Source organism: Rattus norvegicus, chromosome 1 (genome assembly GCF_021556685.1).
Source record: "Rattus norvegicus strain SHRSP/BbbUtx chromosome 1, alternate assembly SHRSP_T2T, whole genome shotgun sequence".
NCBI lineage: Eukaryota > Metazoa > Chordata > Mammalia > Rodentia > Muridae > Rattus > Rattus norvegicus.
In genome coordinates this window covers 166,921,102-166,982,049 of record NC_141534.1, presented here as the reverse complement: position 1 = coordinate 166,982,049, position 60,948 = coordinate 166,921,102, and the positions used below count along the sequence as shown (strand labels likewise).

At 50.1% G+C, this 60,948-nt stretch overlaps 1 protein-coding gene and 1 pseudogene across 4 annotated transcripts; both read right to left on the bottom strand.

Moving 5' to 3' along the window:
• Positions 1-3,117: 3,117 nt before the first annotated feature.
• Positions 3,118-3,538, bottom strand: Rpl23-ps3 (ribosomal protein L23,pseudogene 3; annotated as a pseudogene).
• Positions 3,539-26,996: 23,458 nt separating this feature from the next.
• Chrdl2 (chordin-like 2) lies at positions 26,997-54,179 on the bottom strand. Of its 4 annotated transcripts, none has more exon segments than NM_001107537.1 (11): positions 26,997-27,155; positions 27,966-28,058; positions 32,033-32,206; positions 32,514-32,708; positions 33,623-33,788; positions 35,497-35,552; positions 37,142-37,235; positions 38,344-38,486; positions 39,490-39,583; positions 43,330-43,442; positions 53,938-54,179. In NM_001107537.1, coding segments are annotated over 11 exon segments (1,290 nt in total). In that variant the 5' UTR covers positions 54,020-54,179; the 3' UTR covers positions 26,997-27,075.
• Positions 54,180-60,948: the final 6,769 nt, after the last annotated feature.

The following is a 60,948-nucleotide window of genomic DNA, read 5'->3' as shown; positions in this document are numbered from 1 at the left end:
TCAGTTCACGTGACACTATGCTGCTGGAGCTTGTCAGCATTTGATATGACAAAGTCATGAGGGCAATTAGGCTGTGTTGGGAGAAGTGAACTGCATTTTCAAAGAAAACTATCATGTACACAGACAAATTTGCTAACCTACACCTGTCTATATGCTACCAGTGATCAGCAGGAAAGGAAAAAATTGACATTTACAACAGCTTAAAAGTATAAAGTATTTAGAGGCAACTTTGATAAAATATTTAGGACATTTACACTAAAAATTAAAAAAAATATTGATGAAAAACAGCTTAAGTACACACATTAGTGGAGACTTCCACCATGTCCAGGGATCAAGAGAATAAAGTTATTAACAGGGCACTTCTCGTTACATGAATGGATAGATTTTAGAAACACCAATCAATTTCCAACAGGCATTTCTTTTTGTAGAAACTGACAGCTGGAGACTGACAAGGTGGCTCAATGGTTCAAGCACTTGCTGTAGAAGCCTGAGGACACAATTGTAAATCCCCAGAACCCATGCACATGCCAAGTGGTCCTCCTGTGACTCCAGCCTCAGAAGGCAGAGACAAGGACCTCCCAGAGTAGCTCGCTAGCTCGCTAGCTGGACTGGCTCTATCGGTAAGCTCTGGGGTTGATTGAGAGACCCTGCCTCACTAGATAGGGCAGAAGAGTGATAGTACCTGGTTCCAGACATTAATCTCGAACTTTCACAGCCACATACACATGTGCACACTCACCCTGCACACACATGCAAACATGCAGTCACATGCACACTATACACATACGAGAGAGAGAGAGAGAGAGAGAGAGAGAGAGAGAGAGAGCAAGCAGGCTATTGGCTCTGAAAGTTACATGGGGATATCATTTGATCTAGAGTAAAACTTGTGAACTGGAACACTGAAGAGCTATCGTTACTTACTCTCTAAACTTGCAACAGTGACACAGAAATCAAGAGCATATGCCACTGGCATTTTCTGGGAAAGTTAGAGGGACAGGACTGAATTGTTAGTCTAGAAATACAAAGTAGCCAGTCAATTTTCATCCAAAAGTCAGAACAGTTCAATGTAGACAGAGATGCACACTCTGGAAGAAGCTATGTGAGCATTTTCTTGAAGGAAGCAATGCCTTTCTTACCAATGGTCCTCAACCTGTGGGTCATGACCCCTTTGCACAGTTAAATGAAAACACAAATATTTAACATCTTGATTCATAACAGTAGTAAAATTACAGCTATGAAGTAGCAACAAAAATAATTTTGTGGTTGAGGGTCATCCCAGCAGGAGAAACTGTGTTAAAGCGTTAAGAAGGTTGAGAACTGCTACCTGAGACAACAGACATGATCTTGGGAACATGGAGGTTTCTCAGGCACGGCCTAGACAATGAGAAAAGCCAAAATGGAATTCATCAAAATATAGAGCTCTGCCCAGCAGAGACACCACTAAGAAAGTGAGTAGGAGGGAATCGGGGACGCTATGAACACACCTCTGTGTCTCTGTTGACGTGGAGTTTGCGTGTGTGGGCTGGCATGTGAACCTAAGATCTTGTACATGCCACGCAACAGCTCTCCCACCAAGCTACAGCCCGGGCCTTTCTAATCTTCTGTAAATGTCGAGACAGGGTCTTTCTGAGCTGTCTTCCCAGCCTGGAACCTGCTGTCACCCAGGCAGTACCTGAAGTCCAAGGGTCCTTGTGCCTCAGCCTCCCAAGCCCTGCCAGACCTAGTTGGAGAAAGAGCCTACAGCGTCTATGACTCTGCATTAGGAAAACTCAAACTAAAATCTATTCTAAAAACTGGACAAAAGCTATGAACCGGCACTGTATAAACACATGGGAACACTCAACAGTTACAGAGACTCACGTGATTTTTCAGCAAACGTAATGGACAAGGAGAAAGGGTATCACACACACAGTGGGGAGGTTGGTGTGAACAGATCAATTAACTGTTGGTGTTTGACAAGAGGAGCCAGAGAATGCACGGGAGAAACAACAGTCGTTTCAGCAACTGATTTCAGACAGTTAGAGATCCATGTATAAAGGAAGGAAACCGAGCCCTTTCTTACATTATGTGAGAACTGAGCAGGGCAGGGCTAGAAGTTTTTAATGAACCTAGCATTTCAGTTTTGCAGGATGGAAAGTTCTAGAGAGTAAATGTAACCTGAAAGTTTTCAACATTACTAATCTGTCCCTTTAAAATAGCTAAGATAGGGATGGAGAGATGACTCAGTGGTTAAGAGCACTGATTGTTCTTGCAGAGGACCTGGGTTCAGTTCCCAGCACCCACAACCATCTGTAACTCCAGCTACAGGGGATCTGGTGCCCTCCTCTGGCCTCCTTAAGTACTACCCCCCCACACACAAGTAAACAATAAAACAAATCTTTAAAAATTTTAATAAAATGTATTTAAAAGTTAAGCTTTTTAAAATAATGGGTCCTAATACCCAAACACAAGAGCTAAAACTTATAAAGTCTTAGAAGAAAATGGGTCAATCTTTATGACCTTGACATAGGCAAAGCCTTCTTGGACACATCAAAAGTAAATGAGCTCTGGGTTCGGTCCCCAGCTCTGAAAAAAACAACCAAAAAAAAAAAAAAAAGTAAATGAGCTAAAGGCTTGGTAACCCATGCCTTTAGTCCCAGCACTCGGGAGGCAGAGACAGGTGGATCTCTGTGAGTTCAGAGCCAGCCTGGTGTGCATAGTGAGTTCTAGGACACCCACAGGGCTGTTACTCAGGGAAACCCTGTCTCACCCTCCCCCTGAAAAAGGTGAATTGAAGTTTCAAGAGGCATCTTCACAAAAGCAGAAAAGATAACGTGGGAAGTAACTGTAAGTCACTCAGACAAGGGGACTGTATCTAGAACATATAAATAATTCCATAATACAAAGGCAAACAATACAAGGCAGGGAATACGCACAAGTTGTTCTCCCAAAGAACAGGCAAATTTCCAGTGGACATCTGAAAAAAAGTGCCCAGTGTCATTGGTCAGCAGGGAAACGTAAACTAAGATCGCACGTGCTGCTCTATCCACTACAATGGCGATTAAAAGGAGACACACCAATTTTTTTTTTCAGAGCAAAGACTTTTTAGTGAATATAATTTACAGAAACACTGGAGAATCACACAGCGCTTCCTGCACTGGGTGCAATCCTGGGCCACAAGTCTGCACGCTCCTTTGCAACAGGACCTGTGGTGGCAGAACCTTTCATCTCGACTTTATTGTTTACTATGAACCCTGCATTATCTTCAAAATGAACACCCCACCCTTTCTTCCATATGACTCTCGTTGTTGAATTACCACTGTGGGATGTACTTTTTTCCTTAGTTCTGGTTTGCCTTTCTTAACTGTGGCCATCACCATGTCACCCACACCAGCAGCAGGAAGTCAGTTCGGTCGTCCCTTGATCCCCTTCACAGAGATGACGTACAAGGTTTTGGCTCCTGTGTTGTCAGCACAGTTGATCACAGCTCCTACCGGAAGACCCAGGGAAATCCGGAATTTCGCTCCGGAGGGCCCACCACGTCCTAGCTTCGACATCTTGAGTGACCAAAAAGAGTCAAAAAGGAAGTTAGTACAAGGGACACTGGGTATCAAGACACCAATTTTAATGAGGATGTACACCGCTGGAACCCTAGAAAATTGGCAGTTCCTTTCAGTTTTGAACACATTTAGTCTTGAAATTCCATACCCAAGTATATAATTCCCACTCCCCAAAAACACACATCCACACAAAAACTCATACATGGCCCAAAATGGAAATAACCCAAATGTCCATCAAAACAGTGAGTGAATAAATAAAATGTGGTATATTGATGGAGTAGTATTCATCCCGGAAAAGCAATGAAGGCGGACAGAGCAGACGTGGTTCCCACTGCATCGATGAAGAAAACTGGGGACAGAGGTCATTTACTCTGCAGCAGTGGGATGCGGAAGCAAGGCAGAGCACACAGTTAGCTGAATGGTTAGATAAAGTATCCACAACTGACCAACTGGATTTAAAGGGAGCATAGATTAGTGATTGAAAGACTGCTGGGGATTTCTCAGTTGATGTAGGAGGCAGGGAGGGATATGAATGAGTTCTGAAAATTTAAGGAGAGTAGTGTCTGAAGGCATTGCAGGGGTGGGTGAGAGGAGTCAGGAGCCATTGCAGGAGTGAGTGAGAGGAGTCAGGAGGCATTGCAGGGGTGGGTGAGAGGAGTCAGGAGACATTGCAGGAGTGAGTGAGAGGAGTCAGGAGACATTGCAGGGGTGGGTGACAGGAGTCATAAGGCATTGCAGGGGTGGGTGAGAGGGGTCAGGAGGCATTGCAGGGGTGGGTGAGAGGAGTCGGGCAGCATTGCAGGAGGGAGTAAGAGGTATTTGGTTTTTGGTGGTTTTTCTGATGCTAGACAGTTGGCCCTGTTCACTTAGCACTGTGGCTCAGAAAGTGGAAATGCCCAGCTGTTAGTGTGGAGGAGGGGAAGAGTCCGCAGCCCTCAGGCCTCAGAGGGAAGCGTGGGTCTGCCCCTTAGCTAAGAGACGATAGTTTTAGGTGAAGTAATGGGCAAGCTTGCCAAGGGGAAAACAGAAACGCGGAGCCCAGGGCGGGCAGCTGATACTCCGGCCCTTTCTGGTGTTGTTTTGTTTTGTTTTTGAGACGGTGTCTCTTGCTTTCTGTTGCTATGATAAAACATGGACAAGACCAACTCAGAGGGCTGTGCTTGGCTTACAGTTCCTGACCACAGAGCATCACGGAAAGAAGATAAAAACTTAGACCAAAAGCAATTTGAGGAGAAAAGGGTTCACCTGACTTACAGGTTGGTCCGTCATCAAAGGAAGTCAAGGCAGGAGCTGGAGGAGAGACCCTGTAGGAACTCTGCCTGCAGGCTCACTGCCCTGGCTAACTCAGATTTCCTGGCTCACCCTTGCCCAGGGGTCGCACCATGCACAGAGGGCTGGGCCTTCTCATATCAACCAGCCTGACCTCACACTGCCTATGTGCCTAAAGATAACCTTGAACTCCCCACGCTCCTGCCTCAGTCTCCCCAGTGTGCTAAGATTTCTTTCTCATTATGTGACACCATGCCAGACTCGTTCTGCCCTTCTTGTTTTGGGGGAGACCCTGACCCTGAGCATTCAATTGACCGTAGAGGTGTGGTGCGTAGGGGGCTGACTCAGAGGACCCAGCTTCCTTGTTCTAGCTCCACACTGCTCTTCAGCCTTGGACAGCCAAACTGAACATCTGTGCCTTGGTTTCCTCATCTGCAGTCAGAGACAACACCATCAGCCCTGTACCTCCCTACATTGTTGTGGGACCAAAATGGAGAGTGCACGAAAAAGTGCTGCCAACAGGAAGGTCTCTCCTTGGGAGGGTTACTGTTGGGATGGGAGATAAAGGAGGCCATGAAACGGATGGTTCTGTAAGCACCGGCATTCCTGTTTCTTTAAAATAAGATAAATAATAGATAAATAAAAAGGAGAGAGAGAGAGAGAGAGAGAGAGAGAGAGAGAGAGAGAGAGAGAGAGAGAGAGAACCCAGCATCTGCAGTAAGGACTGCCAGGTGCACAGTGTAGTTTTCCCAACTTTGAGAAGCAAAGACTAGAAAGAGGCCAACTGGCTGGCCCAGGAGTCCTCACCAATCGAATCTGAAGTCATGGCCCAGGGAATGGCTGCAGGCACTGGCCCAGGCCAGCTGGTCTTGTCCTAGCCCAGCAGGACTTGGGAAGGAAAAGGCCAACAGGAGTCATCCATATGGCCAGAGACCTGGTCCCTAGGCCATACCTAGTCCTGGATGGCCCATGAAGGGTGCTGCTTACCCACCAGGACATGTTTAGGAGTGTCACCATAGTCAGGCGGAGAGTTCATGGCTTTATCCCAAAATAGGCAGGCCAGGTCTCTAAATGGCTCCCCAGGTGGTTAGTCTCATTAGTGCTGAGGGTCTCAGTGGCCCTGCCAAACTGTGGGCTGTGGTCCAGTTGCAGGAAACTTAGTTCTTTCCAGGCCTACAGATATATCTCCCTAAATCCCTGGCTGGCTCTGAGCTCCTGAAATCAGTGTGTAACCTGGGCACAGTTCTTGAAATACAACTGTAAGATAGCCACACTCCCAAATCTGCTCAGCTGGGGCCAGAGGGGACCTCAGTGAACATCTGGGCCAGAGGGGACCTTAGTGAACATCTGGGCCAGAGGGGACCTTAGTGAACATCTGGGCCAGTCCCTTCATTTCCAGACAGAGGGACAAGAAGCTCCAAAAGTTGCTAATGGTCAGAGGACAGAAGCAAGGAGCTTAATGGGCCTGGGAGCAGCCAAAGGCCAGTCTCTGCCCTCCCTGCCCCCTCTCTTCTCTACTGGTGATTTCAGACTCTCTCCTTGGACTGCCTTCCTCTCACCTCTCTAGAATTTCTTGGCTAGCCCTGCCCTCCCCACAACTCTACCTGTCTTCCATGGGCAGTTTCAGGGGTGAGGACAGGAGTGGAAGCTGTGGAACCAGCCCAGCTCACTGTGAACAGCACAAGAGATCATAAAATGTCTTCCTGAGGGCTGGGGAGATGGCTCCGTGTGTAAATGCACTTGCCAGGCAAGCTTTCCGATTGCCTGAACCACCTGCAGCGGCACACATCCTACAGCATGACGGGAGATGGAGACCTGAGAGTCTGCTAGAAGCTCAGCAAGCAACCAGGTAGCTGGAGGAGTCCACACAGAGAGCGCTCTCCTCAAAACAAAGTGGAGAGAGAGAGAACCGACTCGCCCTGAGCTGGCCTCTGACTTTCACATGTGCTGTGGTGTGCACACGCCCTGCAAATATTAATCAATAAATTATTCATTCATTTAGGGGCAGCAAGATGGCTCGGCAGGTAAAGGCGGCTTGTTGGCAAGCCTGAAAAACTAAGTCAATTCCACAGGCAAAGGGGGAGCGCTGACTCCCACAGTTTTTCTCTGACCTCGTCCATGCTCTCACTTGTGCATGTGCGTGTGCCCCCAAATCCCAGTAATAAATGCAAAACATTAAAACAGCTGGAAATCAGCTTATCTCTGGAGCCTGTCGTGAGCTGCCCCTGTCCCCTCCACCTGCCCTCAGCTGTGCATTCCTCACCCGGCACAACCTAGTGAGACCTTTTGGGGCCCCAGGACACAGAAACCGATCATTAGCTCTGCTCATCTTCAGTAAAAGAGCCATGGGAGGGGCACTGGGTGCATCTCTAGTGGGCTCAGCATTGTGACACAGGGGAGCATAGGGATGTCAGGGGTCCCACAATCCAGAGACTTTCCTAAGTTCAAATGACTGTTCTTGGCTTTTTTTTAAAAAACAAAATTAATTTTAAAAATAATATATTAAAATAAATAAATAATAAGTTATAATTAATAAATTCATTAAAATAATATATTTAAAAAATCACACACACACACACACACACACACACACACACACACACACACATACACACATATACACACACCCCAAATAAGGAGATATTTCCTGTGGGAGATGGTTGGGAAACACATCCCAGGAAGTACGTGCTGAGCTGAGAGGTTAAAGTGACAGTGACCTGCAGGACCAGTGCTGGCTCTGGTGTGGCTGAAACCACAAACTGTGCAGAGCTGAGGGCACGGAGAGGCTCCCTGTGAAGGGTCTTCGGCTGTGTTACTGTTGGGATTCCACCCTGCTGGAGGGTGGGCAGGGTCATTGAAGTTTTGAGTAGACGGGATCAAGTGATTGTTCTAGACACACCCTTCTGGCTTATAAAGACCAGAAGCCGGGTGTCTAGAGCAAAGGTATCAAGGACAATCTGCCTTTTCCATCGTGTCCCAGACTTTCTAGAGCGGGCCCGAGGCAGGACAGCATTGAGAATAGTGTTTGTAGAGTCCCAGCGTCAGGACTGTGTCTCCTGGCCTGGCCCGAGGCTTCCCACAAAGCAGTAAGGAAATGAGACACAATCCTTACCCAGGGGATGGGTCAAACCAACCATTGAACCCCCTACATGGCACATGCCTGGGTACCACCCTGAGCTTATTAACGTATGAATTTATCCCACAAATACTTCTTAAATGGAAACCACGTGCCAGGCCTGGAGAAGCCAATGGAACCTGTGGAGCTCACACTTCCAGTCAACAGCAGTACCCAGAAGCACTCTCCCGGTGATGCCAAAGCCCCGCGGTGTGGGCTGAATGCCAAAATTCATAAAGTTCTAGCCCACAACACCTCAGAATCTGATTCTATCTTTGGGTAGCCTTGGTGGTCCTGAAACTGGCTCTACAACCCAGGCTGGCCTGGAACTCACAGTGATCTGCCTGCCTCCTAAGTGCTGGGATTAAAGATGTGTGCTATCACTGCCTGAGGAAGATATGGTCTTTACAGAGGATTTAAGGGACTGGAGAGATGACTCAGTGGAGGTGAGCACTTGTCCAAGCATGTGGACCTTCAGTCAGACTCCCAAATTCACATGGGAAACTGGACACCACCATGTCAGTGCCTGAGCCCAGCACTGTGGGGGATAGAGACAGGAGGATTGATGGAGTTTGCTGATGCCAGCCTAGCTCCAGGTGCATGGAGAGGCTCTTTCTCAAAGGAATAAGGCGGAGGGTAATAGGAAGGACATTGGATGTTCTCCTCTGGCACTAACATGCACCAGTGCATACATGCATGCATACACCCCACTCAGACATACTTTTTTTTCTGAGACAGGGTCTCACTATGGCCTGATGGCCTGGAATTTGCTATGTAAACCAGGCTGGTCTCAAGCTCACAGAGATCAACATACTCTGCCCTCTGAGTGCTGGGATTAAAGGTTGTATGACCACATTCCACTCACACACTAAAAACAAGGAGGGGGAGGTAATTAATACTGAGGCCATTATGATGGCCCTGTGGTGGTCAGAAAGAAGGTGTCCTCTTGGGTCAGGTGTTTGAAGACATGGTCTCCTGATGGTTTGTTTGTTTGGAGGGGGGCTATGGGACCTTGTAGGAGGAAATGCTTTGCTGGAGGTGGGCTTTGAGGGCTTATAACCTCACCTCACTTTCTGTTCTCTCTTTCTGCTTCCTGAATGTGGATGAAAATGTTCAGCCAGCAACCTGCTCCTGCCACCACGCCATGCCTTCCCCGTCGTGATGGGAACCATAAGCCATAATAATCCCTTTCTTCCTTGAGGTTTTTTTGGTCACAGTGTTTTATCACAGCAACTGAGAAGTAACTATACAGGCCCTATTAGGACATGGAGAAGACCAAGGAGAAGGTGGCCATTTGTAAGTCAAGGAAAGAAGCCTGAGGAGAAACCACTCCTGCCCTCCCCTAGACACTGGATGCTTGTCCTGACCAATACAGATGCAGATGCTTGCAACCAACTACTGGACTAAGCACGGGGACCCAGTGGAAGAGTTAGGGGAAGGACTGAGTGGTTTGCAACCCCATAGGAAGAACAACAATATCAACCAACCAGATCCCCCAGAGCTCCCAGGGACTAAACCACCAACCAAAGAGTACACATGGAGAGACCCAGCTGCATATGTAGCAGAGGATGGCCTTGTCGGGCATCAATGAGAGGGGAAGCCCTTGGTCCTGTGAAATCTTGATGCCCCACCATAGGGGAATGCCAGGGCGGTGAGGCAGAAGTGGGTGAGTGGGTGGGTGGGGGAGCACCCTCATAGAGGTAGGGGGAGAAGAGGCTGGATAGGAGATTTGCAGAGGGGAAACTGAGAAGGGGGATAACATTTGAAATGTAAATAAGTAAAATAACCAATAAAAAATGAAAAAGAAAAGAATATGTTAAAAGTTTCAAAAAACAAACAAAAACAAAACAAACAAACAAATAAAAAGACTCCACTTCCCCTCTCATTGATGCCCGACGAGGCCATCCTCTGCTACATATGCAGCTGGAGCCATGTGTCACTCTGTGTGTACTCTGCAGTGGTTTGGTCTAGAAGGCCTATAAAGGTTCATACATGTGAGCTGCCATCTATGTAAGAACCAGCTGAGGAGACCACAGGCAGACACAGAGCAGGGCCTGTGTGGGCAGGGGTTGAGATACCCAAGGTTTAGAGGCAGCTGCAGCTTGCCCCTGATGGGAGCCAGTTCAGCTCATGTGGGTCTCAGAGTGTGACCATCCAACAAGATTACAGGGACTTCAAGGCACTCTGCTGCTAATGTTCCACTTTCATCGCGGCCATCCACGGCAGTGGGTCCCTGTCACCCACAGTGAGTCACAGGAGGAGAAATGAACAGAAAGTTCCCTGTCTTCCACAAGGAGGCTCCTACAGGGACAGCACCGAGACCTACGCTGGTAGGACAGACCTACCATGGGCAGCACCTGGACTGAGATCCCACAGTGTGACAGGTGGCATCCAAGCTGCGGTGTAACTCCCTGGTGGTCCCAGCTGCTTCCTTCTCCCTCCTGGCATCTCCTGCCACCCACCCTGCCTCCCCACCCTCTTCCCCCCGATGCCCTGGTTCTAAGTCCAAGAACATGACCCTATAATGATGGAAGCCAGCTCCCAAGGTCACTCTGGCCTCTACTCAGTAGCTGTAATTTGGCATGGCTACATCCCCTCCCTCCCACTACCAGGAGACGGAGGCAGCTGCCAGGCCTTTTACACACGTCTGGGGGAACACAATGAGACACCAGAAGGGCTCATTTCTGTTACAGACTGTCTCCTGGCCCAGCCCTGGTCTGGAGGACACACAGGCTCATACTGAACACTGATGCCCACGTCATGCTTCCCCCGATCATCCCACACCTACCAATCAATGCCATCCAACTGCCTGTGCCTCGGTCCTCACTCATCTCTGGGGAATCACTGGTGCTTTCTCGATTGGCTTGCTCTGCCTTATTCTCAACCCCTTGTTTGCCTCATCCACTCAACTCCTATTCATCCTTCAATACCCATCTCTGATGTCACCTTGCCCAACAAAACTTACTGCATCCCCAGGAAATGGACCCAATATGTCTCTATTTACACCCGTAATTATCTTTATGCTCATCCATACAGGTGAAGTACTGCTTGCGTGGCTTTCCGGTTCCCCATCCAGAATGGGAGCTTCTTAAGAGCAGAGATGGGTTAGGACTAGGGTTGACTCATCTATAGCTTACCTGCCAGTGCACCTATTGAGTTAACAAACATTCACTGAGAGTTAGAAGTCTCCCAAAAGCGCTAGTGCGCACACACACACACACACACACGCACGCACGCACGCACGCACGCACACACGCACGCAGAAACTCACTCGCATATGCACACATGTATGCACTGGATAGGGCTCACACAAAGTCATGTAATCGCTACTTTACTAAAAATCCGAGGTCCAAGAGAAGGTGCCAAGTCCTGGTCAATAACAGGATAGAAACTAGAACCCGTTCTTTTGATGTTTGGCTCTGTTACAAGGACAGTATTACAGATCACCAGGCAGAGGGAGCCTCTGAATGCGGCCATACTGTATTAGCTTCTAATTGCTACTAAAACAAATTGCCACAAACAGAAGTGGCTTGAAAACAACACACCGACGCTGGGGAGATGGCTCAGCTGTATAAAGGGACTCGCTGACAATCCTGACAACCTGAGTTTGATCCCAGAGAACTGACTCCTCTAAGGTGCCTTCTGATCGCATGTGCATGCGCACACACACACAGTGTAGAAAAATCACTATAGCCCCGGCATTGTTGATGTTGAACATCTTATATCTATTTCATGCTTTTCTTCAGTGTCTTACAAGGGTTCATGTGAGTGGAGTACCCAGCCAGAGGGGGCTGCATCCATTTCCAAACAGATGTTTCCCTTCCTCTGTCCACAGAGCGTCCCTGGGCAGTGATGAGGGAGGATGCGTGGCAGAGAAATGAGGGCTAGGGGATTAGGTGGGGATGGATTGAGTGGGCAGGTCTGTCCACCCTGCGAGTCTGAGGAAGGTGAGAATGCAGCCACTCCACCAGCTGTGACTGGTTTCCAATGAAAACTCAAATTATGGTCACACCAGGAAGTTTATTTATTCTAATAAGTTTGATCATGTTTTCCCATACCAGTTCAATGTAGAACATTTGAAAATCCCAAAGATAAAAGGGGAATCATAAAACACATGCAAATTTCTTTACATGGTGTGTGCGTGCGTGTGTGTGTGTGTGTGTGTTTGTGCGTGCACGTGCGCGGAACAAATGCATAAGTGTGTGACCTCAGGTGTCCTTTCTCAGGATCTCAACCTGGGATGACAAGAGCGCACCTTCATCTTGGCTTTTTATGTGTGTGTCTGGACTGAACTGAGGTTGTGTTTGCACGGCAAGTACGCTAGTGACTGAACCGTTTCCAGCCCCTTCACCGGTGCTTTGTAGCATATGCTATTTCAACAGGAGACAACCTATGAGGTACTATGACAAACACTCGTTTATCCCCCAGGTCATGAAACAAGATGTTACGAGTGAACAGATGAGGTTTCCAAGTTTAAGGTGGTGGTGGGGAAGGGATTCATGGTCAGTATAAACCACAGAGCTTTGAGTTCTGGTCTTTCCCCGGCCTCATAGTATGTCATATAATTCTCTCTCTTAATTCTGGCAGCAGCAAGCTACTGTTCCCAAGTCAACCACGCTCTTAGAAGAGAAAACCACGTACACCCTACTGTAGACACCACAGTGTTGCCAGCAGTGTTAGATATTGTGTCCTGTGTTTTCCATCCCATTGTGTGTTCAAAATGCCCGATTATGTCTGTATAGAGGCAGCCAACACTTAGTATAACACGGCTTTGTGTTAGATGAGGCTGTCTGTCCAGGCCACTGCTCGCGCTCTGAGTACGTTGATGGCTGAAGTATATTTTGCACATGCTCCTTTCTGATACTTTGAACTTGGGATGGGTTGCAAGCCAAGGAGCATCTGTGTCATACCCTGGTGTGCCTGTTGCCCAGGAAATGCCCTCTCTGCCTTCCCAGAGGTCCCTTCAGGATTTCCTCTGTGCCTACAGCTTGATAAGTTGCTATCACTTTGACTTTACAAGTTTGTGCCATACAAGTTCAGAGGGGATGTCAAAGGGTCCCCAACCACCACACAGTAGGTGCTTCCAAAATTTTTCCTGAAGAAAAGAACTCATGAGCTGGAGAGATGATTCAGCATTTAAGAGCACTTGGTGCTCTTGAAGAAGACCCAGGTTTGGTTCCCAACACCCACATGGTGACTCCCAGCCATGCATAACTCCAGTTCCAGGGAAATGCTATGCTCTCTCTGACTCCTGCTGGGACCAGGTACACCTCAGGGTGCACACCCATACCCTGAGGCAGAGCACTGAGACACATAAAATAAACTAAACACCTAAAAGGCATTTTTTTAAAAAAGAAAAAAAATTTGTTGTCCACCCATAAGGTTTTCAGTGGCCCAGAGGTGTCCCTCTATCCTCCTGGGTTCCTGCCCTAGGTATGCAGCTGTGACTTCTCTTGGCACAACCCCTTCCTACCCATCCAACCGCTGTGCTCTCTGCCCATTGTTGTTCCTGACTGTTCTCTTTCCTCCCATCCCAGCCTCACTGCCTTTTCTTCCCCCTCAGTCTCTCTGTCCTGTCTCTGCCCCAGCCCCTCATCCACTGCTGCTCAGCCAGGCAATTCTGCTTCCTTCTGAAGGCCTCTTCCCAGGGGCTCCGGTGTTCTCCCTCCCTCTCCCCCATGCATGAAATTCTTCCCTTTCTGCTCTCTGTAAACTCTCCCGTCTTCAAGAATGGAAGTCTGTTTAGACCTGGGTTACCCTTCACCCTTCCCATCTCCCAGTGGAATAAGGTCAGGGCTGAGGAACCCCTCCCACCTACTGTCCCAGAGCTCTGGACATCATTGTCATACGGAGAACACCTGCCAGGGTCAAACCCAAAGTCTGCTGCAGGAGATGTGTGTGTGTGTGTGAGCATATGTGTGTATGTGTGTGCTTATGTGTTTATGTGTGCATGTGAGTGTGTGTGCGTGTGTGTATGTGTGTGCTTATGTGTGCTTGTGTGTATGTGTGCACTTGTGTGCTTATGTGTGCATGTATGTGTGTGCGTGTGTGTGTATGTGTGTGTGCTTATGTGTGCTTGTGTGTATGTGTGTGCTTATGTGTTTATGTGTGCAGGTGTGTGCGTGCGTGCGTGCGTGTGTGTGTGTGTGTGTGTGTGTGTGTGTGTGTGTGTGTGTGCTGGGGTCTGGGGAAGTCCTATAGATCATCTGAAACCTAGAGATACACAGTCAAGGAACTGGCTCTGCCCCCAGACCTGAGGAGGTATTGGGCTGTCCTTCTGTGCTCACAAGTCCCTTTCTCTTGGTTTCAGAGGCACCTGGTTATCTTTCCCAGATACCTCATCCTTTCTATGCTGCCTTCATTAGGACTGGGATGGATGGGAACAAAGGCATCTGGGTGGAAGGGGCTGGTCTGATTCAGTACTGTTGGACTCCTGTCAGGCCAAAGGCTTCAAGTTCTTCTTGCTAAGTCTCTGTCTTCGTTAGGGCTACCATTGCTGAGATGAAACACCAGAAGCAACTTGAGGAGGAAAGAGTTTCTTTGGTGTATATGTCCCCGATCATAGTACATCGGGGACAGCCATGACAGGAACCGGAGCCAAGACCATGAAGGAGTGATGCTTATTAGCTGGCTCCTGGGCTCACCTTAGCTACCTTTTCCTATATTACCCAGGCCCACTTGCCCTGAGATGGTGCCATCCACTGCGGGCGGGGCCCTCCTACATCAATTAACCATCAAGAAAAATGCCCCACAGATATGCTCACAGGTCAATCTGATGGAGGCAGACCTTCAATTGATGGTTCCTCATCCCACATATGTCAAGCTGACAACTAAGATTAGCCACCACTCCTGGGCAGTCACTAAATCTCCTTAGCTCCAGTATCTTCTCTTCCTTTGTAGAACTGGATAACAGTGGCATATGATGTGCAGATGAAGTAGGATAACATGGGAGGAGTACCTAGCTAGCCACAGAGCCTAACACACACATTAGCCACAACAAAGGACAGTCATGTGATTTCTACAGATGTCCTGGGCTCCCTCTGGGCTCTCTGGCTAAGACCCTGAGTGATACCAGATTTCTTAGACCTCATTGAACCTCCACCCATGCTTGAAGGTCAAAGGTTGGGAGAAGTCACAATATGAGTTGTCCAGAGTAGCTCTCATAGTCTGGGAAGGTAGCTGCATGTGTGCAGAGCTGAGCTGCAGTCAGAGGCACCAATGCCAGAAGCACAGGACTGGGCATGGAGGCCACTGTGGCCACACTACAGGTCCTTCTGGGGCTACAGGTCAGTGCTTGGCTCTTCTTGGTACCTAGCATGGGTCATCCCAGGCTAATTTTTGAAAGAGAGAGTCAGCACAGCTATATGCCTTGGTGTCGGAAGCACATCGCCTTCAGCAAGGATCAGGTTTGGTTGGACTCAGACCATGCTGGCTCCTTACCACTGACTGTGTTGCTGGGTCAGCCTCCCTGAGGTTTTCTTGAGACTCATTGTGCTCCCCTGTAGTGTGAGGACTAAGGACAGTCCCCTAGTAGATGGGGCTGTGAAACCAATCATGTATCAGGTTGTTTACTCAAAATTGAAACTCTGTTAAGACCTCTAGTGTACAGAAACTTACAAGACACAGACCCAGCTTGACACTTACAGAGCCACAGGCTTGCCCTGAAGGGCATACAAGCAATGACCAATCATTACTGGGGAAAGGAGACTCTCAGACCATCAGAGCTGTCTGCAGGCTGTCTGCAGCTGCCTTTGAGTCACACTCCCCTATGTAACCCCCATAAACTCACAACCAGCCTTGATTGGAATCATTTCTTTGGTCTGTCTTTGGTGCCCTATCTGGGGTGAGTAGACATTTGTTCATGTCTCCCCAGGAAAAGTCACACAACACAGGCACACCGAACAGGAATGGCACCGTGAAGGTGACCCAGAAAGTGGTGGTGACTATGTGAGCCTGCTCTTCCCAAGACAGACTGTGAGCTCCCGGAGGCTTGTGTTGCGGTCTCACCCTCTTGCCTACCCCGAATGGGTTCAGATACTCAAGAGGGGCTTTTCTATGTCCAACGGCCAAACAACTGGATCCTCTTCTAAGCCTGAGGGAGGGCAGGAGTTGCCATTTGGTTCTTCCACATGGGTGAACTCATCCGTCATGAGTCACTTGTAACTGGATGCCCAGTCTCTGTGCACTGTCCAACTTGTGATCTCATTTACTCTCCCAACCTCCAACCCCTTGCCAATTTCACGTCCTGTGGGAAGACATGGAGAAATGGGGATTGGTCTCCCCAGTTTCTAGGTGTGAGAGTTGAGTTTGAGAGAAAGTACATGACTTATCTAAGATAGCCTAAAATTCACAGTGGTTGGGACTCCTCCTTTTCAGCTCAGTCCAGTGGTTCTGGAGAAAGCCATACAGGTACCATGGAGACATTGGAGCAGTCAGGGGAGGCAGAGGGACTCCACAGATGGATGCCAGGGCCAGGAGTCAGCTAACAGTGGGACAACTGGTTCCCCCAGGGTATTCTGTCAGAGCACTGGTGCCCATAACATGTCACAGAGGGGTAGACTTGAGGCAAAGATTGCTTTACAGAGTTCTGGGGAATTGTAGGCAGCACATGGGAGGTATGTATGTACTGATATGCCCCTTGAGCATGGAGAATGGTCAGCAGCTATGCAAGAGGCCATCTGGAATGAATGCCCTGAGGATAATTTGACTTGATGTGAAAAGAGAGTGAATAGTACCCAAGTCATCACCCTGGTCTTTATCTGAACCGATGGCTAATGACCCAGAGCTGTTGAGAATGAGTCCCCATAGCTGGAGATCCTTGAGGCAGGTCACATGTCTTTATATCTACTAGCCTATTCAAGAACATTTAACAGGCAGAAAAGATTACAGCCGGTTTTCCTGTCCGTGCTAGGGGAGGGCATAAGTGTCTGGTTTGATGGATTGCTGGGGCTAGCTGGACTGCTGCTTACTAATGGAGAGCTATCAGAGAACAGCGGACCTACCTACACACCCAGGGAACAATCCCTACCCAGAGCAAGGATTGTAGCAGGGTCTGACCATTCTGATCACAGGGCTCCAGAGACCTTGTAGCTCTAATCCATGAGGGTTAGAAGAGGAAGCTCCCAGAAGCAAGTGACTACTTTCCACCAACAAAGATGATGGAGACCTACAGTCTGATGGGGAGGCTCCAGTTCCAACTTTGCTGGGTGACCTCGGGCAAGCTATTAGCTTCCCAGATCTCTGTCCTCCACTGTTACCTGGAGATCTTTATTGCCTTTCTTGTCTCTTTGGCATCATACTGACAGAACAGTTAAGGAAGAAGGGGGTTAATTTAGTCCACAGTTTGTGGGTCCATCCATTGTGTAAGGAAGTCATAGGGTGAGCAGTGTGGGGTGGTCACGTCTGTAGCCAGGAAGCAGACACAGACAAATGCCTGGAGTTCAGCTCACTTTTTTCTCTCCTGTCAGTCAAGGACCCCAGTGCATGGGATGACGTCTACCACACTGAGGGTGGGTCTTCCCACCTACACCTTTCTGGAATGCTCTTACAGACATGCTCAGAGATCCATTTCTTTGATGACCCCCAGTCCAAACGAGTTGACAATGAAGCGGGAGTTCCCTGCTGGGAAACCCAGTACTGGGTCTGCTTCTATTAGAGCCCCAGGGCACAAGGAGGCTTGCGCTCATCTGAGTCATTCTTGCCACTAGACTGTAATGGAACTTACTGGAAAGCAGGAGCCTGCCTGTCTAGTTCACCTCACCACGTCTGTCACACAGTAGGTGTTCAGAAAATAGATGATGGAGAAAGGACATCTTGAGACTTGTTGCTAATGATGGTCACTGCATCAGGCCAGCAGACCTGGGCTCTACGGTATCTCTGCCATTGGCTTGAGGGATTTGGCAAGTTACACCAGCAGTTTAGGCCATAACGTTTCTTACTTGTTCAGTTAACATGTTGGACTAGACAAACTTTCTGGTTCCTTTATGGCTCTGAAGCTAGGGGTGGGGCCCGAGGGATCGTGCCCCCATCCATACCTGGATCCTCATGACAATGGAATTGCCTCCCAGCCCTGCCCTTGTCCTGGGTATTTTCTACTAGGATTGGACCACGTTCCTTTGTGAAGCCTGAAGGGACTCTGGCTCTGGCAGCCCTCACCCTTCTCCCCATCCCCTCTGCCTTGCTAAAAACCATCAGATTGCATTCCTAGAGCTACCACCAAGTTCTCTTCCCTTGTTTGGCCACTTCCTCCTCCTGACACTGACCAAGGCCCAGCTATCCAAGAATTGAAATCCAGCAATTGAAAGCCCCCTTTGGCTTCCCGAATCCACATGCGCAATTAAAATTAAACACCTCATCCTTACACAAGGTTTTCCCTTATGCTTTTATTAACCACCATTTTTCTATGTGACACATCTGTCTCCCCTCTTATCCAGAGGCAGTCCTTTGTCCCCCTTCAGGACAAATACCCCTTCCCCCTCTCCCTTGTTCCCTTTCTCTTCTCCTTCCTCCTCTGTCTCCTGTCTTTGTCCCTTATCTCTGACTTCTGTCCCTTAGGGGCAAAAAACTCCTTTGTGCTGAGAACTTGGTCTTGGGGGTCCTTTTCCTGTAAATGCTGTTTTGAGCCTTTCCGGACTCCCCACCCCATCTTCAGCACTCCTTGTAGGCAGCAGATGAGATGGTCACCCCCTCTGTGGGCAAATCCTCCCCCTCCTTCTTAGCAGTTTGGGACAAGTCTCATGTTCCCACCTCCAGAGCTGCAGTGGCCCCTTCACCATGGGTCGGGGAGGGCAGAGTGACATGTTTGCTGACAGACTGGTGGCCAGCGTGCAGAGGGGAGCAGGCCAGCAGCCGCAAAGGTGCAGTCTGTGCCAGGTGGGCCTTGCCAGCCTGAGCTATTTTTAGAAGCTATGTTTGCAAATTTCGTGTTAATAGTGTCTCTGTCCAAGCTCTGGCTCTCAGGGCTGAGGGAGGGAGAAAGCCTTGAGAAGTCCTCCCTCTGGCTGCCTCCTCCTCCTCCTCCTCCTCTTCTTGTCCTCCTCCTCACAGGTGGCTGGGATCAGAGCCCTCTCCAGGCTTCCATCTGCAGGCATTGGGCCAGTGGGGGTGGGATGGGGAGGACGGAGGGGAGGGCAAAGGCTCATGGCTCAAGTGAGGGTGAGAGGTGGCAGGGACCAGGCACGGACATCTCTGTTGTTGCCCAACTGCACTGATGCAGATTGTCATTTTCTTCATCCCTGGTTTCCTCAGTGAACCGGGGTCTCCTAGCAGTCTCCTTTATTCTCTGAAGACTCCCAGTGTATCCCAGAGCCTCTTGCCAGGCCTTGCCAGGCCTGTGGCAGAGCAGGCTAAGCCCTGGCACAAGGCAGAGTGAATCTGCCTGCACCAGCTTTATGAAGGAGGATGTGACCGTGGTGGGAGGGTGGGCTGGAAAGCCTTTATAGCCCCACCCAGGGGCTCCTTATCTGCCACAAAGGACAGACATTGAGCCTGTCAATACCCCAGGATAGCTATTCCAAAGGGAAGGTGGGGGTGGGGGGGACCAGCTGGGAAATCGTAGCCTGCTCGGAGCTGAGGGCTGACCAGTAAATCGAAGCCAAGCCAAAGTGGGAAGTAGAGCTCCACAGGGCAAGATGGAAGGCTGGGGGTAAGAGGAGACCCCAGGCTTTCTCTACGTCAGGGAATGGCCACTGCAGCCTGGGCATCTTTCCAACCACTGAGTTTCCCAGCTTTTCCTGGTTTCCACCCATCCAGGCAAACCTGCACCACGAAGGCGCACCCATATTTCCCCTCACCCAACCTAACAGTTGAGTGCCTCCCCATCAGAGCAGTTGCCACTGGTGTGCAGCCAGGAGCCCCAAAGACTGGGCTGGAAGGAGCCTGAGGGCTCCGGGGAATTCTGTCTAGTCCTCTGCTGGAACACCCACCCTGGGGAGCTCGTTCTAATGGACAGCTTGTTGGGAGGTGAGCCGGAAACGCCTCCTTGCTGAAACCCACCTTCCTGTTGCCAGCTGGCCCTTCCTAGCTCTCCCTCTTTGGAGAGGCAGCTTCCGGCGGCTTTAAGAGTCTGGGTTCCAGCCCTGGCTCTTTCACTTAGAACTCTGTGACCTTGGGTGAGGTGCTCACCCTCTCTGGACTTCATCAGTAGAGTGAGAAGAGCTTTAGCTTGGGCCTGGAACTCAGTAAACTTCAAAGATAGCACTGCCATGTTTTTATCGTTCCCGGTGAATGGAGGGGGAAACTGAGGCCGGGAGCGCACAGATCCTGCTCCGGGCTGGGGCTTGCTGGGAGCAGGCAGGGAGGACAGCCATGGCCTCAGGGGCCCTCGCCAGGCTCCTCTGGGCCGCTGAGCTTTACGAGCAAAAACAAACACGTCCCACAAGCCTGGCCTGTGCGGCCAGGTCAAAGCCGGCTTTGTGCCCGCCCCGCCGCCCCCGCGGCCCAGGCGATTTTAATTAGCGTCTGGGTCCACGCCGGAGTCACGAATCAAAGCCCGCGTTCTTCTGCGCCCGCGCCCCGACCCCCGCCCCCTGTCCCGGGCTCTGTGCACCCTGCTGGCAGCCGCAGGCAGTGGAGGTGTTTCGAGTTCGAGTCTTGCCTCTAGAGCAAGTGGTCCATAGCTGAGCCTCAACTTTTCCCGTTACTCAGTACAACCAGCCAGTCCTGAAGTGTGACTTGTGTAGAAAGATAAGAGAAAGGGCTGACAGGTGAACTAGTGTAAGTGCTGAAGACCCTTAGGGCAGAGGCTGCATCTTGGGAGGATAAGGAGGTGCTGTTGGACACTGCCAGAGCAGCTAGGCAGTGGGAAAAGGGAAATAGTCAGTGCTTGGCCACCAGGTGGGGAAGGTGCATGGGCAGCCATGGCCCCAGAGCAAGAAAGTCCATGGCCCCAAAGCTTTGGGGAGTCCTTCTGCTATGCCTGGTTATGGTAGTTGGGAGGGTTGCCAGTGAGTTTTGAAGCACTCTGAGAAGGCAGCCACCATAGGAAGAAAACACTGTGTGCAGGCTAAAGGACAGAATACCCGGCATGTGGTAACCGCCTTTTGCTGGGATCCCCGGACTCAGAGGTTGAGCTGAAGCCTCGGGTGAAGGTAAAGTCTTAGAAGATGTTTCCAAGATGAAGTAGTAACGTGTAAAGGGGAGGAGAGGTAAGAAGGGGAGGTGAGGACGAGGATCGTTCAAGCCAAGTCCCACAAAGAGGAGCTGGGCTCAGTCTTGCAGAGAAGCTCTGGAGAAGGTGCTGGTGACTCCTCAGCTGCTGACACCAGTGCGAAGGAGCTGGAATGTTGGTGCCACACACCCTCATCCACTGGCTAAGGGTGGTCAGTGCCAGACGTGTGTGTGTGTGTGTGTGTGTGTGTGTGTGTGTGTGTGTGTGTGTGTGTGCATTCTCTGGTTTCCTAACTTGGGAGATCACCTGGGAGTAGAAACCAGTGCCTATGACAATGACAAGGGATGGGAGGTGTCTCAGTTGTACCCCATAGTATCAGGAGCTCCTGGAAAGGAGTAGCACCCTCCCCCCATCAAAGATCACACTTGGAAACCAGGAAGCCTGGATCCTTTTGTCAGAGAATGGAATCTGGTTGCAGACAGTGTGGTTCGCATTTATTCTCAGAGGGACCATTTGCTACAGTGGGGGACATCAGCATTTCGGTGGAATGTAGACAGGTCTCATTCACCTTCGCTGCATAACAGATTACCCACCCAACCACTGCTTTTTAATGCTTCCAAATTTTGTTTGCTAGGAGCTGGGGCCAACAAATGTGTCGTCTGTGCCCACCGTGCCTGGGCCTGACAGTCAAATACTTGGGCTATCGCTTCTGGTGGTTAAACTGATTGATGTTCAGCTGGGCTTGGCAACCGGAATGTCTAGAGACGCCTCTCCAAGTGGCTTGGCTTCCTCACAGTATGACAGCCTGCCACGGAGTCATTGGAACTAAGTGGCTCAGAGCTCCAAAAGCATGCATCTTGGTAACAAGGCAGTGTCTCTGTGGCCTTTTCTGGCCAGAAGTCACCTGCCTAATTTCTGCTTCATTCTGTTGATACAGGTGACGTCTCCCAGGTTTGAAGGGACCTGATGTGGCTGCAAGCGTCTATAAATGTCCTAAGCTTCCCAGGATGCAGGCTGGGGTGGTCCTACCCATGAGCAGAGCTAAAACATGAAGAAAAAGGGATCTAGGCCTGGTGATTCACGGATGTAATCTCAGCACTTGGGACAAGGGAGGAGGATTACGAGTTCAAGGCCAACCTGGGTATCACCCCCTCCAAACAATGAAAATAAAGAAACGAAGCAGAAGGGAGGGGGAAGAAAAGCCAGAGAACAAGGGCTGTTTTTTTTCCTGTACTACCAAGGAATTCACAGAAGCCAGAAAATTTTGTATTTGGAGTTGGTCTTCAGGGTCATTCTAAAGATAGATTGTTAAAGACGGAAGGTAAGACATGTGCGGTCGTTCCTCAGTTTGACTCTCAAGTTTTAAATATTCGAGACGTACAGACTCTGTTTGCATTGCTGCCTGGGCCCCATGAGTGTGAGGTCCTAGGAGTGAACGTGGTAGTGACGGTGAGTGTGGCTGTGGTCCTAACAACAAGGACTCAACAGACATTTACTGAGCACCTATGTGTCCCTTCGAGTCCCTTCCACTGCCATTCATCACGTTGCCCTCTTTGATCACCGTGCGTTGAGTGCCTCCTGTGGGGCACTGCTGGGTGGTAGATCTTTACTATGAAGAAGAATATGTTTTATTATGAAGAATATACAATTTCTAGGCAACAAGAAGGGCCAAGGAGGCTGTCTTAGTTAATATTCTATTGCTGTGAAGAGACAATGACCAAGGCGACATTCATAAAAGAAAGCATTTAATTGGGGGCTTTCTTAACGTTTCAGAGGGTTAATCCATGAACATCATGGCAGGTTACATGGTGGCAGGCAAGTACGAATGGGGCAGAGAGAGGCGGGGGCGGGGTGGAGAGAGAGAGAGAGAGAGAGAGAGAGAGAGAGAGAGAGAGAGAGAGAGGAATAACCAGACTTGACATGGGCTTCAAAGCCCATTCCCAGTGACACATTTCTTCAAACAAGGCCACACCTCCCAATCCTTCCCAAAAAGGTTCTACTAACTGGGAACCAAGCACTCAAGCCTATCAATCTATGGGGCCATTCTCATTCAAACCACCACATCCCACTCCCTGGTCCTGCTGCTGGGAGAACAAGCAAGGGGGATTGTGTTGAAGACATAGCAGGAGGCACCAAGAAGGGTCAGAACACAGAGGGCTTTAGTGTTGCCCAAGGGTGGTGAGAAGTCCTGGAGGACAGCTTTAATGGGGAGAGCCTGATAGAACGATGGTTTGGAAAGGCCACCTGGGCTGATAGGTAGAAGTTTCTAGCCGGGCGAAGAGGGAAGGGAAAAGCTGGTGGCAGGAAGCTGTGTAACAACCTGAACCTTCTAGTCACAGCCTCTGAGTGGGTTCATTGCCCTTTGACCTTAGGCATGTTGTATGATTTGCACCAGAGTAGGGTAAAGGGAAAGTAAAAGCAGATACCATGTGGTCATTACATCAGCCCAGAGGTCCAGGACCCCGGTTGATTCTAGAAAGCTTCTCTGCACAGTGAAGGTCATATGCATAGAGACCCACACTGGCCCAGACCCTGCCAGCCTTAGCCACACTGGATAGCAGTTCCCACTCTTCTTGCAAACATGACTCTGAGGAGGAAGAAGTCAAGCAGGGGTGCCTTCCAGGGACTAGGGTGAGGAGAGGTGGGTTTCTAAGCCAGTCCTAGAGAGAGATGCCATTGTGCCCAGTGTGGCCCCAGGCCTTCCCTTACGCCTGCGGCAGCTCCAAACCTCAGACCACCTTTCAATTCTAAGAAACACTGCCATTTCCCAGAGCCCTGCGTCCCTAGAGGGATGGATAGAGGTGGTGTCACAGCTGCAGGAGGAAGGGAAGAGGAAGTGGCCCCAAGAAACTTGGAGGCATCACAGTAAATGAGCCAGGTCTGGGCTAGAAGGCTGCCTGCCGGGATGGGCCAGTGGAATAGGGCTCTAAGCTCAGGTCGGTGGGGGCGGGGTGGGAGGCAGCGCTGTGAGGTCCCTTAGACGGCAGCTCTGTAGACCCAGGCTGGAATCAGCTCTTCTTTTCATTCCCTGGATTTTTATTTCCTCATCCACGTGGCATGAGTAGGAATCTCCACCTCACCAGGGTCTTCCAGGAAGCAGATGAGAGGACAAATCTGAACATGCTAGCATGGTGGAGTGGGTGTTGCTGACCTCCAGGCAGCAGGTGATTCCTGAGGCCCCTGCTACTCTCCTGTATCTCTTCTTTATTGCCAGATTTATTAAACCTTTTCCTCACTTCCCAGATGCCACCTCAGGTCCCTTCAACCCAGCTTCTGCCTCTCGACTAACACTAATGGTCCCCACAGAGGGCTCTTTCCGGCCCCACTACTCAACTCTTTGGTGGTGAGTGTCTGGCCTTCCGTCTGGCCTCCCCAGCAAGATGCTCCAGCCTTTGTCTGGGTCTCCCTTCTCTTTTCATTCTACAATCTTTCCCAGGCTGTGGTCCCTCCCCTCCTGGCTTTGGTCACCATCTAGAAGCCAACAGCTCCCACCTTCTGTCTCTAACCCAATCTTCTGGTAACCCAAGATATACCCAGAGTGTGTGGCTATTTCCTCAGGTGCCAGGTGTGTGTGAGTGTGTGTGTGTGTGTGTGTGTGTGTATTCTTGACGCCATCTAATGACGTTGCTCACACTCACTCTCCTTCAACTTTACACCTAGTCAGTCTATCTTGCCTTCCCCATGACCTCCCTAAACAGTTCTTCTCTGACTTCTGCCTAGCTCTGCCAGGCCACTCTTCTCTAGCAGGTAGAGGTGGCTCTCGGAGTCACAGATTGTCTTTTGGGGTAAAGCCAGTGTCTCTCAGCTGAGGGGCGGCTTCACCTCCATCTGCTCACTGCCCAGCCCTGTCCAGCACTGGGGAAGGATGGTGCTTCTCGTCCTTTGCTTCTCTGATCTTCTGGGTTTTCTGTTTCTCCATTCTTACCCACCCCCCTCTCTGGTTCCATTCACTATCTCTGCCCTGTCCTCCGAGCCTGTGTAAGTGTCCTCGGTTGGGATCAGGGGGCTATGCTCCATGAAGTCCCGCCTTCACCTCCTTCATCATTAGATGTCACAATGCCACCACTTTATCCTTATTGATGTCCCCCCAACCCCCAGACTTGGGAAGGGCATTGTTGGCCCCTCATTCTCTTTCTGGTCTAGTGTAAAGCTTACCCCAGAGTGGCTGAGAAAATGTGTAAAATCATGGAGCAGCTTGGTGCTGTACAAAATGAGTATTTGCTCAAATTGGAAGGCCTGGACTAAAGCCAGGAGGGTTTGATGTACAAAATGTGCCCCTCTCTCCGGGTTGGGGGAGCAGGCTTCAGGCACACATTGTAGGCTTTAGATGTGACTATTAAATAAGCCAGGAAAGCAGCTTGTCCTGCCAGATCAAAAAGAGTACACCAGGGACTGGGGACAAGGGACGAGGGGAGCATTGGGAACACTTTGGTGAAGAGACATTCCATATAGCTGAGATGCTGGTCAGATCACACCAGCTCTGGGCTGGGCCTGTAGTTTCCTGGGTTTCTCAGAATGCACCTCCAGAGTTGCCAGGTTAAGTCTCTGTGGTGAGGAAGCTAGCCAAAATGATGCCTTTTTACAAGAAGGGGGCAGGTAGGAGCTACGAGGTGACAGGGAGGCCACAGACATGTTTTCTAACTGAGCCTGCCCCCCACCACTACAGCTGGCAAAGGGAGCTTCAGGACCATGACTCCTAGTAAAGGTGTCATTGGCTGCTTAGATCCCCAGACTTCAGAAGCAGTATAGTGGAAACCATTAGATTCCCAGTCTTCAGTATAGTGGAAACCATTAGATCCCCAGCCTTCAGTATAGTGGAAATCATTAGATCCCCAGTTTCAGTATAGTGGAAACCATTAGATCCCCAGTCTTCAGGATAGTGGAAACCATTAGATCCCCAGCCTTTAGTATAGTGGAAACCATTAGATCCCCAGTCTTTAGTATAGTGGAAACCATTAGATCCCCAGCCTTCAGTATAGTGGAAACCACGGCTGTAGAGACAACAGGGTGGATTCTCTAGGCGGCTGCACAGCCCCTGACAGCAGGCCTCTGTCCTCCATCTCTTCACTGCTTCTTCTCTGTCCCCGATGGAAGGAGTGGAGAGCTGGGACTGTGGATGGCTAAGCCTGGCTATTCTGAGAGTTTCACCAGAGTGGTAGAGTCCCCAGATTCAGGTCCTGCCTGGCTATTCATCGCTGTAAGGCTCTGAGAAAGACTGTCTTACTCGAGCTTCTGGGGCCTCTCCAGAGTGGGGGTAAATCCTACATTGTTTGACGTAAGTGAAGTCACGGGCCATAAACCATATTGGACATTGCAAGCACTTACACACGTGGGCAGGATAAATGGTGGATTTGTCTTTCACTGTAATGGCTAGGCCTTCTCAGACAACGGGCCAACTTGGCAATCTGACTACAGTCTTGGATCCCTTGGAGGTGAGGCTGTTCGTGTGGCAGCAAGAATGGGGGAAGGAGCACTAGCTAGCCCGGAGCCAGAGCCTTGGCTTCCAGTCCCAGCCAGCCACTAACCCCCTCTGTGCCTTCAGGCACATTACTGCTCCAGCTCTTCTCTAGGCTCAGATTCCCTGAAGTAGAGATGGCTGGCCTTAGGGAGGCCCTAGGCCCTGGGGAAAGTGCATTGAGATTGCGGTCACTACTATTTGGCAAACTAAGTTACTTCTTCTTCTTCGGCTCAGTGCAAGGAAGCCACTGGAGGGGAGGGGGGTGCTACCCATAAAATCATCCTATTTCAGGGGCTCAGGGCAGATGGCTTAGGGTGCTGGGAGACAGGCCTGGGAGGAGGCTGCAAGAGCTACCCCTCGCTCTAATGAAAAGCAGCTGTGAGGAACCAGGCCCCTCTGTACCCCTTCTGAATCCACTTCTACCCATATACATTCAGGACAAAGGTATCTGCCTAGAAGGGTCCCTGAAACAGGATGTGAAGTCAACAGGCAGGGCTGGGCTGGGGGGAGGAGGTAATGCGACGTCTTTATTAATATATAATAATAAAACCAATAGAACTCATATCTGCAACTGTTTAGGTCCTTGCTATAATGTCCTGGTCACTTTGTCTGGGCTGGCTGTAACTTTCAACTCTGGAGTCTGGGCTAGGAAGACGGTCCAGTAACCTGCATGGAGGGAGGAAGAGACAAGCGGTGTGTATGGCCATGTATTTCACAAGCATATGTGCAACAGTGGTGGGGCCTGGGCCTTTTAATGCTTGAGTCAGGGGAGACTGTATGGGCCAGGGTTTAGGACCCATGGGTGGAGAGCTGAGGTCCCTATCTTATAGGTATGAGACTTAGCCTTCAGACACCCTGTGTTTAGGGGTTAGGTTTCCTGACTTCTGTGGGTAATGTTTCATCTGTCAACTGACCTGCCATCCCCACAAAAACACCCAGGTCCATCTTCATAGAGTAATAAAGAATGAATGAGAAGGCTATGACAGTGGCTAGAAGGGCCTCACTGGGAATGGGCAGTGTAGAGCAGTAGGTTTCACCATTCCTAATGCTGTGACCCTTTAATACATCTCCTCACGTTCTGGTAACCCCAACTATAAAGTTATTTCATTGCCTCTTCCTAACTGTAATTTTGCCACTGTTATGAATCGTAATGTGAATATCTGATACATGACCCCTTTGGGGTCACAACCCCCAGGTTGAGAACTGCTGGTCTAGAGACATGGGAAGCACCAGGGCGTGGGAGCTCAGACCTGACCCTTCTGGGCCGAGACAAAGCCAGCTGCTCAGTCTCACCTTCTCTTTCTCACTTAGGGATTGGGAAATCTCTGGCCCAGACACCCACTGGATTCCTGTGCTGGGAACTGACGTCTGCAGCTGACACCCCCACCCCCGGACACCAGCAGCCTGGGAACTCCCCAAGAGCTCCTGCTTTGTCTCTGCCCCTACCCCAGCCCCATTCCTAGCGCAGGATCCCACCTTCATGGGTGCCGGTGAGCAGCCGGAAGTTCTGAGCCTCTTTCTGGAAATCTTGCTTCCTGACTCTCTTGATCTGAATCAAGTGGTAGATTCCTGCAGGAAGACACAGCATGAGCTATGAAGGTAGGATCGGGTGACACTCATAACTTACCCCGCCACCTCCCTTCCTGCCCCCAGTCTGAGGAGACTCGAAGCAAATGTGGAATAAACCTCTAGGGCTACAGTCTGTTCTTCTACCCCGTGGCCCCTCCTCAATCAGTTCACCAGAACCCTGGCCCCTCTTAACCATAATCCTAATGGTGACCATTTGAAATGCTCTGGTTTCTCTGACCACCTGTCACCTCCATGGTAAGTAAAACCTGTTCTTTTAGTTTCCTTCCTCTGCTGCTGCTTCTGTCACCAGAGCCATCCTTATATCTGCCCACAAATAGGGAAGGAGGGAGGGAGGGAATCAAGGAGGGAGGGAGGGAGGGATGGAAGGAGGGAGGGAGGGAGGGAGGGAGAGAAGGAAGGAGAGATGGGGATAGAAGGAGGGAGGAAAGGAAGGAGGGAAGGCGAAAAGGAAGGAGGGAGAGAGGGAAGGGAAGGAAGGAGAGAGGAAAGGAGGGAAGGAAGGAGAAATGGGGAGGGAAGGAGGGAGGGAAGGAAGGAGGAAGAGAAGAAGGGAGGGAGGGAAGGAAGGAGGGAAGGAAGGAGGGAGGGACAGAAGGAGAAAGGGAGGGAGGGAAGGAGGGAAGGAGGGAAGGAAGGAAGGAGGGAAAGAGAAAATGAAGGAGGGAGAGAGGGAAGGGAAGGAAGGAGAAATGGGGAGGGAAGGAGGGAGGGAAGGAGAAATGGGGAGGGAAGGAAGGAGGGAGGGAAGGAAGGAGGGAGGGGAGGAAGGAGGGAGGGAAGGAAGGAGGGAAGGAAGGAGGGAGGGAGAGATAAAAAGGAAAATAAAGAAGAGAAGGCTGGCTCTTTGCTCTCTTCTATTCCCTGCTCTTCTCCTTTGTCCCTTCTTTATCCATTTCCACCATCCCCCTTCCCTCCATGCTCATGGCTGGCCTTTACTTCTCCCCTTTTCTACTCTTCTTCTCTCATTAAACTTCTCCACATGGAAAAAAAAGAGAAGGCTGACCCATGTAGACCATTCGAGTTTTTTCTAGCACACAGCATATGATAAAAATCCAGAGCCATGTTTATTCAGACGTCCGAGAACATGGAGCATCATGTCTTGAGTAGCTACATTCCTAGCTAATACTTGAGGCCCCGGGAGGAGACCAAGCCTTTGCAGATGCTAGTGCTTCTGTCCTTGCTTTCTGTGGACAGCCAGTGAGTGACCCGCCCACTCGGCCTTAGTGGGAAGGCTGCCCGACCCAGCCTGAAGGTGACCACAGCCTCCTTTCCACAGGGCCGATCACACTAGGTTCTGGTTATTATTTTACCCTTCTTCTTTTTAAACCGTGTGTGTGTTCACATATGCGATGTGAATATGGAAGACAGGATAGACAGACAACTTTGGGCACCATCTTCACTAAGGTTGCCTTTTCCTTTGGGATGGGGTCTTTCATTGGCCTGGGGCCCACCACGCAGGCTAGGCTGGCTGGGATCCTCCTGTCTCCCCTTCCCCAGTGCTGTGGTTGCAAGCGTGTGCCACTACACCCAGCCTTTTTACATGCCTTCTGGGGGCCTCAGCTCAGGCTCTCAGGCTCTGAGGCAAGCACTTTGCCAACTGGGCTATCTTTCTAGCCCAGTCACACCCATTCCTGTGGTGCTGCCATCACAACTTTGCCTAATTCTCTCTCAGACTTGGAACTCTGGAGATCTTAACTCCTTGAGCTCTGAGAATGAAACATGTACGATAAGTGATTCCCTGGGTAGAAGGATGGGTGGGTGAATATATGCTTGTATGTATGTATGTATGTATGTATGTATGTATGTATGTATGTATATATGAATGTATGTATTTATGAATATATGTATGTATATATGTATATATTAATGGGAGTATGGATGGTTAAATGGACAAATGGGTGTGGGGTGGATGGGTGGATGGGTGGATGGGTAGATGGGTGTAGGAGTAAGTGGATGGGTGGATGGATGGATGGATGGATAAATGGGTGTGTTGATGAATTGACAGGTAGATGGATGGGTGGAAAGATGGGTGTAAGGGTGGATGGATGGATAAGTTTAGGGTTGGCTGGCTGGCTAGGTGGGTGGGTGGGTAGCTGAGTAGATAAATACATATATGCACCTAGTCTAGAGGAATGGGGTATTAATTGAATCTTCTGATATTTTTACTGTGTGGGAAGCTACCCTTGGCACCATCCATGGCACTGGGGCCCTAAGCACATGCTCTGTGTGATGTCACTAGCTGTTATGCACTGCTGCCTCTGGCCAGAGAGAACAGATACAGCCAGCAAGGCCTCAGCCAGGCCAGCACTCCCTTGAGGAACACCAAGAACCTGACCTGCATCCAGGGATCAGAATGAGGCCCCACGAAGGGGAACAGAGAACATGTATTCGGGGACTGAGTTTCAGGACCAGGAAATAGCTCTGTTTTGGAGCTGCAGCCAAGGTGCCAAGAACCAGCATACAGCTTCAAAGGCCAGGGGCCACATTGGAGTGCCAAGAAATAATGCCTATGAGATGGGGACAGGCCTTCCTGCACAGGCCTGCCACTACATGCCCCCCAGTACATGGGAAAAGGGGTGACAGTTGGGAGGAAGTCACACACACACACACACACACACACACACACACACACACATACACACACACACACCCTGGGTCTATGATGCATAATGAAGAAGAAGGATGCTCTTTGGCCTGGGGGTCTTGAGTGTGCCTCTTGCCCTTTTGAAAGGCTGTGTCAAGTGTGAGCACAGCTGGGCCCTGTGACCCCCTAGGCAGAGCTGGCCCTGGTGAGTGAGTTCCAGGCAACAGGCCAGTCCAGCTCAGTAAAGCCAAACTTCTCTGGACCAAGCTGTTCTGGGATGAGAGGGAGGCACCTGTGTGGGACTTGGGCAGGGGCTAGGACGCATCAGGAGACAGAAACTCCAGAGTCCCATGAAGTTTCCTGTGAGGATTAAGTGGGAGCACTCTGCACACAGTGCCCTTTGTGTGCAGCTCACAGGGCACAGGGCTGCTGCTGCTCTACCCCTGCAAAGCCCCCGTGGCGTCTCCAAGGCCCTCCGGCTTCCCTCACTTGCAGAGGTCCATTCTCTAGGAAGCCTTCTCAGACCAGCTCAGCTCCCCACAAGCACCTGCTGCATATGGGTCAGCAAGCACGTGTCCTCCAAGATGGTGGCTCACTGCTGCCCTAGCACCTGCTAGGGTGTGGAGTGTGGGTGGTCTGAGAGCTGTAGCCAGCACCAGCCCTGGGAAACAGTATGATCTCAGATTCAGAGCAATGGCGAGAGCTCCTGCTTCTGCCTCTCCTGCTCTGCACCTCCCTCTGAGGTAGAGCAATAGAAGCCCACCTCTGCCATTCTAACCAGCCAGTGTGGTAGGAGGGAGTCAGGTATTTTTGCCACATTCCATATGTCAGGGATTATCCCAGAGCACCTTTGCCCAGTTCACAGAAGGGAACACTGAGGTCCAGAGAGGTTAAGTGATTGCCCAGGGTCACACAGCTACGAATGAAAAGAGCCAATTAGCAGAGGTGAGTTTGAATCTAGGTCTGCCTGGTTCCATAGCCTCTGCTGTCACTCAGAATAAAACTGTTCCCTTGGACAGGGCATCCCACCAGAGTCAGAGCCATCATTCCCCACACCCTAAATCTTCTTTTCTCCAGGCTTTGGATCATGGCTCAATGCTTCGATCTTATCAGTAGAGTCTATGATTTTAGGGTCGGCTCCTCAAAGGGTGCAGTGACCCTCCATGGCCAGGAGAGGGAGCATTCAGGGGCCTTGGCGAGCTTATCAGAGCTATCACAAGTCAGAGGAATGGGAATGGAATCAGGGGTTCTTACTCCTGGAAGGAGGCTGAGGCATCTGAGCAGCATAACCTCCTTAAGGCCCCTAAGGGTTCTGAGGGCAGGAAGTACCAGAAGCACATGAGGCTGGGAGCAGGAGCTGGCCACTCACCTTTCACCAGCCTCCAGATGTACATCTCTACCTGGTCAGAGGCTTCGTGTTCCAGGACAAAGCGGTGTAGGCTGTCTGGGCTTGGAGATACCAATGTGTACACATGGAACTGGCCTGGTACCTTGGGACACCGGGTGGAAATGACCTCACTGTGCTCGTCATCCGCCTCATCCTCTAAAAGACAGGGGGAAAAATTGTGATGTGTTCAATGGACATTGGCTAGTCTCAAAAGATCCAGGGTTCTAATGCTTTATGGCTGCATAGAATGCAAATAACCATTTGATTTTAGGTCTATAAGAGCTTCTGAGGACACCACCATCATGATAGCTGGTTCAGAGTAGTCTGGCATTTTCTGTGCTTGAGCTCCTAGCATAGAAAACGTGTAACCCCCACGTCCTATGGCTAAGTGTAAGCACACTAGGCCCCAGAGCACCCCGGCCCCCAGGACAGTGTCTTCCCTGCCCCTCAGCCTCCCTCCTACCTGGGCAGGTCTTGCAGCACTTCCCAGCCACTTTCTTGGGTTGACTGCAGGGATATTGGGTGGGGCAGGTCACACGGTGGCAGTCTTGGTAGCCATCCATACAAGTGCACAGGATGCAGGGCATGGGGCCGAAGGAGAGCACAGTAGGGTGCCACACCTCCCCATGGGAGTATGTCTTCCCATTGTGTGTGCAAGCTGGAACACGGAGAACAGAAGAGGGAGAGTGGGTCAGTGCCTCGGGTCTGGCCAGCGTCTCTAGCTTCACATGTAGCATAGGCCCGGAGTGAACACCGGCTACACGGCGAGCAAAGTGCAGGCCACGACAACTCTGACATCCCTCCCAGAACCTAAGGTTTGCTGAAGATGGGAAGCCCTCCCCTGGCCTAAGAAATTCTTCTGGCGGGCTGAGGAGAATGCTGGCCTGGCAACCAAGCCTGGCCTTTCCTGTCAGGAAAACCAAGGACCACTGATAACACTGGTGGTGTGAACTCTAGTAGGTCCTCTTCCCCCTCCCTGCCTTACTACAGCCCAGGTTTGAGATTCTGTAGCCCTGTGGCTCTTCCTTCTCTGCCAGTCTGGGAGTCCTGCTGTGTGAACCCTGTTCTCCCTTCCACAGTCATCCCTGCTGTCACCTGCAGAGCAGCCTCTCCTTTCATTTGAGTCCTGTCCTCAGTCCTGTCTCATGATAACGTATTCATAGGTCTCCTCAACCGTTCAAGGAGCCCTTTGGGGCAGAGACTGGGGAAAGCTCTATCCTGTCTCCCCCACTTCTCAATAAAGACTTAATAGATGCTCAGAAAATTTTACTTAGGAGACAGAGGCAGGAGGATATGAATTTCAAGGACAGCCTGAGCTACATAGTGAGACACACCCACCCTCACCCCCACAAAACAGGACTGGTTCTTTCCCTGATTCGGTCCGTGGGCTCCTCATTGTCCTCCTCTGTCACGTGGGAGTTAGGGTGCATGACGGTCAGGGGTGCACTCGATTTTGTTTGTTTTCGAGTTTAAAAGTTCATGGCCAGATAAAGATTGGTGAACCAGAGTGGGAAGTTTAGGAGGTAGGGGCTCTCACCCCATCAGCGCATGGGAGGAGGGTCCTGTTCCCACCTTTCTTATGTTTCTCCTTCAAGATAATCTTGATAGTAGTGCCGCCCATCCCTATTGCCTGGAAGTGGCGAGGGATGAAGCCCAGAGGGGAGCTGAGGCTGGTAGGGGCTGGCGTACTGGGGCCTCTCCTCTTTCCATCATCTGAACATGGATCCTGGGAATGTCTCTGCAAACAGCAAGCGGGATGTGGAGCTGTCTGAGAGGGACAGGCCACAGCTGGAGCCACAGACCAGGCTGCATTGAGAAGCCTGCTAATGGAGACTAAGAAGCCTTCTGAGAGAGGGGGGGGGTGGGGCACAGGCTCCACACAGAACCTTCTGGGTGAGGTCTAAGATATTCTCAGACTAATCAATGAAAACACTGACAAGGATTTGGCAAGCCAGCCTTCGCCAGGGCTTTCTCAGACCTTGGGGCTGCTGTGAGTAGGCAGAGCAAGGTGGGACCAGGAATAGAGAAAACTCATTGCGTAGGAAAAGTTAGGTGGTGAGACAACAGAATGAGCCTCTGAAGATCCCAGAAAGTTCCAGAATTCTACAGTGTAGGAAAACAAAAAACTCTACAGTCCACTTAGAGACACAGGGTTCTTAAAAGAGGCCCCCTTCCACAATGGCTGGAATGCAAGATCCTTGTCCCCAGGTACTGGTCTCCACCCTCTGCCCCTCCAGACCAGCTCTAGGAGGGCTGAGTCAGTGAAGTGTGGGTGGGGATGGCAGCCTATGGTGCAGGAGCTCTGCAGCTCAGTTTGGGGACTGGGTGGCTCCAGGCCACAGAAGGGGAATGACAGGGCTGGGGACAAGGAGAGGAGTCCTTTTCCTAGATGTCCACGAGCCACTTACACCATCCCTTCTACAGTTTCCCACTCCACACAGTCTCTGAGGTAATCCTTTCGTGGCCAGAGACGGAGCCTGTAGAATAGAAACTTCCCAGGCCCCAGCACAGACTTGGGCACAAAGGAGGTGCCTGTGAGGCACTGGTCAAGTGGAGTTGGGGTTAAGAAGGACTTGAAGGGCTGATGTAACACCCAACTGGTACATGCCCAGGTTATTCAGTTAGTCAGGAAGGACCTGTTCCGGGCCTGTCACTAGCCTGTGACCACACACTGCCTTCTAGGGACAGGTAGGAAGGAGAGATCAAACAGCTCAGTTTATGGGCCCTCTGAGAAATCAGCATGGCAAAGGCAAATGCCCTGACTGAGGAGAAAAGGTCAGGAGCCCAGCTTTGGGTGTCCCAGGCTCCTGGATCCCAGGATGAAAGAACGGAGGAAATTTTCACATTGTAACACGACCCTGAGGAGCGATAGGGCAGTTGAGTCAGGATGTGGTGCATACTCCTGTCTCTTCCCTCAGGTTACAGAGAGCTAGGAAGGCTAGGTCTTCTGAATTCTAGACAAGATTGACAGGAGCCAAACAGAAGTCGGGAAGCAGAAAGACAGATCCCTGGCAAAGAACCTGCACCCCAGAACTAAGGCACAGAAGCTGGACCAACCCACAGGCCGTTCCCCCAGGGACTTAGTCTGATGACACACACAGGCTCTGGAAGGAACAATGTCAGGGACTCCCAGAAGGGAAATGGGGGAATTTGGGGCCTACACTGCCCATGTGTTTCCTTCTGGCCTATCAGCCATAGCAGAAACCATGATGATGGGGGGAAGAGGGGGAGGAAGGGAGGGAGGGAGGCTGCAGTTATGGAGGCACCAGTGCAGCTGACCCAGAGTCAATTTCTCAGGCCTTGGAGGCAGCACAGGCAGAGGGATGGGATCAGGAATAGATAAAGTGTAATGCTTAAGAAAGGTGAGTGCTGAGAGTCATGCAGACTTTCCACCTAGGGGAGCAGCCTCTCTCCTGCCATGCCTGCAGGGCTGTGTGCACACTCACCTCTCCGTGCTGCAACTGTGTCAAGTTTTCTTCAGTGGAACTCTCCGTTGTCCTGTCTGAAAACTCAAAAGGAAACTGGGTCAGTCTCAGAGCCATGGTCCTGAAGCCTCTGCCTGTACCTTTGTCCCTTCCACAGGCCTAATGCCACCTCTGTAGCCCCAGCCCACATGCTACCTTAGGAGAGCTTGTGCCTCTCTATACAACCTGTCTTTGTCTTTATTGGGTTGTCAAATTCTCCGCTACCAGGATGCCTCTTCAGCTCCCCAACACTGACTTTCTGGTCACTCCACGGACTGAACTGTTCAGTTATCAGAGCATCTTATTTAGTCTACTTAGGTCACCCCTCTGGGATGCTGGTCATCCCTGAGAGTGTGAGAGAGAGACAGAGAACCCTGCAGCTTCTTAAAGCTTAGCCCCATTCTCTTTCCCAAGCCCTTGCTTCACTATACCATCTGCCTGTCTTGAATGCTCCTGTTCCAGAGACCCAGGAGAGTAGATTGGGCACCTGTTAGAGCCTCGAGACCAGCCTCTGCTTACTCCGGTGCAGATGTCAAGAGGAGTAATGAGGACTAAACAGAAGTACACCTTCCCAAACCCCAACATTCGAGGCTCCCCAAGAAGCTCTCATCGGCTTCCCCGGTCCACGCAGACAGTCCAGTTGTATACCTCTGCTCAAGCCCAGCCTGCTCTTCAGCAGCAGGAGGTGTGCTAGCCTCAGTTTACCCAAAAAATGTGTCCTGGAAGTCCAATCCTTTGTCCTATGTTGCCATGAGGAAGACTGGAGACACCAGGTCTCAGCCCATGCTCAGCCCCTTCCAGGTGCTACTTTGTTCCTTTTAGCCTTATTGGATTGTGGGGACAGCATCCCGTCACTAAGGCTCTGCAGCAGTACCCCCTCTGATCCCAGCACCCTCAGCTTCACCCTAGCAGTACCTCCTATCCATGTTCCCCCTCTTCTCAGGCTGCTCCCAGAGCTGCCTGTCACCCACACTACAAGAGTAAGCAGCATTAATGAGAGTTATTGATGTGAGCCTTGGCCAGAGACTACACTTTTCCCTCTTCTTCTCTCACCCCCATCTTTACTTTGCCTCACATGTGCTTCCTGGTATTGCAGTAGCTGATGTGGTCCTGCTTTCTGGGACATCCACGCCAAGATACCAACTCCCTGTGGGAAGGAAGTGTCTACTACATGCTGGCTGTCCCTAGGCTCTTCCTGGAAGTCCATAAAAGGAGCACTATGCAACCCTGGCAGCCTTTGGGAAGACTCAGAATTGTAATTACATTCCATTGCTGTGATAAAACACCCTCACTAAAAACAATTTAAGGAAGGAAAGGATTTATTTCAGCGTACAAGTTATAGTCTATCATTGAGGGAAGTCAACATAGTAACTCAAGTGGGAACTTGAAGTAGAAACCATGGAAGAATACTGCTTGACATATTGCTTGATTTAGGTAGGTCAGGACCACTGCCTAGGGAATGGTGCTGCCCAAAGTGGGCTGGCTATCCTACATCAATTAATAATCAAGACAATTCCCCATAGACAAGTCCACAAGCCAATCTGATCTAGGCAATTCCTCAGTTAAGGCTTTCCTCTCAAATGACTCTAGGCTGTGTCAAGTTGACACAGTTCACTATGACACTCACCTTTGCATGTCTGACAGCAGGAATCAGGCAGAGGGAGTGTGCTGGGGCAGCTGGGTTCAGGGCAGGTCATGAGACCGCAGTAAGTGTGGCCCTCCTGAAAGACAGAACACAGCAGATTTGAAATGAGCTTTGTTGAAGATCAGTCTTGGGGGCCCAGCAGAGCCTCTTACCCTGGGGACAAATAGCCTTGAGGCCTCCCCTAAGGTAGAGGACGGAGAGAGTGGCATGGGGTTCCTGCACAGGACAAGTCAGCCTGGGGTGGTGGTGGGTGTCCCCTTGACCTCCTATTCCCACCCCAAGCCCTGAAATGGATTTCACCTCCAATTCCTCAGGCTTCCCATCAACTTGTGAGATGAGCTTCAAGATAAGGGGAGTCCTGGGAGCATGGGGGGAACTGTGCCATCCAGTCACAGAGATAGTCAGGGTAGATGGGACCAGGGCTCAGGCTTCAGGTTTTCTCTACAGTAGAGCGCTGCCTTCCATGAAGGGGCGTGCGTGTCGGGAGATGACGGTGGTGGACAGGGGATATTCTAATGGTTCCTTTGCCCATCCTTTCTGGATTTCAGGCTTTCCTTTTTATCATCTCATTCAGAGAGGTTTGGCAAGAGGGAGTGAGGAGCTAGGAAAGCTAAGCTGGAGGGTAAGAGGAACAGCTGAGAGACTGACGGGAAGAGAGCTACAGGGATACTCTCTCAAGCAAAATGAGAAGACTCTCTAAATCATGCCTGTTTGGCTTTGCTCTGTCCATCAATCACAGGTCTGTCCCTAAGCCTCACTCTGACCTCAGGCACAAGGAGTCTAAGTACTTCAGACTTAGACTCCATGTGCTACTGCCAGGCCCTTCCTGTCTGTGGTCCCAGGACTGATGGCTGCTTCATTTATTCCTTCTGAAGCAACCACTCACCCTCCACGTGCCAGGCCCTGAGCATGAACAGAGAAGGCACAGAAACAACACAGGCGCATTCCCTCCCCTCAAAGGAGTACGGCGTCCACTGGGGGAAGTAGAGATGAGCTACTCTTATTATTTGGGGGCCAAGTGTGAAAACCTGGAGAAAGGTCACCTCACCAAGCTTGGGGCAGGACACTGGGTCCTGGGTGTTCGCTTCCCTCCAACCTCTCTTATCCTTAGTTAGTGGCCCACCCCCATCCCTCTTTGTAAGACAGACACTGGCTTGGACCACAGAGACTGAAGAGGGCCTTACAATACAGCTACACAGGACACACTGGTTAGACAGGCGGGCGGGGAACAGCTCCTGGGCACTGAAGATCTCTCCGTGTTGGTATGTGGTCTCATTGAGCTGGCACGACTTCAGAGGAACCCGGAGGCCGGAGGGGACACGAGGATCTGCAGGTGGGAGAGCAGGATGAAGGAAAAAAATGAAATTTCCATGGTTGTAAGATTTTTGCCAGAAGTAGGAAGGCAGCTTTTCACTTTTCTGAAGATTTTGTGCTCTCTGTTTGTCTCTCTGTCTCTCTCCTTAACACTTAAACTAAAGTCTGACTTTGGTCTTCCCCAACATTTCCTATATAAACTAGCCAAGAGGTCTCACTGATACCAACATCTGAGCACACGCCTTTTCCCACTGCAGCCTGGCCACCCCTCGGTGTCTGAGGCCCATGGATGTTCATGGGGCTCTGTGTCAGGCTTGGCCTCTCCACCAACAGGAGCACAACCGAAGAGGTAGAGAAATGAGGCACAGCAAAGACACCACACACTCATACGGGGGCCGTCCCGAGTCGCTTGCCTTTGCTCTCCCCTCCTTCTGGATAGAGGGAGGGACTGGGGCTCAGATGTGCAGTCAGCAGGCCAAGCCAGTTCCCACCTCCTTCTGCCAGTTTCTCTGTTTCCTTCCTTCCTTCCTTCCTTCCTTCCTTCCTTCCTTCCTTCCTTCCTTCCTTCTTTCCTTCCTTCCTCCCCCACTCCCTCCCTTCCTTCCTTCTAAACTTTAAATTTTTTGTATTACATGGGGGGAAGGGGTACAAGCTGTGGTAGTTGGGTGGAGACCAAAGGACAATCCTCTTGGTCAGTTTTTTCCTCCTACTTGATGGGTCCCAGGGATTGTCATCCTAAAGGTTAAGTCCCTTATCTGTTGAGACATCTTGCCCACCCAGTTTCTACTTCACCTGCCCTTTCCCTCCTGTTTTATCAATTTTTGGAGCCAGAAGTTTGCTGCTACCTTTGCCTGCTCAGGGGTCCAGAAAGCGTCCACTGAACGTCTGTTTGTTCCCACATATCTAATGGGCAGGGCTGCTCTTCTTCTGGAGGCTTTTCTCAGCCAGGGGCTTAGAGCAGGAGTAAGCCGGACAGCAGGGAGCTCAGTGCCAGGGGAAGGAAGAAAGCTACTTACCCACACACCTGGGACAGCACTGTTGCGGCTCCATCACAGGCTGTGAGCAGTGGAGGGGTGGGCATCGGAGGCGGTAACAATTCACGTGGCCATTCTGAAAGAAATACAGGGTCAGGCCTCATTCCCAAGAACCACTGCCTCCCATCTGCAGAGGTCTCTCGCCAGCCTCCACCCCAACTGCAGAATCTTCCTTTGTCTTAAGCCTATGTATAATAGCGTTAAAAAAAATACCGAAAACCTCAAGTGAGCCCCATCCCTACCCTGTCTACTAAGCAGATCTCACTTAGCCTACTCATCTGCACCCTTCAGCCATGGGAGGACTGACTTGCTGTGGGTTTGCTCAGATCTTTTGGCCCCTTTGTGGGTATGAGAAATGGAAGTAAAAGCTCTGAGCTATCTTGGCAATGATCTTGGTGCTCTGGCCAGGCTATTTTTAACTCTATGACTCTTTTCTTATAGCACTAACCCCGAGCCTCTGTTCAAAGGAGGGCTGTAATACAGTGACCAGGACATGACTAAAAAGTCTGGTGTGGAAAAGACTTGGGGCTTTATCACCCTTCTCCTGCAAGGTTCTGTGGAACCCTGGATGGAGCCTCTGGGGTTGGCACAAGAGAAAAAGGCAGCTCAAGTTCTTTCACATCTTCAAGTCTAGCAGGTGAGAGAGAATCAGACAGAGGAACACGTATAGCAAGAGATGGACAGAGGCAGAGAAAGAGAGGCTCCCCGCTCCTTCCAGATCATCTCCCAGCCCTTCCTCAACCTCCCCACCCCTTCCTTGCTCTTGTCCCTGGGTCACACTTATTGTGCTGTTCCTTTAATCTGTCTCCCCTGTTCAAGCGTGGATTCCAAAGCAATGGTTGTCACAAGGCCCCTGACTCCAAGCAAGCAACCACTAAAATCTAAAGGTTCGAGGCTGGTGGGAGAAGAGAGTGCCAGGGTCAGAAATGGAGGCTCTCAAATGAGAGGAGCCAGCACTGTTTAAACCCTAATATTAATCAAGCTGGCTCCAGCCCTCTTGCATGTAGAGAAGACTTCTCCCAGAAGCAGCCCTTCACACCGAGGAAGACCGAGGAAGACTGTCCGAATCCCTGCTTCCCAAGGTGGTCCAAGAGAGTGCTAAGGACCGGTCAGTGGGAAGGGGTGTGCACAGAGCCACAGATGTGGTTTGTGCTTCAACAGTGACCTCCTAGAGATCCCACACCTGTGGAGCTCAATTAATCCTAAGGGAGTGAATAGAGGCCCTTGGAGAAGCAAGGTAGACTTTGAGGGACGTGTGGTCTAAAGATCTTGAACCTTTCTCTTGGCTCTTGCTGAAGTGGAGCAGAAGAAGGCAGCTTGGGCATGTCAGGCATGCGGCAGGGTTCTTTGTGGCCAGAGGGAACATCATTGTAAGGTCAGATCCATCGTTTTTGGAGTGGCTGTGTAAATATAGATGACCTCGCTTCTGTTCCCAACATTAGCAACTATATTGGGAGCAAAGACTGTTCCTGAGGCTGCCTAAGGTCACACAGCAGCTAAACACCATGACCAGGGCATTGCCTTTGTGGGATGTTGGGACAGTTTTATGCTCATATTGAGCTCAGACACACAACCAGGAGTGAGTCTTTTGCTTCCAGAAGCCTGAATCCTAGAGGCTGGAGATGAGCCACAGGGCAGTTAGAAGCCAGGGCAAGATAACTTCAGGTGTCATGGTTACAGTCATGACCAAACCAGAGGATGTGATTAGAGGACACATTTGGAGACTGTAATGGAAGCCCTCCCAAAGGAGGTCACAGTCACATTGTGAACCAGGAAGTTGTCATTTGTGATATGAGAGAAGACTGTTTTAATGGAGGAATAGACAAGAATGTTTCAAATGTTGGAGGTTCAGACATCAGGCTGGTGTGGCTGCATCGAGGGCATGGAGTTGGAAGATTAAAGGGGGTGGGGGAGGTTGGATTATAAAGAACTACCTGTGGGCTGGGCTACAAGAGTACTTGCCTAGCACGTGAAGCCCTGGGTTCAATTCCTAGCACTGCAGAAAGCCGTCAATGGGACACATGCCCGGGACCCTAGCAGTGTTGAAGTATGGGCAGAAGGATCAGACGTTCAAGATTATCTTCAGATGCATTTGAGGTTAGGTAGGTTACATGAGACCCTGTCCAAACGGGGGAGTGGAAGTAATGGATGATTTTAAGAGCTAAGAAACACCAGAGGTCTGCATTTAGGGAAGATCGTTCTAGCTGCTTTGTAGAGAATGGATGTTGAGAGGGACTGCAGCGAGACCTGTTGGCGGGCCACAGGTGAGAGGTGAAGGTGGCTTAGATGGTGAAGATGGGCCATGGTGGAGAGAGGCGAAGCGCTCAGGCTGCACTGTGGAGATATAGGCACTAGTCCTTTGGGCCAAGGAAGAGAAGCTACGTGTGTGAGGCCTGAGGAAGGAGACGTGAATCAGTGGATCACAGAACTTGGCCTTCGTCAACTGGACCATGTGACATGTCTGGAATTTTCTGTTATGGTTTCCTTTCTGTTTTCTGGCTATATTTCATAAAGCTTTTAAAAAGTGACTTATTGGCTTCAGATGTGCTAAGGATAAAAAGGGGGGGAAAAGGCAGCTGGAGCCTCGGGGAGGGGGTCGCATCCCTGTGTGTCTGAGTTCTACCGAAAGCTAACATTATGGGAACAATGGGGAGAGAGAAGGAAAGACGGGGGTAGGAGCGGACCCAGGGGAGATGAGGGCTGTGTCACTTGATCCCCACTCAAGTCTCCTCAGGGCTCTTCTCTACCCTTGGTGATTCTCTCTTAACCATGGAGGCTCTTAGAGCTTCTGCCTCTTGGTCTGTGAGGAAAAGAAGGTGCCGAGGGCCTGAGGGCCAGAAGCTCCTAGCATCACCCAGAAAATGAGTTCAAGATCTCCTGACAGGGAGCTGTTGTCTGGGTGTCCCCTCTGGCTCCCTCCTGTTCTCCCATTCTCGCACTTCCTTGGAGAATTCTGGGTTGCAAGGTCTCCTTTATCCTACCCAACTGATTGTGCCAGGCCCAGGGAAGAGCTGGGATGGTGATAGTTTGGATGTTGAATGACTCCGAAGGTCCCGGGGCGAAGCTGTGGAGACTCCGTGGTCCCTCAGGAGATGGGATTTTTGTGGGTTGTCCATAGGTCACTGGGGGTGTGCCCATGAAGAGAATGGTGGGACTTGGGCTTCTTCCTCGTTCTTTGGCTTCTTGGCCATGAGGTGAGCAGTAAGGCCAATTGACCTTAGCTAGAATGTCTAGGACAGTGAGATGGAGCCAACGGTTCCTTTTTATATAATTATACATTTATGTTTTGCTGTGGTGAAGGGGAGCCGACTGGTACAGTCGGGGCAGGAGGAGTAGAGGTAAGAACAAAGGCACAGTCTCTGCCCCGTGGTTCAGCCTTTGACTAGATGTGAACCTTGTTCTTAGAGGCCCCATCAGAAGGTGCACATGACTGTGAACAGTGGTTAGGAGACACAGGTGTCCATGCAGGAAGAGCTACTTCTAGGCGGAGGTCATTCACTGCTTTAGGCAAAAGCCTTGGAGAAGGAATATGTGGATCCGCTGAGTTGGAGGAATGTCTGTTGAGGAAGGGTGAGGAGGAAGGCTGGCGGGAATTCCCTGGAAAGGAAGGAGTGTGAAGTCACAGAACCTAGGCTGGGCAGAGACAGACAGCAAGGCTGGCATCGACACAAGCTAGACCGGAGACCAGCTCCTCAACCCTCCCATTCACTGAGCCACAGCTGCCTCTGACAACACCATTATAGAATGGTAATTCTAGATCCCCCTATCCTCTGTCTTCCAGACATACCTGATAAAGGTGGCCCAGTGGCCAGCGGGACCTACCTCAGAGCAGGTACAGCGCACACAGTATATCGTGCCTTGAGGTTCCAAGTACGGGTGCCAGCTCTGGCCAGGGGTATATATCTTTTCACCGAAAAGGCAGACCTTGCCTGGGCCTGGCAAGCCAATGAGGGGTGTTAGTTTCAGGAGGTTCCAATTTGAAGCCCTGCCTCATCCCTCTTCCCAGAAGATCTGAGTTTGCATCTCAGCTGGACCACATGCTTGCTATGAGCCATGTTGCTGCCCCTCTCTGAGCCTTGGCAGTTTACAGGGCTGTGAGGGGCTTGAACAATGAAATGCTTTCAGATCAACATTCTGTGCTACAAATGGTAGTTCTTTTTTTTTTTTTTTTTTTTTTTGGTTCTATTTTTCGGAGCTGGGGACCGAACCCAGGGCCTTGTGCTTCCTAGGTAAGCGCTCTACCACTGAGCTAAATCCCCAGCCCCCAAATGGTAGTTCTTATGCATAGGTGGATGACATGAGGTCTAGAAAGGACAAATTGCATGCTAAGGCCACACAGCAGTTAGCATACCAAGCAGGGAGAGAGCCTGGATCTCCTCCCACTCAATGTGTTACTCCTCTGCCTCATACTCACACGCATTTTCTTTCCTTTGTCCCATTTGTCTTTCTCCTCTCACTCTGCCTCCTATACACACACACACACACACACATACACACACATATACAGGCACATACACACACATACATATACACACACATACACGCACATACACACATACACACATACACATACACACATACACACACATACACATACATACACACGCAAATACACACACACACACACATACACATACACACATACACACGCACACACATACACACACACAGCACCCGACTTTCATGTATCATTAAAAGTGACCTTCATGAGGTGAGGAGATTGTTTAGTGGGCAAAAAGCTTGCTACACAAATAAGAGGACTGTGTTCAAATCCTCAGCACCCATGCAGAAGGACCCAAAGATGTACTCTTCCTGGAATTTTAGTGCTGAAAGGTGAAGGCAGGGGATCCCTGGAGAAACCTGGCTGGCTAGACTAGCTGAAGCCTCACTAGACGAGCCCAATCAGCAATTACTGGATTCAAGTAACAGACCCTGACTCAATATGAGGTGGGGAGCAGTCCAGAAAGACACCTAATGTCAACCTCTGGCCTCCACATCCATGCATACACGTGCCTGCACATTTGTACACATACACATGCACACATGAACATATCACACACACACACACACACACACACACACACACACACACCCCACCTTATTTATACTTCTCTGATTGTCACCTTAACGGACTTTTTAGTTGTCTCTGTAACCGTTGTGGTGCAGGTATGTGGGCTATTTCTCAGAATGACTGAGACACTAGCTTGTGTTTGAGGTGGCTTAGATGCCTTTCCTACTCCCCAGCTCTCCTAAAGCCTCCGCCCCCTTTCATTTCTAACCAATCACTGTCCTCCTTGCTAGTCCAGGGTCAGGTTTCCCATTTCAACATGGCTACCTGGGTTCGCTATGCCTCTAGCCCTGTCAATTGCTTGAGCTCTTCTTTTCAGAAGGAATGGGGGTAGAGGACACCCAGCCGGAGCTAAGTGCCTCCATATTGAAACAGGGACAAGGGGACCGGCAGTTATTCTCTCTGTTGAGCCTTTTATATACATTACTAAACGCGAGCTGGTGGAGTAGCTCAGCTGGAAGAGCGCTGGCCTCGTGCACACAAAAGCTTAGGTTTGATCTTCGGCATCACATAAATCAGGGTCATCCTCAACTACATATTGGTTTGGGACCAACTTGGGGCACACGAGACCCTGTGTGATAAAAGAGTTAATGCTTTCCCAAATATTGTGTGAGAATTAATTGCTGCAATTACAAGCCACTGGCGGAGACAGCTGACGCTATTAGTTGATCGTTCTGTGTTGCTTCTCAGCACCAAGCACAGAGGCCCCGCCCCTTGGACGCGGCTGAACGCCAAGGAGAGGAAAACACTCTGAAACATGGGCTAGGTAATTCATCCCACAGTGCTCTGTGATGTCACGGTTACATGAAACTCTGTGAGAAAGCAAAGGCTTGCCCACAACGCTCCAGCTGGTGATTTGAATCCACAACCCCAGAGTTCAAGAAGAGCCCAACACCATGATACCCTCTAACCCAAACTCCAGGCCTATGGTCTCCACTTCCTTCTCTCTCTGCTTCAGCAGCCACCACACTCTGTTCTTGGCTTTTCCTTCTAGCTTGCTACTGTTGTACAATGCAGAAGTTGCCTTTGGAACCTCTCACCTAATTTCTGGTAGAGCATCTTAGAAACAGGGGTTCGGAATCATGTTCTCTTAGGCCTTCGGGGCTCACACTGAGGGCTATCCTCCTAGCTAAGGAAAGCTTGTATGGGAACTCTCATACGAAAGCCAGGGTGGGCTGAAGAGGGCCCCCTGACACACACCTCCATGGCGGTGGATTTCCTAGGCCATTTCTATTCCTTAGGAAGTTGCTTTGAAAGAGGAACAGTACAGGTCTTCCTCTGGCTTCTCACACAGCTCCCGCTCAGCCCTCTTGGCCTCTCGGTACAAAGCTTTGGGATCATTGTTATGGTGCCATCGCCTGGGCTTTAGTAGGCCATGGAGGACTTTAGGAACACACAGGTAGCTTTTTCCCTACCTGCTTCTCACCAACCCACTGTGGACAGTGGCACCAAACAGCAGGTCCTATCCCCCAGGAGCCAGCAGTGCCTGGCTGGCCCGGCTTACCCGTATCAAATGAGCTGTGTTTATCTCTCAGCCTCCTCTGGCAGAGGGTGGAATACAGGCCCAGCTGGGGTGCTGGCTAGCGCCAGTACAACTCTCCAAGGAGTGAATAATGTCTTTCTTCCTCAGTCCCCTCCCCCCACAAGGGAGGAGTGATTGCAACACCGTGACCACCTTAGGTCTCAGTCAGTTGCTGAAGAAACTGTGTCCTACCTTCCTCGGGGCGGTCCTAAAGTCTTGGGCTTCTGTGCCAGTTGGCATGCCTTCCTTTCTCTGCCTGTTCAGAGTATGAGGACAGGAGCCACTCAGTCAGGGCTCCTCCCTGCCACCAACATGTCTGGCAGAAGCTGGGTCTGTGGGGGGCCTGGCAGGAGGCCTTTGGTGGCCACATACTCCACCCTACCATGCCCTCTAAGGTGCCTGGAGCGCTTTCTTCCTTTAGGGAGGTGAGTGCCCAAGGCCATGTGAAACCAGGAGGGGGAGGAGACTGCCAAGCACAGCCGTCCTGGTTCCAGTGACCCTGGCAGGAGCACGAGCTCCCATACAAGGCTGTTGGAAGGAGTGCTCACTCCTGAAGCTGCCAACACACAGGGTGATGTTCAGAAACATCTTACCTTCTCTGAGCCTCAGTTTCCCTATTTAGAAGATACTCAGGGGCAGGCTCTGGTCTCCAGAGTTTTTCTGCATAGTCTACAAAATCATGATTTCAAGTTCTAAAGTTCTAGGTTTCTAAGATTCAGTATTGGGAATTGCATGTTTGTAAAAGGCTACATTTCATTACATTATGAAGCTTCTAATCAACTTGCTTGATGCTGTGGTCATGAAGTGGGTGGATTATTTCACAAGTCTTTGAGATTCTGATGGCTACATCCATCCCAGGCTCTTGGGCACGTCAAGGTATTTTAGGATGAAGTTCTGGGAGCTACTGGGGCCAATCCTGAGTGCCACAGAGAAGGAGGCAGTGTGCTCTTCTCATCTCCCTCCCTTGTTTTCCATGACCTTCTGTTTCCTCTCCCAGCCCTAGCCCAGCCTTCTCTCACCCATCACCATTCTCTTCCCATCCACCTGTGCCCAACTCTAGCTGTCTATGCATCTATGTGTCTATCTATGTATCTATGTGTCTATGTATCTATGCATCTATATGCCTATGTGTCTATGTATCTATGCATCTATGTATCTATGTATGATGTATGTATTTATGTATCTATGGGTATATTTATCTATGTATCTATGTGTCTATGTATCTATGTATCTATATATCTATTTACGTATATATGTATGTATCTATGTATTTATCTATGCATCTATGTATCTATCTACATATGTATGTATGTATGTATGTATGTATGTATGTATCTATCTATCTATCTATCTATCTATCTATCTATCTATCAATAAGCATTTTTGTCTTATTTTTAGGAACTTCTATAGTCTCAGTGGCCAGGGCTTAACTCATAGACTTACTTTTACTTGAAGCCCAAGTTGAATAAAGCTGCTTAGGCATCTCATGACCAATTCCACATCTGTTTAGTGGGACTTGTAGTATACAGGGTCGGGGTTAATCTAGAATTAAGTCAGCTTCTATGCGCACCATGCTTAGTGTCTGACACAGATTACAATATATGTTCATTTAAGTAGTGTCTAAGACCAGACTGACAAAAACCAGAACTGAGTGCTGGCTCTACACTTCCTCAACAGTCTACTTCTCATGGTATTTACTTTCAGAGTTCTCAGGCCTCCTCCAGCATCTCCTAGCCATGGATGTCATAATCCCCAGAGGTCATATCTCCAAAGTGTCCGAGTCCACAGAGCCCCAAGCTTCTAGCATCATTCACAAACCAGTCTTGTCTCCCTTAATATCACCAGTATCTATCTATCTATCTATCTATCTATCTATCTATCTATCTATCTATCTATCTATCTGGACCTCAGCTTGTGATGGGGAGTGGCAGAGCTGAGAGTGCCTCAGAAGATTGGGCAGAGGCTGGAAAGGCAGGAGCAAGTGAAGGAGGCCTGGTTGGGGAAGGAGGGCCAGGAGTCAAGAGGACAAAGGCCAGCTGTAAAAAGCATTAACTGAGTTGCAGGCTCGATCAAGTCTGCATTTTAAAAGTGTCACTGTGGGACACGGGAGATGAAAGCTGATTGGAGGGTCAGTAGGCAAGGGGTTAGGGAAGCGCTATGGCTCCCACGCTGGAGAGTTAGTACCACAGCAAATCTAGTGCCCAACCTAAAGGGAAGGAATATTAATAAGCAAAGACCCAGATTGAAGAAGCATGCTTATAGGTTTCATGGGCACACCATATGGCAATCGGGGTGAGATATGGGTGGAGAGTCGAGAGGAGCAATCAAGGAGAGGATGGCACTGGTTTGGGTGCCTGTGATGTTGGGGTGGCTCAAAACCACCTGAGTGCAGGCACAGAAGCCTGTGCTCTTGGCAACACAAAAGTTAGCAGAGTGACAGAAAGTGACCACAGTGGTTGCAGTTCCTGGGCAGGGACCAGAAAATGACATATCAGTGACGATAGGGCACTTGGCACCACATGCTGTGAGCATCATTATCATTAAGCAACAGGGAAGAAACTCCCTGCCATTCACTGAACTGTGGAGTTTCCGCAGCTCAAGTCTTACACCCAGTCACGGGCCTGGAGCCTGATTCACAAAGAAGACAAACAGATGTGGAACATAGTGTGATACACGTGTTCGTGTGTGTGTGTGTGTGTGTGTGTGTGTGTGTGTGTGTGTGTAACAGAGAGAGAGAGAGAGAGAGAGAGAGAGAGAGAGAGAGAGAGAGGACAGAAACACCAGGTAAGATCTTGGAAGTGTTAACAAGGAGCAGGAATGGAGTGGCTTGACAGGCATCCAGAGTTACCTGCAAAGGCACAGAGACCACAGAGACTATGGCTAGGACAGAGAGGACCCTGAGAGGGGGTTGGAGGTCACCCACATCCATAGGCCACACCTAGGCTCCTTACTTACTTTGACAGACTGGACACGTTTGGTGTTAGTTTATCTGGTCTCAATTCAGGGTGGCCATATTTGCCAGACAGACCGCAGATAGTCCCTGGTCACCTCCAGGCTGTCCCTGAGCTGGCTTCAAGATACGCTTTCAACCACTACTGTTTGTGGTGACACTGTTTTCAGCCTCTCACTCTATCACACTTCATGGTTTTTTCACTGATGTCTTCTCCACCTGGAGTACACTGCCAGTTTTGGACCGCCCCCCCCCCACTCTTCCCAAGACGGTTTATGTGCCACCGTTTCCACAAAGCTACCCCAGCCCTGTAGGACCCTGGCTTCACCTTCAGGACTGAGTTAAGCTTGGTCACAACGCTGTCGGAATTCATAAGAACTAGAAGCACTTGTCGAGTGGATTTGTCTTCTATACCAGACGATGCGAGAAGGAACAGATGTTGAACCTCTGCCTGGTACAGAGCCTTCAAGAGTTAGTGCTTTGTGGATGACCCAGGGGATGGATGGATGGAGTTAACGGAAAGAGAGAGTGCAGGGACAGCAGAAGAGCCAAGTATGGTCTTTAATCCTGGAAACCTCTCTTCTTCATAACAACAAACACAACATTATTGCATGGGAGGAGAACAAGGCCCTTTCAACAGGTATAACTTGCCACATGACACGAATTAACCTTTGACCTCCCCTTCCAGCTCTTGGCCACTGACTCCCAAACCACCTGCCAAACCAAAGAACACAGTGTACACAGAGGTTGGGAGCCTGGGGCTGCTGAGGGCACAGATGATTCCCTGATCTTTATGAGGAGATCTCAAGTGTCCCCTCCTGGTGCATCCCACGGTCTGACCCAGTGGGGCAGGGTCAAAGGTAAGGAGGATGCCTAAGGGCTCTTCCAGTAGCAACCAGGAAAGACAACCAGAAAGCAGCTTTGGGGGAGCTGGAGGAGGCCATGGAAACATAGCAGGAGGTTTAGGGAGAGGAGAGCGAGGTCTGGAATCATCATAAGAGCTCAGAAAAGCTGAGTGAGCGGACAGCCCAGGAATGTGGGCATTCAGATCCCACTTTTACCCAGACAACCATACTTTATTTACACAGACAAATTCACTCCCCTCAAAGACATAAGCTTTGCCCTGGGTTCTGGCTTCCCTTGAGGATCACCTCTTAATGGTACAAGAAATGCCTTAGTGGCTAAACTGTGTAAAAGGGATACACTTTGAATATATATCTCTTCTTCTGGACAGACAGACACTGAGGAGCATAGAAGCATACTACCTTTCGAAGAGAGCTGTCTGCATTCTATTTTTGCTTGACTATGCACACTTAGATCCATAGAATCCTAGAAAGTTAGGAACTCAGACTATGTCCAGTCCCTTCACTCTAGAGAAAGTGAGCCCCAGTGAGGGAGGAGTCAAGACTTGCCAGAGTTCCCTGCCCTGTGTCCGCATAGACTCCACAACCATTCTATAGCTCAGAAGAGGATTCTTACAGAGCTGCCTGTCCAAGTAACAGAGACAGAAGAAATGGCTTTAACCTGCAAGAAAACAGCCTGGGCTGAGACACAATGAACTCCTGAAGACAAGATCGAGCAACAGGTTAGGGTCCTACCCAGAGTTGTGCCTGATCTTTGCGCCGCATCTCCTAGGGACATCTCTCTCCTATCAGTCCTCCTCCTTGGGAGTTCAAGATATTCTAGGTCCTTTCTCTGAGCCGGCGCCATGGCCCGCGGCTCAGGGAACTTGAGAGGCCAGCCCTGAACAGGTGCAACAGCTGGAGCCACTGCGCAGCTGTCTTGGGGCTTGCAGCTTGGAGCCAGTGAGTGAGGCAGAGACCTCTACTGGTGGGAGCAGGGAAGTGCAGAACCTGTGGCTAGAGACCCAAGGTGAACTTCAAGCCTTGCCTTACCTGCTCTCCGCGCAGTTGAGCACAGTTGGGCAGATGGGCAGACATGCGACTAAGCTGGACGGCAGAGCAGGATTCTATATTGGTATAAGCATCTCAGGACACATGTTTCACTACACACCCGTCCCCCCAGGCACTTTTTCATAGGTACTGGTCATCTACTCCCCACGGGGCAGAATACTTACTCTCTTCCCAACTCCCACTTCCCAAGTCAGGTGGACTGGGATTGAAGGCAAGGACATTTGGTCTTAGAGATGGTCAATGCTACCATGGTCCTCAAACATCACCTGTTTAAGGGCAAGTATCTCACCTTATAGGTGGCAAACAGAGGCCTGGGTTTACATTTGGAATCAGAGAAAGAGCAAGGGCTGGGTCCCTGACATTCCAATGGCCTGTTTGCCTTTGGAAGCACAACATCCTGTAGGAACTTCTTTCTTGTCCAGGCCTGCTGCTGGGGTCTGAGATTCTATCACTAGAGAACCGAAGCTCCAATTCCCATAAGACACAAACCCTTGAGGTTTGATGTCTTACTTGGCGATTAACCCTCTCTGGGAAGTGGCATTAGATAAAAAGGAGAGAAGAGAACCCTGAAGCATGTTAGGCAATCTGTAAGGACACAGTGCAGAGAGGAACAAGAACTAGAGAAGGCCCTGGAGATAAATAAGGGGATGGGGCCACTCCTGGGTCACAGAGGGGTGACCAGGGTTGAACCACACAGATGTGACTCCACCTGGAACTGGGATCAGCACCAGTCGGAAACAAGGCCAGAGCCTTCATCTTTAGGTGGAGTTGGAGGTCAGCGGTGAGTGTCAGACAGTTAGGGCTCAGTACGGCTTCAGTGAGACTCAGTATGGATCTTCGGGTGGAAGTAGAGCCGGAGAGAGAATAAATAGCCCTTGCTTAGCAGCCCTGGGCTTCACTAAGGCGTATGCCAAAACCCATACTCACCGGCCCTAGACATACTTCAGGGTGTTGGCTGCCTTGGGCCTGAGAACACCCATCTGTTGGCACCATTTGTAAAAGCACTCTGGATGTCACCAGGAAGACGTCTTACACAACACAGGCTTGAGATCTCTCTTACCTTAAGACAAGACTTTTCATACAAGATCTTAAAAACAGGACACCAGCAGGACACTTGCAAAATCCTCACACCAATAGCACCAACCGTCATTAGGCTCAGAGATACAGGATGTGTCCCAATTCGCACAGCCAACAAATGACAGATCTGGGGTTAGGATCTAGGTCTCTGTTCCTTTCTTTGTGGCCTTGTAGTAGACCCTCCTTCAGATTAACTGGGAAAGCGGGCAATCCAATGGGTAGACATAGAAGAGAAAGCTCTTCCAGCCTCGACAACACCAGGATCTTAATGCTCCTCCCAGAATGCCAGGTCACCTCACCTTAGTGACAGTCATTTTCTTGAGTGGCTGGAGCTCTGTATTTATGGGGGAGATAGCCTACTGCAGAACCTGGTGACGGATACAGACTAGAAGGCTCTTGGAGGCTCAGAGGAGGGGAGGTCAGAAGGGGATCAGGTCACCAGGCAGAATTTTCTGGAAGAGGTGACTGAATTGCTGAAGGTCTAGTGGACATGGGGGGCAGAAGAGGACTTTGAGTACCTCTGAGACATCCTCAGAGTGGCTCACCCAGGGCAGTGATATTGGGAAGGAAGCTGCAGGGCCAGGGCCAAGACCAGGCCAGGCAGGTCAGCCCTCTGAGACTAAGTCTCTTTCAGTGGGCTTAGACTAGAGGAAACCCTCAGGGCTTAAGGAAGGAGAGGGGTATTTACTGAATATTTGCTAGGCATTTGAACGCATTGATTCCTTTAGTCCTTGCCCACATCTTTAGACCTTGGTTAGTAGCTCTCTTTTGATGATGGAGAAACCGAGGCTCACTGAAGTTTGAAAAGTGACCCAGGTGTAAGAGTCAGGACTCGAACCCAACTCTGAACCCCCTCTCCGTGAAGTTGTCTCACACCACCAGTGGGCTAGGGGATTTCAGGCAGACATGCAACATTTCCATCCCGAGAAGAAACAGAACAGAACCTAACCTCACTAGCTCCACAAAGCCACTAGCCAGGCAGAAGCAGAGCTGGCAGGTGGTGCCAAACTGAGATTGGGGGATTCAGAAGAAGTTACCAGCTTAAGGGGGGCAGTTAGGAAATAGGAGCTGTGGTCTTACATAACCTACTGTTTGAAGTAGAAATTCTGGGGGAGGGAAAGGGGGCTTAGACTGCAGACACACTTTGATGAAGCCACCTTGAAACATCCTTAAACAAACTGCACTGCCTTCTCCGTTACTTAATACTCATAACGGTTTTAAGAGTCTCATATTTTATAGATTAGAAAAGAGACAGTGAGGTGTCCTCCATGTCTGACCCACCAGCTGGTATACAGTGGGGCTGGGAAGGTGAAGAACCTCATTTATTTCACCGTGCCCCGATGCCTTCTAGTCTCACAGCCCTGCCACATTGGGGTGTCTTCAGACTCTGTTAGGCAGGACTTGGAATTAGACTCTGGGCTTTGGATGGCTTACGAGCTTTGGGCAACTTTCTTCTCTTTGCCCTGACGACTTTACTCAGCTGTTGAACGTGATGGTGACACCTCACTGGAGTGTTGTGAGTATCAAAAACAATAATGGACGTTACTTTGTTCATCTTTCTGCCCGGGAGCTCTTCCACACAACAGTCTTTCTGTCTTTCACACTCCTTGCTGTCTTTTTGTCTTTCACACACCAGGCTGCTGGGAACAAGGTCCCTTCCCACAATGCACACTGCCTTGCCCCAGCAGCCCCCCAGAATGGAATTTTGCCAAGCCCTTCTCCCCCAAGACTCACCAGCCCACACTGTTTGTGGAGCAGCATCTACCCCTGCTATGCAGGTGCTGCCTGGATAAATGCACACGTTAAGGGGTCCCCAGGTCCTAACATCTTCCAGCAAAGTACATCCCAGTGGCTCGCATCCCTCCCCTGCCAGTCCAGACTTTGCCTGGTTTCTACTTACGGGCTCGGGCTTGCGAGTCCAACGGGAGCCAGAACATCACGAGTCCCAGCAAAGAGGGGATGATCCTCACCCTGGGAACCATCCTTCCTTGTCCCAAGGTCAGACACCCCGGGGTGAGCCGAGAGAAAGTGAGGTAAGGACACAAGTAAGTCCCCAAGACCAAGTAGGACGGCTGCCCGAGGAGTCCGATAAGCAAAGATGAAGAAGAGCCAAAGGCAGGAGAGATCTAAGGTGGGGATGAGAGGACGGTAGGAAGGAAGAGAGAGAGAGAGAGAGAGAGAGAGAGAGAGAGAGAGAGAGAGAGAGAGAGAGAGAGAGAGAGAGAGAGAATGAGAATGAGAATGAAGGGAGGTCCGGCAGAAGAGAAAAGCGATGGCAGAAAGAGAGAAGGTGCTAGCTAGAGGACCAGGGTCTGCGGGACGCCGTCACCCGGGCGCAGTGTCCTGGTGGCGCTGGCTGGCGGCGGCGAGGCGGCGCGGGGTCCGGCGCGGGTCTGGAACGCGAAGGAGCGACAGGACCCTCGGTGGTGGCGCGGGGGAGGCTGAGCGCTGCCGCTGTGCACGCCTCGGGCGCCAGACGCTGCGCTCGGGCGCATTTGTACTTTGCCGCGGGAAGCCTGCAGCCCCGGGCCGGCCTAATGCTGGCGCCTCCTCTGAGGCACCGCGAGCTCGTGGATTGGCCACTCGAGAAACAAGCCCATTTCCCCCCTCCCCTCTAGTGCAGGGCTGGGAACCTTCGCTCCAGGCGAGGCGCCGCCGAGTGGAGACAAGGGGGCTGGGGAGGGGGAAGGGGCCACACGCGCCCCGGGTTTTAACCCCTGGCTCCCCGCGGTACCCAGCCTGCAAAGGGACCCAACACAGTTAGATTTCAGACGGAAGTGAATGGGGTTAGTGTTGAGTGGGGAAGGTCATAGCAAGGGTCTGGGGATCTCAGGAGTTGGTATTTGGTGGGGAGAGCAGAGATGCTTGCCATTTTGAATAGTTTGTGGGTTTGGACATAGCGCCTTAGAGAGAGATTTTCTCTCCAGCACTAACATGATCTCAGTTACTTTTAAGATCTTCAATATCGTCCTGCAAATTTTGCAAAGGATCAAATAAGATTAGGAACATCAAAGCACTTCAACTTTGGAGGAAAGTCATTTCAGGTACCTGGAGTCTCCCATTGGCAGGTGGTGGTCCCAGGCACCATCCCCAAGCTGAGAGCGAGCTTTGCTATGGATTCACTTCTGCTGCCACTTACCAAGCAGCCCAGGATGAAGTCTGCACAGGTGAGGCCCCACCACTCTGCATGTGCCAGTGACAGCCAGTGTCAGGGCCTTGTCTTTTCACCAGAAGGTGAGCACGCTGATCTGGAACCCCAGCAGCTCAGACAGGCTTCCTGCTCCAGACCTCATGTTGAATGAGCTTCTTCCCCTGAACTAATAGGACCCTAAGAAAAGAACCAGCTCTGTCCACCCCAGAGCACCCAGGCTCTGCAATGAAAGGGCAGACTCAAGATCCTGGCTCCATCCACAGCTCGTTGGGCCACTGTGGGTAAATACAGCCATCCTGGCTTTGGACATTGATTCCTGCGCATCTCTTGGACATCTACTAGAGTCTCAGACCAGGACAGGGGTCAGAAAGGGGAAGAGATGGCGGGCCACAGCTGACTCTGGTAGAGGGTCTGATCTCCAGATTCTGTACTGGCAGGGCTAAGGCTAGGCTCCTCGCCCCAATCGAGCACTAGGAAGAACTAGTGACCAAGAAAGCCCCTACTCAGGGCTCAACTCTCCTCCAGGTCTCCCTCTGGGATACAGTGTTCGTCAAGAAGTGATCTTTCCTTTCTCTGTCTCTGCTAATGGGTGCTCTGTGCCGGTTTTGATGTGTTAGGTTGCCAAAGGTGGGCTCCTTGGGTTCTCCTAAGCCCTGCTCACTCTACTTCCCAGAAGGGTCTCTGCCATCTCAGCTTTCTTCAGAGCTCAGGCATCTTCAGTCCCTTTCCCACAGCCTGTCTTCAGGTCTTCTGTTCCTGGTCAGCCGTTCTGATGTATTTTCCTCACATTCTTTACAAGGATTGTGCTGATCATTTCAACGACAAACCAAATGTCTCCTCTCCCTCCTTGCACCTATTCTGGCCACCTTGTAACTCGAAGGATTAAGATGGGTAATGTTCAGCACTGACTTCAAGACTGCGTGTCTGACTCCTGTCACTGTCACCCACCCTACACCCATCCTACACCCCTCTACACCCCCTACACCCACCCTACACCCACCCTACCCCCTATACCCTGCACCCACCCACCCCGCACTCACCCTACCCACCCCTACATCTTTACCAACCACTACCCTCCCCCAAAGTGCCCATGCATTTCAAGCCTCTGTATAGTTGTACTCATTTTCCTCCTTCTAGAAGATCAGTTTCCTTCTGTTTCTAAATCTTAGGACATGAGCAAAGTAGGACAGCATTTTCTCATCTCCGTGCCTGTCTTGCCAAGTTGCACCAAGTGGCTTTAGTAATCCTCCTGCCTCAGCTTCCTCATGCCTTGAAAAATACGTTTGTACTCTTGTGCTGGAACTTCTGACCTCGAGCTGCTTGTTCATTTTTTGCTGTGTGTCTTTTGTGTGTACACACCTGTATTTGCACATGCACATGCTCCTGTATTTGCATGTAATGACCAGATGAGGGCAGTCATTGTCTTGCTAGATCACTCTCCACCTTATCTGAGACTATCTCTACCAGAAAGAATCTCGTACTCATCCCAAAGCCAGCTAGCCAGCCCCAGGGATTCTCCTCTCACCTCCCACAACAGACAGCACTGGAGTTACAGGTTTGAAGAGACACATGAAATATTTTTATGTGAGTGCAGGGGATTTGAACTCAGGTTCTTAAGTTTGTCCAACAAGCGCTCTTACCCATGAAGCCATGCCCCTAGCTCCCCATGATTTTAACTTACAGTCTTCCTACCCCTCCCTCTAAGTGCTGTGGCTGTAGGGACATGCTGCCACACTCAGCTGCAGAGTGGGCAGGCCTACTGCATGCCAGAGAAGCACATGGCTTAGTTACACCCCCTCTGGGACGTCACCGAGTCTCCCAGGCAAAGATTTTTTTTTAAGGTTTGGGGATCAAACTTAGGGCTTGCCACATGCTAGGCAAGGGCTCTGGTAAGCTCTCTATCTTCATGTGGAGTGTGAATGTTTATTTGTGTCTTCACCCCGCACTGTGAGAAAGATGCCCTTTTCACTTCTATATCTAATTTTGAATATTGTGCGAATGTTTGATACACAATGACACCGAATAAACATGGCTGGTGTTTGGGCAAGCACATGAACGAGTTCAAAAGGCTTCATTCTCTCATCTGAAGGCATGAGGCACCCGTTGCCCTCAGCCTTAATCGCTGAGAAGCACAAGTGTCCAGTGCTAGAGTTCTTGCCAAGCCCATGTAAGGCCATGGGTTTGACCTCAGCACGCCTTACTATAGTCTACTTGAAAAGGTCTCTCCAATCCCTAAAAATGCTAATGCTTTCACAGTCTCCAGTATCTTAAGTGTGAGCTCCTGTGAATATCAAAGCCATAGCAAATAATCTAAGCCAACACAGAAAACAGCAAATCTTGAAGCTCCGAAGATCACCATCTGGACTTTTCTGAGCTCTGTAGAGAAAAGTAATTGTTTGAGAAATACTTTTGATTTTTTTTTAGTGTCCTATGACTTTAATATGATAATATAAACTTACAACATGTAATCAGGAATAGTATATCAACTGGCGCTGTGTTACAAGATAAAGAAGCAGAAGAAAGAAAACCACAAATATCGACTTCACATGTTTACAAATTCTTAATAGCAGGCAGGACACAAACATCACTGTCAGTTACAATTCCATTCCTGTAACTGGTCACGTGGCCTTAGCAGATAAATGGTGTGGTGTCTGGTTGGTCCACCCAGAGAATGATGCTACATCAGGAGCTCGGCATTGGTCTCTGCTGCTGGCAGATTTGACACTCAGAAGCAGCCATGGTCACATCTGCCTCAGTAAATGGAACTCCATGTTGTTAAGCCCATGCATAACTCCCTTTCTGCCACCATGGCTGTTTGTTCCTGGGCCCATTGGGCAGTGGCAGGAGTGACTAGAAAAGGAAACAGAATGGGCCGTCCCATCCATTTGACTATTAAACTCTTCCTCTTCTGACGTCATCTTTTGAAAAGCATTTCCATGGAACACAATTACTTCACATCCTTCTATCATTTGAGGAGATCTATTCTCACTCTTTCCCCAAATGTCTTTCTCATCAATTTTTCAAACATGTTCCTTCTATGTCCCTGGTCATATTACCAATCCAGTGGTTACAGCCCACAGATGAGTGAAAACTCATATATATGTCCACACTGCCAAGTTCTGTCTACTGTGAAGACTTTTCTCCAGTGTCCTTCATGGTTGTTCTGGAAAGGGTCAGTAATGTGGCAGCTACCACTTCTGGGTGATATTTACGTGGTGTACTGAACTGCCAGTAACTGGGTATAGTGGTACTCACGTTTAATCCCAGCTCTTGGGAGACAGAGGCAAGTGGATCTCTGTGAGTTCAAGGTCAACTTGATCTACAGAGTGAGTTCCAGCCATGGTTACATAGTGAGATCCTGTCTGGGAAAGACAGAAAATAAATAAGCCAGGTTCTTGTCTTTTCTTCTTCAGTCACCTGATCATAGGGCATACTTCACAGGATCATAGGTGGATGCTTGGGAACAAAAAATTTAACAGGAGTAGGAACCATAGGCATTTGGGAAACGTTGGGTGACATTTTTGTGCTCTCTGAACCCTCACTCGTCAGGCCTCCATTTGCCTGTGTTGCACTCAGCATTATCTTCCAAGCGTCCACCATAACTCATTAAGCTGTGAGCATTAATTATTTTTCAGCCCAAAGTTCCAAGATCCTTCCACGATCCTCCCCAAAGCAAAATGGCCAATTCCAGCACAGCAATACCTCGCTTACGTGTTACTAAAATTACTTCTTTCCCAAGGGTAGAGACTGTCTCATTCCCCTCCCCAAGGTCTGGATGACAAACCAAGGTATGATTCACCAAAGGTCACCCAGGGAAACTGGTGGGTTAAGTAGGCCTACTTACAGAACAGTGGGGAGGGGTCGTGGGCAGGAACACAGATGACCTTAAAGTAGTCACACAAATCAGTATGCAGCAGGGATGATGGCTTCCTCTTGGTTGCACAGATGAAAACCCTCTCCTTCTCCTTCCCCATCCACAGCCTCTAGCTCTTTCTAGAAGACCACACACAATTAGGGCAGAAACACATAACACTGGTTGGCAGAGGGGACTGGATACTCAGGAGAAGTTCCTATGACGCTCCCTGACCATGCCTATGATGCTCAGATGTGATGATCTTCGGCAGAAGCCTTGATGGTGACAGTTCGGCTCAGAGGATAGTCAGTCCTGTACAGTGCCTTGAACCTGCTCCCCTCCTCTGACTTTTACCTTTTTCCCCTGACATCTTCTTCCACATAGGTTCCTGAGCCTGGGAGGGAGGGACATAAATTTCTGACCAGTTTCTAACTCTGGTAAGGAACCAAACCCTTGGGTCCTCTGTGGTAGTTTGAATGAAAATGGCCCCCGTAGGCTCATATGTTTGACTACTCAGTCCCTAGTTAGTGGAACTCTTTGGAAAAGACTAGGAGGTATGGCCTTGTGGGAGGAGGTATCTCCCTGGGGCACGCTTCGAGGTTACAAAAGATCTGTACCATTCCCAGTGTTCCTTCTTTGCCTTCCACTATGGGTCAGGATGTGAGCTCTCAGCTACTGTTCCAGCCGCCTACCCACCATGCCTTTTCTCCACCATCACAGACTCTAACTTTTGAAACCATAAGCCCAATGAAATGCTTTTTAAATAAGTTACTTTGGTCATAGTGCTTTGTCATAATAATAGAAAAGTAATTAAGACACTATTGTCATGCCTCCATCTCTGGAACATGGGTGGGAACATCTCTTAATATAAAACGCAAGTGAGAAAAGGGACAAAAAGGAAACAGGAACAGGAAAATGTCCAAACAGACAGCTGGCAGTAATAACTTTGCAAGCACAAATGTGAGGAAGCACCTTGGGTCTTACAGCCTTTAGCCAAGCACTAACAGCTGCTTCCCCACGGGAGCTGATGACTTCCCTGGGCACAGGTTTTGCTCTCCCCCGCTGTACCTGTGACTTAGTGAGCTCCTGGGTCAGAGAGGCTTTGGGTTGGGGCTGTGGCTGTATCTCCAGCTATTGTCTCTCCACCCACCATACCTGGCTGCTTGGGTGAGGCCGTGGCTGAACAAACTATCTTCATCTGTAGTCTGTCTTTCTGCAGGAGTGAAAGGTACCCAACTTAGTCAATGGGATAACAGCCCGCCAAGGGACATGCTCGATTCACCTGTAATGTTTTATCATAGGTGCCTTCTGCGAGCTGTTCCTCAGGCCGTGGTGCCTTGCAGAAGCTCATTAGCACAGAGTTTGGCTTCCGGTCAATTGTTCTTCCTTAGGAACTCAGACTCAACGCAAATCTTGCCACATTTGCTTCAAGTAACCCAGACAGACCCTTCCCTCAGTCTTGGCCGCCTCTCTTCCAGTATGTGAGCTGCTCCATCACCTCGTAGACACAGTTTACATGTCAGTCAAGGTCCTGCAGATCCATCAAAGATTTTTCTATTTTGTAAAGACCCTGCCTCACCAAAGAGCTCCACAAACCACCGTAGCGCCATCTTGTCTTGAGGCCCTTACTGCATCCATCTCTTCCTTCAACTGTTGGCAAACGGAAGCGAGGCATCACACATTGATTTTCCTCATCCCTAGCTGCCCGTCATGCCTGTCTCTCCTCTATGGTCCTCTATGGTCCTCCAGTCCCTGATATCCACAGTGACTTCCTCTGATGATGACCAAATATCCCCAGTGGTTTGAGTGGGCCACTCCATCAGGGGCGGACTCCCTGTGCACTGCCTCTGACTGCTTAACTTGTGTCTCAAGTCAAGATGTATGTACACCACTTCATTTTTTTGTTT

Bases quoted from the DNA above. Each gene is read 5' to 3' on its own strand.
- Chrdl2 (XM_087558734.1), bottom strand. From the start codon at position 39,785: ATGAGTAGGCTAAGTGAGATCTGCTTAGTAGACAGG. The intron at 37,236-38,343 runs GTAAGGCCCTCT...TCTGTCTTTCAG, and splicing joins GTGTCCTGTGTAGCTGTATT to GAGGGCCACACTTACTGCGG. The intron at 32,207-32,513 runs GTAGGAGGGAGG...CCTGTCTTTTAG, and splicing joins GTGCTGCAAGACCTGCCCAG to AGGATGAGGCGGATGACGAG.